We start from the raw sequence: 72,089 nt of genomic DNA, 5'->3' as shown, positions 1-72,089 counted from the left end.
CTGACAACAGGCTCCAGGGACTCCTGCTCAAAGCTTCTGTTTCTGAGAAAACAAAGCTTAACAGGGCTATAACAATATTTACACACATTACCAATACCATCATCTCAGTTCACTCAACAGCTCTTAAAAGGAGCTTAAGCTAAGCCTCCTTACCATGGGCAAGTCTCCGCCCTTCAGCTCAATTCACTCATAAAGACCAACAGACAAGGCTTCTGTCTGAGAAATCAACACAGACCAACAGACAGGGCTTCTGTCTGAGAGATTAGCACAGATCAACAGAGGGAGCACCTGACATCTCAAACATTCTTTCTGTTAGGCCTCCCCACAAGCAAGTTCCCCCAGGCAAATTCCTCCCTCTGCCCACTCATGCCAGTTTCTCTCCCTCAGTTCTGCCTCACTCTCCCTTCCCACTCTTTTCTCCATCGGGCAAACTCCTCCCACACTGGGCTTCACGTGACTCAGACTCCATGTGACCCAGGATGTACCACAGCTTTGAGCTGGGCCAGAGCTCAAAGCTTATTCCATTAACATTACATCCCATTAACATTCCATTAAGCACTTAATGTGTTACAGAAACTTAACTCCAAAAGACAAAAACAGCAAAAATCCCACTTTGCTTGCTGTTACAGTGAGCCATGTCCTGAGTTGAAATGTCAGAAATTGCTGGAGGAAGAGGGACATGTATCTCTTCACAATCTTCAACCTTCAACCAAGCTTCCCATTTGATGAATTTATTCCCAAGGAGTCTAGAAATATCCCTCAGCAGGTCATGTATTAGCAAAGCAATAATCACAATAGATGATAATTATGAATATGCCTATGTGGTTCTATATCACAAAATATAAGAGACTCTCCATATAGAAGGTAGAAGAAGTAAACCATTTATTCAGACACCAGAGAACCAGATCCAAAACCAATAAGCCCGATCCATCACAGCAGCAAAGAATTCAATACATAGTATCACAGTATCATCTCATAACCTTCCTGCCCCCTGCTGGGGCCTTGCCACCACACAATCACTTATAGCACAGCCACCCCCCTGCTCTCTCCCCCAGCTCTAATCTGCTCTCTCAGCATTTCCTGTGATGCACTTTCCTTTTCCTCTCAGCAAACTCCTCCTACCATATGTGACTTAGCTTTCTGTGATGTAGCAGGTCACACGGCTTATTAATAGGTGAGAAAGATCTCAAATCTACAATTGTCATACATTCAGCCCCAAGATCTTTCTTATCCATTATATAGATCAATGGGGCAATCAATAGGAGTTTGGGATAACTGGTGTCAACAGAATTTTACAACAATTATAGCATAACACAAAATAAACATATAAAACAATATCATTACGCCCCCCCTTTACCAACTGGGTCTCGAATCTTGGGGTACGGGGCAAAGGTCTCATCCTCCATAGCTTCTTCCTGCTGAATTGGATGTAGAGCTATCCCTGCCCCGAGATGGTAAAGAGTCCTATTCAAGAGATCAGTTCTTTAGCTTTAGTTCTGGCACCCAGAGCTTGGTCAATGCCAGGTCCAGAGGTGACACATCAGTCATGGACAGGTCCAGACATCAGAGGGTGATATCTGGCTTAAGCAATCAGGCATCTGCAGGTGGATGATACTAAGCCTGAAGGAAACAAACCTCACAAATTGAACAGACAAAAAGCCAAAAAGAAACAAGGAAACAATCATAACCTCATTCATGATAGAATACGTGAGTCAAGGATACAATTTGACAATCATTTTCTCCTGGATAAACAACAGTTATAGTATTATCTTTTCCACATGCTATAATTTCTGCAGCCTTTGGAACATCTTCTGGCTTCTGTTTTACCCATACTTTAGCCCCCAATTTTATTCTACCAGTAGAACCCTTCCATTCCTCTACTAGTTATTTTGGAAGGAGGATCAGTCTTCACAAGGGGTATGATTTCACAAGGCGTAATAATCATTTGAACTATTCTATCATTTTTACAAAACTGGGTTCTTCACCCAAATTCTGGAATGTCACAATAATTTCTCCTTGATAATCAGAATTTATTACTCCAGCCAACACATGTATTCCCTGAGCTGCTAATCCTGATTTAAGTAGTATCTGTCCAAAGTGATTCTTAGGGATTCTCATACATATCCCAGTAAAGATTTTTCTTACCCCTTTTCTATCCAACCAAAAGTCTTCTAAACAGTGTAAATCATAGCCTACTGAACCAGGTATTCCTGGATACAGTGGCAGGACATCTCTCACAGTCTAATATTCAATATTTGGGATCTTATGTGTTTGCCGTTTTCTAATTTGCAGATTTGGTTCATCATTCTGGCTAGAGGTGTTCTTCCTAATGGTCTATTATTCAAATTACATAAAGCAGTGAACAAATTATCCCTCCAATGTTGATACAAATTGTTAGAACTTAACTTTCTTAGCTGTTCTTTCAATAATCCATTCATTCTTTCTGTCAACCCAGATGCTTGTGGATAATATGGAATATGATATATCCACTCTGTATTGTTTAACACACAATATCTCAATTTCATTACCTTTGAAATGTGACCCATTGTCACTTTGAAGCTGCATTGGGGTTCCATGATACAGACTTACGATATCTAGAGTTTTACAGGTGTTCTTCTGAGTTGCATTCTTATAAGGACAAGCCACTAGTACACCTGAATAGGTGTCAACACAAGTACTTATAAATTTGCATCCTTTATCTTGGGGTAGTGGTCCAATATAATCTATCTGCCAAATCTGGGCTGGAACTTTTCCCCTTGTTATTTTTCCAGTCACTACCCAAAGAACAGTCTGTTTTTTTCCAATTGACATATATAACATTCCTCTGTTATTTGTTTTAACAATGAATGAGAGATACTATTACCTCAATCTTCTGCCCACCAGTGTGTGGCCCAGAACCCTAAATGGCCAGCCACTTGGTGGACCCGTCTTGCTATTACCAGATCATCAGTTGTCAGAGTAGGGAAAATATGTTCAGTAGCAATCTTTGCTAGTCAATCAGCATGTACATTGTACTTACATTCTGATGTGGTGAGGGCCGCGTGGGCCTCTAAATGAAAAAGTGACAAATTAGTAACCAAAGACATGTCCCACATATCTTCCCACAATTCTTTACCCCAAACTTGTTTACCATGAATTTCCCAATTTTGATTTTTCCACATGGGCATCCATGTAGCTAACCCATTAGCTACCACCCACGAATCAGTGAATATATGACACTATCCTCCTTATTCTGCTTTGATAATTTGATGTACTGCCATCAGTTCAGCATATTGACTACTTCCACCTATCCCAGTACTTTCCAAAGTTCACTTAGTGCATGGGTTATAGGCTACTGCTTTCCAGTGTCTTTTATAGCCCAAATATTTTGCTGCCCCATCAGTAAACCATACATGTTTTTTCTGTTCTTCAGTTAATCCATCATATCCATCATTCCATTTTACCAAGGATTGTACCAACTGTTGCTTTGGTTCAGGGGGTTTATCACTTCTCTCAATATCTATTCTTGCTATAGATTCTTGTAGAGCAGAAACTCTACTTTTGCTTGTTTTCAACCTATTTTGAATATACCATTTCCATTTAATTATGCTCACGTCTTATGCTTGTCCAATTCTGTGGGAAGCTGGGCTACTCATTACACAGGGATTCATAATTGGGATTCTAAGCCTTAATATTACTTTATGGCCTAGAGTCAGTTGTTCAGTCTCTACCAAAGCCCAATATGCAACTAACAACTGCTTTTCAAAAGGTGTCTATTGAACTCCAGATGAGGGAAGTTTCCTAGACCAAAATCCTAAGGGCTTTGTTGTTTTTGCTGTAGAATCCGGTTCACATAGTCATCTTGTACTGTCATTTGGAATTCCACTGGGCCACTTTGCATAGGCCATAAATCTAGACCCAATTGTACAACAGTCTTGGCTTCTTCAAAAGCTTTACTCTGCTCAAGTCCCTAATCAAATTCATACTTTTTCCTAGTAACTTTATATAAGGGTTTCAAAATCTGTCCAAGAAGGGCAGCTAGGTGGCGCAGTGAATAGAGCACCAGCCCTGGAGTCAGGAGAACCTGAGTTCAAATCTGACCTCAGACACTTGACCTACTTACTAGCTGTGTGACCTTGAGCAAGTCTTCTAACCCCAATTGCCCTGCCTTCCCTCCTCCAAAAAACAAAAACAAAAATAAAATCTGTCCAAGATGTGGAATGTGGTGCCTCCAATATCCAAATAGTCTATAAACTTTTGGGCCTCTTTCTTATTGGTGGGGACAGGAAAATCTTGCATCTTTTGTCGAGCTTGTGGCAGAATTTCTCACAGTCCTTTATTCCATTGTATCCTCAGAATTTTTACAGTTTGAGCTGGCCCTTGAATCTTTGCAGGGCTAATTTCTCATCCTTTGCTTTTCATATGCTCAACTGATAGTGTCAAATTCTTCTTCACTTCTTTTACATTTTCTCCCTGTATCATAATATCATCTATGTAGTGGGTAAGCTGTACGCCAGGTAACTTTAATTAATCCAGATGTTCAGTCATAATCCTATGACAAGTAATTGGGCTATGCAGATATCCTTGTGGCAATCGGGTAAAAGCATATTGTCGGCCCTGCCATGTGAAAGCAGACCGGTCCCATTGTTTGGAGTCTATTGGGACCATAAAGAAGGCATTGGCTAAATCAATAACTGTGAACCAAGTCACATCATATTTCTGGATCCTTTCTATTACAGTGACAGTATCTAGATTATCAGCATACAAGGGAGGAGTCAACCTTATTCAATTGTCTATAATCCACCGTCATTCTCCAAGTTCCATCTGACTTTCGTACTAGCCAGACAAGGTTATTCCATTTAGTGGTTGTAGGAACTAACGCTCCTGCTTCAACATATTCCTTTATGATACTGGCATTTTCACCTTGCCCACTTGGCATATGAAGTAATTACTTTCAAAGGTTCAGGTAAAATGATTAGATCCATTTTTATTTTTCCCACTAAAACTGTATTAATTCCTTTCTTCCTTACTGCAAATTGGTATCTTCCCTCAGGTAAATTCAGAGTCATATCTCTCAATATATCTATTCCAATGATGTATTCAGCAATGAGTACAATGACCACATGCTTTCTTAGGCAATTGTCCAGTTTTCATCTCATTTTGACTGTTGGCTGATATTTCAGCCCCTCCTAGTCCTGTGATGGTGGTAGGAATTCCATGCTTAAATTTATCAGGGTTTCTAGATATAAGGGAGGCCTCTGCCCCAGTGTTTATCAATGCCCTAGTTACAATATTTGATCCATTTTTCCAACATATAGTCAGATTAATATGGGGTCTGTAATCCCGTCTGTGTGTTTCATTAATCTGAGCTGGGGCTTGGCCTATTTCCTAGTCTCCCTGAAGGTGTGACTCATTTGGATACAAGGGTTCAAGGTCTGTAGGATTTGTAGGGGTAGTTCTTACTTCTCTATTCTGTCTGCTATTAAGCCCCTTATCTCAGTACATTTTGTAAAGCTCATTAGTTGGAAGGTATTCCAACTAATCTATTCTTTTAAAATCTACGCCTGCTTTCGATAGAGCGGTAAACAGTTACTATTCTGACTTTGCATTCACTGGTTATTCACTCTTCTCTCTCAAGGAAATTTATCTTTTCCCCAGTCTTCTAAGTCACTTAGCTGTGAAATCTTATCTAGTGCCTCCAAAAGAGGGTGCCCTACCTCCCCAGTTAGCAGAGTCAGAATTAGGTGTTTATAAACAGGAGGAGCTATCTTAACTATCAAATTTCTATGAGAAACTCCCAAGGGAATATCATAGTATGCATCTGCATTTCCCATCATAATAGCAGTCTTCATTACCTCTTCCTTTAACTTTCTTATACAGTTTCTAAGTGAATACCAGGGCCTATCTGCACTGGGCCACACAGAATCAGTGACATATATTTTCTGTTACATCGTTCTGCTGCTAAAGCTAACAGACTAATCATCTTGTTACCTCCCTGCAGATAATAATCCCTAAAAACTTGCTGTACAAAAGGATTCTGACTGATGGTTATGAATTTCATACAGTTCACACTATCCACAGATACTGCTGTGGCCTCTTCATTACTGATTCTCACAATCCAAGATATTAATGATTTTCCCATTCCATGGGTAAACCTACTCAAGATATCTGTGACTTCCTGCTGTGTAAAATCTTCCAAAGCCTTTCCGAACACTGTATTATTTTCTTGGGTTTCTTGCCTCCTTTGCTGTATGGTGTACACTTCTGTCTAAGGAGCCTGGTCTGATATTGTATAATTTTCTGGCTCAGGAGCATCATTGTCATTTCCTGCCTCAGCTCCTAATGGTGTATCATTCTTTGCTGACTCTCTTCCCTTGTCACCATGGCAACAAGACTAGCAGCTAGACTTCACCTGGGCTGAACTCAAATGCGCTTTTGACCTCCTTGGCCTCCTCTTTCTTCTAGCCAAATTAACAGCAAAGTCAGTCAATTCCTGAACAATAATCTGTTCTTCTGCCACCTTGCTATGGTATGGAAATATTCTCATTAGAGCTAGCTGTCTGAGTTCTCTCTCTTAACAATCTGTCCATTCTTTCATATACAATATGGTATGCTGTGAGTAAAATCCAGCCTCTTCTAGAGAGTTCTGTTGGCAATTCTCTCCCTGGCTTAACTTTAATTTCTTGCAAACATCTTTCCAAATCTCTAGGTTCTCCTCTCTGTAGCTTCTGTTCCCAGTTTTCACACAGCTGGATTCCAAGGGACCATTCCCTTGCTAGGGAGGAATAAGGTACCTCATCCCATCCTGGGATAACCATTTCTTCCTCTAAAGCTGTTCTACCTCCAAATAGAGATTTTACACCTTGTGATCCCATCCTCGTAGTCACCAAATGTATTAGCAAGGCATAATCACAATATAGATGATAATTATGAATATGCCTATGTGGTTCTATATCACAAAATATAAGAGACTCTCCATGTAGAAGGTAGAAGAAGTAAACCATTTATTCAGACACCAGAGAGCCAGATCCCAAAAGCAATAAGCCTCATCCATCACAGCAGCAAAGAATTCAATACACAATATCACAGCAGAGAACCACCCCATCCCATAACCTTTCTGCCCCCTGCTTGGGCCTTGCCACCAACAATCACTCACAGCACAACCACCACACAACTGCTCTCTCCCCCAGCTCTAACTGCTGTCTCTCAGCATTTCCTGTGATGCACTTTCCTTTTCCTCTCAGCAAGCTCCTCCTGCCATATGTGACTTAGGCTTCCTCTGATGTAAGGTCACATGGCCTATCAATGGCTGGGAAAGATTTGCAATTCTCAATTGTCATTACAGGCCACCAGACACTTTGTCTGGTCTTCCCTATAGTATAATCTTCCATCCAGACAGGAGAATGTTGTTGTCTCTTGCCTAGAGAGGAAAACAGAGAATGCTTGGGATAGGAAGGAACTGAAAGAGTCAATTCCTATTCATCATAGAAGTCTTTCTGCCATAAAGACTTATGACATTAACTGGGGATTATTACATTTCCAATGGCAATATCTTCCTCCAATGGTCTTGTTCTCATTTTCTTTGGGAAAGCAGGAAATTGGGATACATCTTCCATTTCTGATGTATTACTGATTAAGGAATCAATACAGGACTTGGGTCTTCCTGAATTAAGCTCTGAATTTATACTTATTTGCTGGCATGGTAGCTCTACAAGAGGATAATAAACAATTCCCCATTTTCTATGAATTGATTATGGCCACAAGAAACTAAAGAAAAAAGAGCCAAGAGGCTATGATGGTAATCTGTTTAGGTGATCTCATACTTAAATTGGTATCAAGTTAAATAGGCCTTGATGACCATATTTTTGAAGGTGATTATGAAGGCTTAAGGAATATTCAGGCTTCCCTCCCGCCACATCCCACACATCCCATTCTAGATTTCTCCGCATTTTTGCTATAGTATCTGGTGTTCATGGCCTGGATAAAGAACTATCACTTATACCTACCCTCTTATGTAAAACAAAAAAGGTTTCTTCCCATTTATGTAGGTTAAAATGCCTCATGTCCACAATTATTCCTTTGATGTCTAAACCTGATAGAGTCAAGAATTAAACTTAAGTCACAAACAAGCAGGACAGCTTTCCAACTAACATTAAATTTATTTGACTTTTTTTAAAGCAAGCTGTTTGTAACAGAGTTTTGAGATCTCATGTACAGTGTCTTTTCTTTTGTCTTAGCATACAGAAATGTTCATGTTAATTGGTGTTTGTCAAGCACAGTACAGACAGTTCTCCATTATGTAAAACTTCTTTTTTTTATTTAAATTTATTTTTAGTTTACCACACACGGTTCTACATAATTTTGAGTTCCAGATTTTCTCCTCTCCCTCACCCTCCCTCCCCAAGACGGCATGGAATCATATAACTACCATGTATAACTTCACGTTGAATTAATTTATACACTAGTCAAGTTGTGGAGAAGAATTATGACCAATGGAATGAATCATGAGAAAGAAGAGACAGAACCCCAAAAAAAAAACCCCAAAACAAAAACAAAAGAGAAGAAAAAAGGCGAGCATGTAGTGAGCCTCAATCTGTATTCAAACTTCACAGTTCTTTCTCTGGATGAAGATAGCATTCTCCATCGTGAGTCCCCTGGAGTTGTCCTTGCACCTTTCATTGCTGAGAAGAGCGAAGTATGTCAGGGTTGGTCCTCACGGAATATATATCTGTGGTTGTGTACAATGTTCTCCTGGCTCTGGCTCTGCTCCGCTCACTCAGCATTATGTTGTGTAGGTTTTTCCAGGTTGTTATGTAAAATTTCTAATGCATAATGGACAGGAAATATGATTGTCTCATTCCTCCATTGTTATTATGGTTGGTTACAGGTAATAAAATCCTGACCCCTCACTCCCGTATCATAAAGAGGGAATTAGCAAGTCTCTAACCCCATTTCTGATTTTATAAATAAGGTAGTTTGTCATAAGTTGGGCATATATTGCCAGTAAGAGTGATTTCAAAAAATATTTTATTCATATAGGGACCTAGGAAGTGTTGGAAAAGGGAAGTAAGCAAGAAGTTTCCCTGCCTTGCAACATTTTGTCAGCTTGAAGTACCCCAGGGACCCTTCTGTTACCCTCCACCATTATATTCCTATCACCATGGATTCTGTTTTGTAACACACAGTTCACAACACAAGACTGATTTACCATTACTTAGCTAACTAGTGCAACAGAAATACTAATTGGCCTTATACTTCTCAATGCTGGCAATCAAATACATGCAAATATTAATTTATGCTATATACCTAGACAATACAAACACTTATCCCACTAGGAAGTGTGAATATATACCCAAAATCAACTTCTCTGTCTTCTTTGAGTTAGTCTATTCCACAGGATTGGAGGAGGAGGAGGATAGAGGCCCTAAATACAGAATGAACCAATCAATAGCTGAGTTGACCCTTGCTTAGCCTTGATACACCAATGATCCTCTGCATCCTCTACGTTGGCTGTAGAGCCTGAAGAGCCCACTGCAGAGCTGACTAGAACTGGCTGAAACTAGTCTTGAAGTTTGTAGGCTTCCCCTCCCCAACTTAATATAAACAAGAACATCCTGATTCTGTATTCTAGTGGTTTCTAGAAGGGACTGCTCCTTCTTCTCCTTCTATACTTTCCAGTTTTGCTGAAACCCATAAATATCTCAGGCTTTGCTTGCAGAGTCAGGCTCCTTTGTACTCTTTATACAGGGGTCTTGGCATGCATGTTTTTATTTTCTCTTGTAATAAACTAAGTTGCTACTTGACCTGGTTATAGTCCTATTTGAACTTGTGAACTCCGGTCAACAGAACAAACCACTGATTTGATATTCTAGGGCTTTCCAATAAGCATGTCTTGTACTGCTACTCAATGGCAAGTCTCCCCTCTGCACAACCAGAGTTTGTGAGTCTTCCTCCAAGATGGTTACCTGGCAAGTTGGCTAATCTCCATCAATCAGTACTGGTCTCAAGGTAACACAGGACCACTTGAATCTTAAGTGCAAGGAACACGGGAGTCAGCTTAATTTGTTATCCAAGGTCGGGGCTAAATGCTAGTGTGTTTCTAGTAGGTTTTTTATAGTTGTACATTTCTATTCATTCTAGCCATGCCAAGTTTTCTGATTTATGGTGTTTTCAGTGGGACACTCTATCTTGGGTTGTGATTCCATGTAGGAGAGCACCCAATCCTCTACATAGTGTTGATGAGGTACTGAGGAAGTGGTGGTGCACACGCCCACCATGAATCCTTTTGGGGCTGTCAGTGGTTTTGATTATCCAGGTGGTTGCTGTGGGCATGAATTCTGCTGACTCATTCCAAGTTTGACCATTGGGGACATGTATTTTCATCAGACATCTCATGGGGTAGTACCTGAACAATTTGTGATACCCAATAGTGTTGGTCAGGAATGTCACAGAGTCCTCTGTGCTGTTGAACTGAGGTAGTCCATGGGCAATGACTGAAAGTTGACAGGTGTTTCTTCTTCACCTGTTTGCAAAGATTTAGTGAGGTTAGGTGTGTGGGAGTCAGCTGTGGTGATGAAATTGGTGAGTTGTAGCATGTCTAGCTAGCATTGTGTGAAGGTCTGTGGAGAGGTGGAGGCTTTGGCCATTACCATGTGGAGACTGCTCTGAGAGTGGTCTATGCTGAGACAGCCAGATAGGGCATAGTCAGGACATTGTTGTAGAGTAAGCTCAGCAAGTTTCAAGAGATTTCACCAGTTTGGGGTTTCACATACTCTGGTGTGGGGTGCTTGTGAAATTCTCTTAAGCACATGAAGGTGGGCAGGGTTGTGGGATAGTCTCCATGGAGACCTGGATGGTTCTCCACATTGCACCTGGATTGTAGTGTTGGACTAGCTAGTTAAGACAGGTTAGTTTAGATAGAATGGGCCCAATGGGTCTCACTGCATGTGTCCCCATGTTCCCAAGGTGAAATGACTAGAGGATATGAACACAGGTGTAAGGGCTATATAACCAGTGTTCCTAGAAAGATAGCACCTTCACTAGTAGCTTGGAGGCTGGTCCTATAGGTGTTGGTGGAGCTGGGGCCTGATTCTAGGTTCTAGCTAGTCCTTGGTCCATGTACTTGGGAGACTTCTGGAATAGTTGGGGCTTCCAGGTTTGCTGGGGGGGAGAGGGAGGAATCCTCCTGCAGAAACTATCCACTGGCTTTCCAGTCAGCCTCCAGCTGCTATAACACCTTATCTTCGGCTGCTTTGATAATGCCTGTGCCTCCTCCCCCAAAGATGCTAATGATCAGAGGATTACATTTAAGGAGCTTCCCCTTTCTACTGGGGGTACTCGTCATGTCACTGCATAAGGCATGGTGATGAAGATCTGACAGGTGGTCACAGGGGCGTGGCCTGAGTCAGGATATGCTATAACCCCAGGTCCCTCTCCAGCATGTGCTGAGAGTGAGAGGTTGTTGAAATGATGGCTGAGGGCTCTATAGAGCAGTCTAGTATAGAGGTTGCAAGGGCCTCTGAGGACAGAGTACAGTGTAGAGAATACCCTGTCTACATAGCCAGTGGTGTGGTGGGTTCATTACCATGAAATTGTTACCTCTTGGGTTGTGAGCTCGAGGGTGGTATAGGAAAGAAAGTCCTGGATTGCAAGTGGTGTGAATTGTGACATGCCCAGAGTTGTGAATCTACAAGTGCCCTGCACCACTGGTGGAGTCATTTCCATGGCACTCTCCATGGTGCTTGCTTCCACCTTTTTCAAGGTGGAATACATCCTTGAATTCCCTTCTGACATGGGCTTAGTGCCCCTGCTTGGAGCTGAGACTATCACCTTAGTGTTGTTGGGCAAAGGGCTTTCCTGACCTAGTGGTTCACTCACTCCCCACTGTGGTTTGGCAGTTGCATGAGAGGCAATCATGCCATCACTGCTCACAGTGGCCCTCATAGTCCCCACCTGTCAGTGTGGGAGCATGGTGGCCTGAGGTGGGTCTGGTCACTGGTACCGTAAGCGTTTCCCTTCCCTCTATGTTTACGGGATTCCATTGCATCATTACTCCCTTGTCTGCTAACCATGCTGCGTTACCCTCCTCCACCCCTTCCTTGGTCCCTAACCACTGCAGGGGGAGTGATAATAGGTTCTCCCTCTAGATGAGGGGTTGGAAGATCCCATTCCTCCATGGCCCTTCGTATGTGGCAGAAACATGACTGACCCGGATGCAGTCGGTTTGTGCATACTCCACAATGTCCTTCCAAAGTTTATCACCCCATGTTGATTGACCTTGGATCTGCCAATCGTCCTGGGCCCACTGAGCAGACCAGACTGCAAGGCCATTGGCAACTGCCGGGAGTAAGTATAGATCTGGAGGGAGCTTCTTTTGCTTCAGCAAATCTGTCATGGCTAGGTGAATGGCTGTCAGCTCTGTCCACTGGGCATAGCCAACACGTAAAGCATATTCTAAAGTCCCTGTTGTTTTTTTTAAGTTTTGTGGAATATACAAAAATTAGGAATGGAATTCTACACAGTGAAATCATTACTTTCTTTTTAAAAATAATTACAAAGGATGTCTGTGCTTAGATAGGAGTACTGAAGTTCCCAAATGCTTTAGAGAACACAATCTTGAGTTTAATGGAAAATAGATGAAGCTGAGGTATGATGGGCAATGGGGTGAAGGCTAGTGGATCTTGTGACTCCTCCCCATATTCTGTTTTGTGATGAGGTATGCCAAGTGGGCGTCCATACTAAGCTCAGCATTAATATAGGGGGGCCTCCAACAGGGGCACCACCAGATCTCCTAAGGAGGGATAAACTGGCCCCAGTCAAAAAAACAAAGCAGGTTTAAAGCTCCCAAGTAGATTAGTACTAGAGTCACCTGTGAGTAGCTCCTGCACTTTAGCTGGAGTAAGATAGAGGGGCCAAGTCTTTTAAAAGAAACAAAGAAATGAAAAGGGAAATGGATGCATCAGATAAACAACAATGCTAAACGTGTCTATAAATTCAAAATTAAATATAAAATACCACTTCTCTTTAAAAAAAGGCCACCAAGGAATCCCTGACTGATGAACTTCCAGACTAAAATGCTATTATGAAGCAGAAATCATCAAAACCATTTAGTACTAGTTTTAAAAATAGAAATGTAATCAGTGCAACAGGTAAAGGAAAATTAGAAATAATTGAACTCAGTAACTCAGGTTTTAATAACCCCCAAACAAAGTAACCTAAGAAAGAACTCTCTATTTGGATGTATGGATGGATGGATATGTAGAACATTAAATGTGTATTTTGTGTCAGGCACTGTAATAAGCACTCAGGATTTCAAATATAAGTAGGCAAGAGTGTTCCTACCATGAAGGAGGTTATAGTTCTAAAGTGGAATGTATCACAGAGGAACTGGAGGAACTGGGTAGGTTGGTTAGAGCAGCCAATGCAAGGATATGGTGAAGAGATAAAAGGAACTAGTCTGGGGGTCTGAACCCTAACAAGATAAGGCAAAATCTCAACCATCAAGACTGGGGATCCCAAGGTGTGATGAGAAGAAATGAGGGTAATGGCTAGAGAGGAGATAGTATAGTGAGAAGATGTCCAAGAAGTGTATTTTAAATTTTTTTTAAACTGAGAAATTAGGGGAAAAAATGCAGAAATTAATCTTGGATCAAACAGTTTATACAATTATACAATAAATTCAAAATGAATGTATGACATGGTTAAGGATCATATCATTTACAAAAATTAGAAAAGAAGCAGGTAGTGTATATGCGTGTACATATGTACATACAAATATGTATGTATGTATATATCTGTATGTGTATACACTTACCAGAGCTATGGGTAAGGGGCAAATCTTTTAACCAAATAAAAGATAGAGGAAATTACAAGAAGTAAAATGGATAATTTTGGTTAGGTGAAATCAAAAAGCTTTGCATAAATTATATTGGCACATATCAGATAATCAGGAAAGCAGTTGACTAGTAAACTCTTTTTAATCAAGCATCCTGGAGAGAGTTCGTCATCCAAGGCATACAGACAACTAACAGAAAAATATAAGACTGAAAGCTATTCTCCAAGAGATGTGATTAAAGGATATGAGCAAATAGTTCTTGAAAAAATTGTAAATGGCTAGCATACTACAAATCATTAAATAATCAGAAAACTACAAATCAGAACAAACTTCAACTTTCACCTCACACCTAGAAAATTGACAAAGATGACAAAAGATGGGAATAGTCAATGTTGGAGGAAAGTGAGAAGATGGGAACACTAGCTCATTGTTGATGGACCTGCAATATCAGTAAAATCATTTTGGAAAGCAAATTTGAATTGTTCAAATAAAGTGACTAAAGTGTCCAATACCTCAAATTTTTCACTCCCAGACCTACATCCTATAGCTATGTTTACACAAAAGAAAGATTCCACAGATACCTAAGAATTGGTAGAGCAACATGTGTGTGTGTGTGTGTGTGTGTGTGTGTGTGTGTTGGTAGCAAAGAAATGGAAACAAAGCCCAGAGATTGAGGAATAACTTCTGGTACGTGAATGTAGTGGAGTATTACTGTTCTGTAGCAAACAATAGACATGATAAATATAGAGAAGCATGCTTACATGAATGGTTAGAAAATGAAATACGCGGAAACAGCAAAACAATACCCAATTAGTATAACTGTGTAAATGGGAAAAGACAATAGCTACAAAGCAACCAGAATTGGATGTTCGTGACATTATAAAGGAACCAGAAGCCAGGTTTCAATGGGAGAAAAAGGGATCAAGAAAGAAGTGTGGGCTTTGCCCTTGTCAATATGTTGCAAGTAGAAGAGTGTTACCCAGAGGAGACTAGAAAGGAAAAAGATGACTGTGTCTATTTCTATTGTTGCCTTATCTGAGATCATAACTTCTACCTTTTTAAAAATGTCCCAAAATATAACAGTCTGCTGTAGTCCCTATTTTTAACTGTGTGAATCTTGTTTCAAGTATATTCCTCACTGACAACATATTGTTATGTTCTTCTTTCTAATTAATTCTCCTACCTTCCTCCTTTATTTATCCTATTCACTTTAATATATGATTATTAATTATATATTTTCCATTTAATGTCATCTTATACTTTTTTTCTGTCTTTTATTCCTGTTCTTTTTACAAGTACTGGATGGCGAAAGAGAAGGAAACTCTGATCAACAGCAGCAATTAATTAAACTAATATATCTTACTCATTTTGCCCCTCCTCTCAGACTCTGATTCTTAGACTTTCTCTCTTTCTAATTCACCATTTATGATTCACCCTCAGCCTGGGGATGCAACTCGGTACTTCCTCTTCACTCCCCTTCTCCTATCCCTACCTGTTTGAGCTTCGTGTATTTTTCATGTATTATCAGCCCTTCTTTGTCTATTTCATATGAGAATGAGGCTTATGGGACTCCTGGTTCCCTCAATCCTTTCTTTGTGTTTGTATGCTCTTCTTGCGTGCCCCAGTTAATGTGAAATATTAAGCTTTTTCCTCTTCTTCCTCATTTACATAGTATATTTCTCTCCCCATTCCTTTTTTCTCTCTTAAAATCAACCAAAACAGAGAAAGCCTCAGTTCTTAGGTTGGGATTTTATGCCGTTCCAAGGTCTGACACACCCAACATCTCTTGGATAGGGTTGGTTGGGTCCCCCTTTTCCCATATGCAGTCTAGATGTTAATTGCTGCCACAGTTCTGGCTAGTACTGAGTTCCATGTTACCCCTTTATTTTGCAGATGAAGCTGAGAGGTATGGACCTAGCAATGAGGCCGGCCTATAGATTGAACTCTCATTTCCCCTAACTCTTTCCTGGGGCCTCCTGCACATTTTTCTCAATCCTCAGCTGGCATCCTCCCTTCCTAATCTTTCGAAGCCGGTCCTTTCCTCTTTCCCCTTTCTCTATGCTCTTGTGTTATAGGCCAAGAAGCTCTCTTTGATTTGGCCATTTAGGCTTTTGAGACAGATATGTGTTCTAATATCCCATTGGAAGTGAGGTCTTCCAGATTTTGTGACAACTTTGATTCTCCATTCTACCAGGGAATATATTGTAGATTTTCCCAGACTTCTTCACAATGCTCATCAAAAGCTTCCTCTCCAAACTGAAGGAGTGAGAAGAGCCCAGACATTGAAATCCTGGGGTCCTATCCTATTTTGAGACCACTCTTCGCCTGGTCCAACCTCCTGGAGACACTTTTTCTCCCTTTTGGTTTCCCATTGGAGAAAGAAACAAGACCTAATGGGACAGAGATAAAGATAAAGATAAAGTCTGTTTTATTCAGTACCATTGTCTAGTCCAAACAGGGTTCCTTTTAACTCTGCAGATTTCAGCAATTTTAGACCCTCCCAAAACAAGATTTTTCATGGGGATGAGTTTTCTATTCTCATATACTACCCCAGCTTTGGGACTTCCTCCCTCTTTTTGTAACCTTCCCCTCCAATTCCCAGACTTTCTCCTTAAGCTCCATTTGACTAGCATGGTTGCACTATTTCAGCTGGGTTCCTCCTCCCCTTCAGGGACTGCAGTAATATCAGCCAGGTTGGGTGGAAGTAAGTCAAGTGTTCCTTCCCAATGCATTACTCCAAAGTCTCCCTCCCTCCCACTCTATCTGCCTCTCCCAGGAGTGGCTAAAAATCACAAATTGTTCATGGGATAGCGGTACAATGACCTGTATGAAGTCCCAGTCTGGGGAGTCCTTGGGCAGAGTACAGCAGTATGCCAAGGGGTCACAGGTCAATAGATTAATTGTGCAGGAAGGGACCTTAGACGCCATTGAATCCAGCCTTTTCATTTTACAAGTGAAGATACTGAAGCACTGGGGTTAAGTAATGGGTGCAGGGTCACACATCTAATAAGTATCTGAGGCAGGATTTGAACCCATGTGTTTATTACTACAAGTCCATCAATACACAGTGCTGGTTCATTCTGGTTCCTCTAGATGTTCCTGATGCTATCACAGCCCCAAGCAGCTGTACCTTTTAATTACTGATATGACCTCTTTCTCTGGTCAGAATTTTGTCTTGGCGATAGTTAATAGCCCCAGAAAAAAATGACCCACTTCCTCCCTTGTAGCAGAGCATCCATTAACATTACTCTGGGTTTAGTGCTTCAAAGAGTTCTCAGTCTAACTACCATCTAGACCACATCCCTCCTTCCTGTCCATAAGGATAACATGAAAGATTGCCCGATGTTTTGTGGAATTAGGTATACTATTTCTCTCACATTCCCCTGATTAATCAGTCTAATAACTCTAAACTAGAAAGCCCGTAGGCCATAATCACTTGCTCATTCCAACCATTGTCACCAATTGCCATGCTAGCAGGTTCAGATCTGTAATGAAGCTGATTGTAATTAATTATATAATTAAATGCATGTGACTTGCACGCACTTGGGTGTTTCTGAACATGAGACTCACTACTGATATCCCCACAGTTCTAATAAATCATCGTAAAACTTTGTGGAATACAAAGGATGAACATGGTTTGACCTAATACTAAAGGATACTCTGGCTTCGTTTTGTGAGATTTGAGTATATCTCTTTAACCTATGCAAATGAAAGGATTGACATGCCTTTTTTATTTAATTTTTATTGATAAATCTTGTTTTATAATTGAAAATCATAAACACATAACCAGACCCCAACCAAAGTATAAACTCCTGAAACTATTAAGTACAACAGCACAATGTTTATGACTGATCACCCTTGGAACCATAGACTTGTAATTTATCCTTTGTTGAAGGAAAGGAAAACTAGATTCTTTAACTTTGACTAGGTAGTAACAATGGTTAGTGTATTTAACCTAACTTTTGTTGCTGCTTGATGTGTTTTAAATGGCAGTTTCCCATTCCAACTTCAAGTAGGGCAGGGTTCCCACACAACACTTGGGTTCAATCTGCCTTCCAAGACAAGGATTTATGTAAGATGCAGAATTTGAAGCTGTACCACTAAATCAATGAGCATTATTAAGTGCCTCCTATGTACCAGTCACTGTGCTATGTGTTAGGGATACAAATGAAAAAAATAACACAGTCCCTGCCCTCAAGGAGCTTATATTGTATTGGAGAGAAACAGCATACACCAACCTAAGGTATCATTCTGAAGTCTGAGTATATGGCACACAGAGACTCTGAACAAATTAAATTATAATAATAAACCAAATAATTCCAGATGTTGGTTGTAGAGGACATTGGGGACAATTAACTTGGGATATTTCTACTGTGATGCCGCAAGTGGCTATGGCGTGGGAATGGCCAGAGATGGCCAAATGCCACAGAGAGTGAAAAGAAAAACACAATACACAGGCCAGGCAGAAGAGTAAAGAACAGCTCCGTCTATTTAACTGAGGGACAGGGCTTATATATCTTTTAGGCAAGCAGAATCAACAAATCCACGTGCGAGGCATTTGCATAATGCATGACTTCCTCCTGCTTTTGTTCCCCTTTTGCCATAAACACTATTGTGTTAATAGCCCACAGGTGGTATTTAGCATGTGTGCGCCATGGGGGTTTTGGAGCGTACACATGTGTATCGAGGAGGCTTGAAGAGCCTTCATGCTGAGCAGCACGTGTATGCTGAGGCAGGATGGAGAGCCCACATGCCGCGTTATCAGCCCAAGGGCAAGAACAGGCCTCTGGCCTGTATCTTATCCCAGAATGGACTTTCTCAGAGCTGGCCCTCTACATCTCCCCCCTATTAATTAAGATGGAGCTTTAGCTAATGATGAGTCAAATAATGACTTGTAGAAGATGGGGCCTTATGAGACACAATAGTGTTAGGAAGGCAAACAAGGGAAGAAAGTGGCAACAAACGTTGCTTAATGGGTTGACTTGTTTTAGGAGTTGCAGTAACTCATTAGTGATGCCTTCAGGATCAATTCCTGGGACTCTGCTGTGTTCAATTAGGTGGGTGATACATTCTAAGTCACATATATCTCATGTCACATTATGATTATGCCATAAATTTGTAGATACAAAGAAATAGGGACATAGGAGACACGCTTGTACATAGTAATCCCCTTTTAAGTAAACATGGGAAGGATTGATCGACACATTGACAAATCAAAGGGGGCAGTCCCCTTTATGAATATAGATACAGAAAGTCAAAAAGTAATTGTCTCTTTAAGATTCACTTATACAGCCATCTGGCAAGGAACATTGTCAATGAAATCCTCTGGTCCTTAGCATCTGCTCCAGCCATCTTCAGCACTGCATCCCAGTATCCTCTTCTTCTTCTCTTCCTGTAGGAACCAGCTTTCTGTCCATTCTCCTACAAGAGTGATCTTAGCACAATGCATAACATTCTCACATTGCTTAAGGAATATTTACAAAGTGAGCCCTAAGTGGCTCGCATGCACTTCTACCGTTGTTTATAAAGCTTTACTAAGTTGGTAATAACAAAGTTTCCTAGTCAAAAAGGTGTTGTAATAGAATCTCACATTGGTAACAGTAGGACATCTTAAGGTGAGTCTTAAGCAAGTTGTATAATTTTTTGCACATGTAAAAATATTATTAGATTGCCCAGTAGAATAACACAAAAGAGCTCATCAGACCTCCACCTGTTAACAGTACAGGATCACATTCCCTCTGAGTAGCTTATGGCATTTCTCTCAGATACTGATTTAATGCAGACACAAATTCAAACTCAAAGCAAAATTAGTTGTGGTCCCAAGTACCCTTTGCCCTAAACAGTAAGTTTCACCAATCACAGACTTTCAATAAGCAGTAAAGATTTGCCAGGACTCGCATACATATAAGGCATTTAATTAAACATCTTTCCTTCTCAAATTTAAACTTGTCCTGGTGATAAAGCCAATCAGAATCTTTTCTATCTATTGTACATAAACCTTCAATTTCTCAGCAAGCCGAGTTCATTGTTTAGAATTTAACAAGTTCTTTTCCCAGGCTGATGACCTTGCCCATGCAGATAGTTTCCAGGAGCCTTGGCAATTTGCAAAATAAGGAGAATTAACATGGACCCTAGGAAGAGGTTAATACTGGTGCCCCTCACCTGCTGCCCTCCATATAGGAGGACTGTTCTGAATGGTCAGAACCAACCTTCTTCTTACCCTTTTTTCCTGCCCGCCTCCACCTTTCTTTTGTTTTTCTAAGAGAATTTTAATGTCCTTGTTACATCTTTCTACAAGGGCCTGTAGCAAATTTTATTTGGGCAGTTTCAATATGTTGGATTACATAGCGTATTTGCTATCAGATATAATGTTAAGTGGCTCAAAAAAGTCCCTTAATACAGTAATTATTTGCTTTACATTTGGTGGGGAGAAATAGCATGCTTGGTGGTGCTGAGTTGCATCAATGAATACTGTCCTAGCATGGAATATAGGGTAAGACTTAAGAATTGTGGGAAATATCCACTGGTAAATCAATGGGACCTTGATGCATCATTAGAAAAACTTGCCAGTCAAGGTCATTAGCTAGTAGAAGTTCAACCTGTTCTTTAGCATATGGCTGATGAACAGCATGTGGTCTATTCCCTGTCATCAATGTGACTCTCTTCATGCTTTTCTGAAGAAGTTGAGCAACCATTTGTCATTTTGTTGGTGTAAAACCCCAAAAGGAATTTTTGGTGCAGGGAGGATAGTAACTTCTAGCAGGTGCTTGGGATCAATCCTATATGTCTGGCACTTTTGGAGAGACTCCTCAACTTTTGTCAGTTGCTATGAGGCTTGTGGGGTCAATTGTCAAGGAGAACTGGGGTGTGGATCTCCCCTTAAGATCTTGAATAGTTCTCCCAACCCTTGGGTGCTTATTTGTAGGTGAAGACAAACCCAATTAATATCCCCAAGCAGCTTTTGAAAATCATTGAGTATCTTAAGGTTTTGTCCACAAATGGAGATTTTTGTAGGTGTTACTGATACGGGACTCAGTGTCTGCCCTAAATATGATTTTGTCTGGGGCAATGACGAGTCCGTAATTTTTTAATTGTGCCTCAGTTTCCTGTAAAATGAGGCTCGAAATCTCTGCCTGTGGATATGAGCACAGTATGTCATCCATAACATGAATGAGATAAACTTTGGGATATTTCTCTCTTATAAGTTGTAAAGCTTGTGCAACATATTGACACATGGTGAGACTATTTTTCATCCCTTGTGGCAGGACTTTCCATTGGAATCTTTTGTGAGGTTCCTTGAGACTAACAGAAGGCAGGGAGAAATCTATAATCCATAAAGGCCAGTCCCTAGATATCAAGTTAGGTGTGGGGAGTCCTGGTTGAAGATTTCCCATAGTTTCCATTCTATCTCAAATCAGTAAGCAGTCTCCATTTTCCAGATTTCTTTCTTATAGCGAAAATAGGAGAATTCCGAGGATTGTTGGAGCTTTCAATGTGCCCCGCCTTTAACTGTTCATAAACGATATTGGTAAGGGCCTGTAGTCTTACTGATGTTAAAGGCCATTGTTTGACCCATACCCGAGGCTCATCCTTCCAGGTTATCTTAGGCATCCTATTCTTAGAATTTATGACAGTGGTTCTTCCTAAAAATTCAGGGCGGGGGGGGTGGTGAGATTGTATGATGACCTTCATATATCCCAAGAGGTTTCTCCCCCACAGATTTGTAGGTAGATGTGATAAAACATATGGTCTGAATTTTCCTCTCTATTTCTCTACCTCCCAGCTTAACCATCCTGCACTTTATTTTGGGGTGGTGACCGTCCCTGCTCCTTGCAGTGACATATCACTTGTTACTAGTGTCCAGGCTTTTGGCCAAAGTCAGTGCGCGATGATTAATTTGTCTGCTCCAGTATCTATCAATCTTTCAAATTCTATGCCTTCTATTTTTTTTTCAAAGTCAGTCTTTTTACTGTAATATCTAGTACCCAGAAAGCCTCTCTTCCTGTGCTTCTAAATCCTTGTGAGCCCTGAACCTTCTGAAAATAATTCCCTGTGGTTTCATATTTATCAAAATTAATTGTGCTATTCTCTCCCCCTTTCCTATATGGGATATGGCAAGGTTGTGTATAATAAAATTTTGATTTCTAACCATATGAGAGGGAACTAGAGAAAAGGTGGCCCCTATTGTTTGCCGGGACCAGGGCTGGCGCCAGGGGGTTTCCCAAATTCAAACGGCATTCTGATGCCAATGGGTTCCCCTTTCCGCTCCTAGGGCATGGTGTGGTTGGTCGGGAGGTGGAACTTTTCTGTATTCCTATACATGGTTCTCTACATTCCCTTTTCATGTGTCCAGGCATTCCACAGTTATAGCATTTTAAAGTGGTTTTTGGCTGCTGTTGATTGAAAGCAGCAGCCACTGTATGCCTCAGCGCTGTATGCCAGTGTGCCCACTTTTTGGCATCTTTGAGTTATCTCAGAGATAGTCATATGAGGTCCCCCCACCTAACAGGACTCTCTTACAATCTGCACTACAATTTTCGACTGCCAACTTTTGTAACAATGTATTGGCAGCTTCAGCGTCCCCTACACTCCTTTGGATGGCTTGTGTGAGTCTATTAAGAAAATCTGGAAATGTTTCTGTTGCCCCCTGTCTTTTGTTTTTCTAAAAGAATTTTAGTGATTCTAATTTTTACTCATGTAGATTTCACTTTTGTATTCACTCCTTAAACTTTTTGAGAGTGAGAACTTTGAATTTGCCAGTCAAGGTGAGTGGGACTCTGGAAAAGACTCGAAGTGACTCTTTTTGAGATCTATGCATTTTCCAAATTTGCTTTAGTGCCAAAGAGTATACCTAATTCTGACGTCATTTCACTTAGATTAGAAAGAGTATTTTTTCCAGGTACTTCCCCAAAGTTTCCAAACCTTATTTCTTTCTAATTTTGACCTGATATTTCTCCAACTTGCCTTTTCCATAACAAAAACTAAACAAGAAAACATTTTTCTGGACATTACAGGGTGTCAGACTCCACGCAGAAACACAAATACAGAGCACAGACACAGAAAACACAGAGAGGATTTTTAAATTCTTTACACAAATTGCTTGGCCCTCAGGAATGTAATGGAGGCCAGGTGCCATGCTTTATTGGGGTCTTGGAGACCCTGCTTTTTATACACAAATTGCTTGGCCCTCAGGAATGTAATGGAGGCCAGGTGCCATGCTTTATTGCGGTCTTGAAGACCCTGCTTTTTAAGATGACCTGGGGCAAATCCCTGACCTCAGGGGAAATGTGCCTGTCTCTGCTGTCTCTAAAAATTCTTGTAATTTGGGTAGTTGTTAAGAGACCTCTTTCCCTTACTAGCTTCTTTAAGGCTTTCATATAGTATTCTCAGTCTCTTTCTCCCTATTGTGTTTGCCCCATTTCTGCCCGGTGATTACCTTAGAATAGGAAAGTGAAAGTAAAGGAGAGGAAAGATTATCACCCTCCCATCTCCTTAATCCCTGTATAAGCCTGGTGAAAAAAATAGAAAGTGAAAGTTTTTAGTAGCCAAGAAAAGATTTATCGCCTTATACCTTAATCAACTGTGTGTGTCCACCGCATCTCTGCCTCGGAGGGCTACTTTTTTAGAGTCTCTGTCCTTCAGACCTCTCTGCTTCAGGTTCATCTCCTTTGAATCCGTGTTCACCTCGGGTCTCTCTGCTTTAGGTTAGTTTGCTCCGAGTGTCCGCCTCAGGTCCGTTTGCTTTGTATTCGTCTGCTTCGGGTGTCCTTGCCTCAGGTCCCTCGTTGGGGCACCAGTTGCCGCCAGGGGCTGTGGCGTGGAAATGGCCAGAGATGGCCAAATGCCACAGAGAGTGAAAAGAAAAACACAACACACAGGGCCAGGCAGAAGAGGAAAGAACAGCTCCGTCTATTTAACTGAGGGACAGGGCTTAAATACCTTTTAGGCAAGCAGAATCAACAAATCCACGTGCGAGGCATTTGCATAATGCATGACTTCCTCCTGCTTTTGTTCCCCTTTTGCCATAAACGCTATTGTGTTAATAGCCCACAGGTAGTATTTAGCATGTGTGTGCCATGGGGGTTTTGGAGAGTACACGTGTGTATCAAGGAAGCTTGAAGAGCCTTCATGCTGAGCAGCACGTGTATGCCAAGGTGGGATGGAGAGCCCATGTGCTGAGTTATCAGCCCAAGGGCAAGAACAGGCCTCTGGCCTGTATCTTATCCCAGAATGGACTTTCTCAGAGCTGGCCCTCTACACTGTGATTTCATAGGAAATACCTAGCAACCATTTATATTACAGAGCTTTCAGAGATACTTCTGAGTAACCAGCAATAGAGTGAAATTGTGTGTGTGCACATGTATGCACAACCTAAAGGAGAGAGCCTGATGAAGTGTTTAAAAAAAAAACCCAACGAACTAGCAGAAAGAGGAACAAACAAAATCCATGTTAAGTCCATAATTTTAATAAGGGCCATAGACTGTTTGCCTAAGTTTCCTCATTGGTAAAATGAGCTGGAAAAGGAAATGGCAAACCACTCCGGTATCTTTACCAAGAAAACTTCAAAGGAGGTCACAGAGAGTCAAACATGACTGAAGAGCAATAACAGCCACAAATAACGTCAGAAGAAGCTAGTCTGAGTCCAGATCCCTTTCTGCCGCCCTCCCTCTTAACAGTTCAATCATGTCCATGTTCCTGTGGAATCGTCTAAATAACTGCAGTTCCCCTTTATAAGGATTTTCAATCTATAAAGTTCGATGTCTCTGTATGTTGTTGGTGGAGGAGATGTTTTCTCCTTGCCCCCAGAGGATTCAGGACAAACAAATTTGAACTATCTCAAAGGAGTGGGGGAGAGAGGGTTGGAAGAGGGGTGGAGGTGCAAAGGAATCTCATTTGATCCTCATGACAAGCCTGGGAGATAGGTTATTATCCCCATTTTACAGCTGAGGAAACTGAGCCAGAGTTAAGTGACTTGCCCAGGGTCACACAGGTAGTTAAGAGTCTGAGGCTGGATTTGAACTCAGGAAAATGAATCTTCCTGAGTTCTGGCCCGGTGCTCTATCCACTGCCTAGTAAATGTTTGACAATAGGCTCCCACTCTCCCCTCTCCTGCCCTAAAATGTACCCATGACATACTTTTAAATTTATTTGTATTGTTAACATTTTCTTCATCACTCCTCAAGTCTGGACATTCAACAAAATAATAAATCAAACCCTGATTTGTAGAGTTTTCCTATTTCTGAAGTGTAAATGCTTCCTGTGAAAATTTAGCACTCTACTCCTCACCTTGCTGGTACAAGCAGGCTCCAGCATACCCTTGTTTGTTTCTCTTTTAGAAGATGGACATGTGTATTTGCTTCTATAACCTCATTTTGCAAGGTTCCCACTACCCCACCCCACTCCCCCATCTACCTGCCTGTTGAAGGAATTTAGCAAGAGATGGGAAGCCTTGAGCGTGGTGTTTCCAAGGGCTCCCTGAGGGAGAAGTAGAGAAAGAAGCGTGTTGGACTTTTGACAATATTTAACTAGGAGGAAAGAGTTGTGGAGTTCAGGTTGGGGAATAGAGGTAGATAGAGGAAGTGTCTGTGATATAGATGAAGGAAGCTGATGGCCAGTCATCTACTGTGGTTCAAAGGCTGGGCCTTAAGACAGATGAAATTCTGGTCACAAATTTGGAAAAGAAACATATTTGTGACTTCATTGCCCAGATGTAGACTATGCACTTTCTACCCTTGAATCCCACGAGGTCTTGGAGAGATAAGATTTTTAAAACTGCATTATTCTCCAGGGGGCAAGATTGTTTGGGGACAATCTCCACCTTAGCCTGGCAATTTCTGTCCTGTTTTATGTGTATTTTCAGTAAATGCTTTTTCAACATTAACCAAAATTTCTAATAAAAATTTCAACAAAGGGGCAGCTAAGTGGCGCAGTGAGTAGAGCACCAGCCCTGGAATCAGGAGGACCTGAGTTAAAATCCAGCCTCAGACACTTGACACGCGTACTAGCTGTGTAACTTTGGGCAAGTCACTTAACCCCAATTGACCTGCCTTCCCCCCTCCAAAAAAAAGAACCCCCCAAAATTTCAACAAAACTTGTTACAATTTGGAGCTCATTAGCTATTTAGGAGTGGCTCCCCAAAGGCAAACACTTGGTCCAGAAAATTAAGGATACAAAGTAAGCGGGGAGGTGGGAGGTAAGAATTAGGATCAGGAATCAGAGATTCTTTGGGCAGATGAAAAAATTATATCTCCCAAGTCTACGAGATTTTGTTGTTGTTGTTGGTTAGTCTTATCTGACTCTTTGTGACCTCATTTGGGGTTTTCTTGGCAAAGATACTAGAGTAGTTTTGCCATTTGCTTCTCCAGCTCATTTTACAGTTGAGGACACTGAGGTAAACAGGGTTTAAGTAACTTTCCCAGGGTTACACCACTAGTGAGTGTCTGAGGCCACATTTGAACTCAGGGAGATGAGTCTTCCTGACTCCAGGTGCAGCACTCTATCTGTGCCACCTAGCTACCCAGGAGGCTATTTTTCCCTAAATCTAGTTATTATATGTTGTGAGGTAAAATTAGGAAATTGGGCAAATCCTTTGGAAACCTGATTGATTGGGAGTTGAGGGGGCAGCAGGGTGGTGAGGGTTTGCTGTTGCCAATGTTTGATTTTAATCTGGGGCTATGGAATCATTCAGTGTCACTGATGAGGTCACAACATTCTGAAGGGTCCCTGGTGATCATTTGGATCATAACAGCCCCACAGGGGAGTGGAGTAAGCTCTGAGGAAGCTGCCTATATCTATCCTTTTGGCTTTGTCTCTTAGGTATTTTGATATTTTGAGTGACTACAGTTGGGAATAGGACCAATCCCTCTACCAAATTTCTTAAAGAACTAAGACTCTACACCACTGAGATCTGTGGGATTTTAGGGGCCTTCTCCTTCTCAGCATCTGAAACTATGAAGCGTAGATATGAAGAGGGGTCGTCAAGTGTCAAGAATACTGAGCAAGGAACCCAGGAGGCAGAAGGTAAGATGGAAAGGCTGGGAACAGAGAGGTGAACTCAGTTAATTCATTTCCTAGAAAGCTGAATCTGGAAAATATGGTGGGAGTGGAAGGAGGGAATTCACAGTGTGAGATAAGAAAGATGCAGGAGATGAGGTAAAAATTCAGAGCTACATTATGAGTATAGCTATTATGGGCACTTTATGGGGATGTCTACCAGATGGATAGAAATTTAATTTTAAGCTGAAACAGAGCCAGAAATGCATGTATTTGGTTTCTTTTCCACTCCCTTGTCTGTTTCCTCATTTGAGGCACTGACAGACTAACAGAGATATATTGAGTGGAATTATGGAAGGGCAAGAGACACACTGAAACTCTTTGGGCGCAGGGTGGTGAGTACTGAAAGGTAGGGGTCCTTGCTGGCAGCAAGGAGGGCTAAGAATGGTTTGCCCAGGGCCCATAGTTCAGGAATAACTGTTTGAATTGAAAGTTAAAAAGTGGTTCATAAGGCTGGGAATGAGGTTGTTGGGGGTTGGAAAGAGATAGAATGGTGGAGAGCCCAGAACTCCAGAGAAAATCTCTAACCCCAGGGACAAAAGAAAACACAGCTAAAGGTAGCTACATCTGGGGAAGTTTTCAGTGGGAGAAGCAGGGCAGCAGGTTGAGTGACCTAGTTAGATAGATAGCCTTCTTATGGACAAACTTCAGAGTGGGTAACTGAGGCAAGAGTGGAAAATGAGATAAATGCCCCTCCCCCCAACAATTGTTCCTAACCTCCAGGCAAGAACTGGTTCAGAAAAGCAAAGGTGAAAGCTTGTTCATTTAATCCCCCAGGGCATGTGAAAGAAGAATCTCCAGTAAGGCCTGGGCCCAGTATGGCGATCAAGGCTGAGGACCAGCAAGAAAATGAGAGTTCTTCTATCTGCTATGCATTTGCGTCTTCTTTCTGTTGTTCTGCCTCACCACCCAAAACTGATAATAAAGGGTCCCTCTACTACATCCAGGTGAAAACCATAAAAGGAGTGGCTGTTGCATGGGAGACTGAGACTGGAATGGAGCCAATCCAGAGGGCACCTCGAATTTATGAGTTGAACCCTTCTGAAGAGGGCATACTAGAGTCTCCTGATGTGGAGAAAAGTGTGGATGAGATGAATGAAGAATATAAAGAAGCAGAATTACCAGGACCTTCAAGACATATTGATGAAAGAAGACGGAGAAAGATCCCTGATTGGATGGTTACAACAGACAATGGCTATCGTTGTGTGGCCTGCTGCCGGGTATTCCTCACCCTGGAGGCCCTCAGGAAACATGCTAAATCTGGGCCCAAGGAGGGATTTAGCTGCCATGTTTTTAATAGAAAAGTCCATGAAAGTCGAAGAACCCAGAAAAGTTTGCTCCTAGGCAAAGATGAACATTTAACCCAAAGCCCCAAAGAACAAAGTAAGCCACATGAAGGCCAGGGTAAAGGAAAAGGCCGACATGGGCGCACCTCCCATGGTACTCAGAGCATGGATTTACATCATGACAAGGATGCAGAATGAGCTGGGGGTGACTTAGTTATGGGGATTCTGGTTCTTCTGTCAAAACATCCCTACTCCAGTCACCCCGTTTTAATTCCCAAGCCAACAACTCTTTGAAACCCCCACTGGTCCAAGAGACCATCAGCTCTAGCATCTCCAGCTCTCATTGGAAGGAGGTCAAAAATCATGGGGAACAAGAAAGAAAACAACAAATCCAGGAGCAGGACCAGTAAGAATGAACTCTACAACCATCAAGCCTCTTTAAGGACAGGATTGTCTCATTTTCGTATTGATTGATCTCCATGTTAGAATGGAAAACAGAAGAAAGTTCATAGTCTTTATCATGAGGGAATGGTGAGTGTACCCATTTGGTCCAGACTTGTGATTTCATGCTATAGGGAGTTTCAGGTGAGAAAATTTCCTCTATTAACGCAGATAGTGACTGTGCTCTGGTCCCTGGTGTCTAAAATTTTTTCCTGGAGTGCTAAGAGGCTTGGATCATACAGATAGTATGTGTCATGGGATTGGATGTGGACCTAGGTCATCCCAACCCCTAGGCTGGTCCTCCATCCACTTGCCACAGTGCTTTTGAGGACCAGAGTAGTACACCAGAGTTCTCCATATCCACACACTTGTTTCTGTTCTCTACATAACAGATGCTGAGCAATATTCACGCCCCCCCCCTGAAAGGAATACCGAATTCTGCATCCCACAGAAAGTCAGTAGAATGTTGCTGTTGGTCTCAGGATCTAGCTATATACTTGTGTTTTGAGTTCTTGAGGCTCTGAGGATTCAACCATGAGAGGGACAGGGTGGCACCATAGAGAAGGAGCTGACCTTAGAATCAAAAGCTTTGTGTTCAAATCCTGATTCTAGCTGTGTCACCCTAGGTGAGTGACTTAATCCATCCTTAGTTTTCTCATTTGCAAAGTGGGGCTAATGATAATAGCTTATTAGTACCTTAAGGTTAGTAAAATACTGTAAAATATTAGTATATAATTTCATTGAGCTGATAATACAATTGTTTTTTTAAGTGTTGAGTTAGTGAAAGGCCCCCAGGACTTTGGGTAGAGCTCCTGAGGCAGGGGTGGAGATGAGGAGAGAAGGGAGGATTCACTGGAGGAAATGGACCGGAGCTATGCAGGAAGAGAAGAGTTATGACATGGGTTATGACATGTGCTGTTGGAGGGCACACCCACACTGATGAGATCACAGAGCCATCAAAACATTCTATCATCTTTGTGCAACCCACCTTGCAGACTTGTGAGAAAAGTGCTGGGGAAAGTGTCATTGTTCTGACATTCAGGTTCAACTCAGGCAGAGTTTCTTAACCTTTATATGTCATTGACTCTTTTGGCAGTCTGGTAAAGCCTATGGACCCCTTCTTAGAATATTTCTAAATGTATAAATAAAATACAAATCAATGCTCCTTGAAAGGTTGTGTCAGTCAGTCCCCATTTATAGTGTCTCCATTCATGAGTATATTTCTAGGTCATTTCCCTAACCAGAACACTCCTCCCTACCCCCAACACTTCTCTATGTGTTTTCTACTCTGTTTGGAGGCAAGCTGCCTAAGGACAGAGACTGCCTCCCTTTTATAATTATATCATGCCCAGGACTTTGTACAGTACCTATCACATGGTAAGCACTTAATAGAAGATATTTTTATCTATTCAATGATTTCATGCATTTATTCATGGATAATGGCATTTTCATTGCTTCTTTAGATCAGTGGAAGCTCTCACCATTTGGGGACAAAAATGAGACACCATGGCCAAGAGCAGAAGAGCAGATTGCAGCAGGAGAAAACATCCTCCTTAAGGTTGGAACTGTGTGATCACAGGGAATTATAACCTAACTCGGTTCATCCATTCACTGAATAGAGAGTTATTAGGATTAGAGAGTAGTTGTTGTTCTGTCATTTCAGTCGTGTCTGACTTTTCATGACCCCATTTAGGGGTTTCTTATCAGAGATACCGGAGTGGTTTGCCATTTCTTTTCTCCAGCTCATTTTACAGATGAGGAAACCGGAGTTAAGTGACTTGCCCAGCAGCATACAGCTAGTAAATGTCTGGGGCCAGGTTTGAGCTGAGGAAGATGAGCCTTCCTGACTCCAGGTCTGACGTTCTATATGCTGTGCCACCTGGCTGTGCCTAGAAGGCTTATACCACTTTGCAGCCCTCACCTGGCCTTTTCTCAATCCTATTCAAGTCTCTCCTTTTTTCTGAAGATTTTCTTGATCTTTCCAGTCCCCTGTGAAGCCTGCACTGACACTGTGTTCTCAAGCAATAATGAATCTGGCCATGTAGGACTGACTGTTGATGCATGGACAGTCCTATTCTGGCAAGAAACTAGAGATAACATGTTCATTTCAGCGCTTACCTGTGTCTCAGGTGATGTGAGGAATACACTTGAGTCAGTCCTACAACAGCGAGGTCATTCACGGAAATGGAAGAAGCCAGAAAAACTGGGTCCTAGTCCTAACTGACACTTAGCCCTTTATTTCCCTGAGCTTCAGTTTTCTCTTTTATTAAATAGTAATTATTATAATAACAGTATACTGCCTTTTCCACAACATTGTTGTAAGGAAAGTATTCTGTAAGCCTTAAAGAGCTGTGTAAATGTGAGTTGTTTTTATGAAAGTATGTTCTGATGCATCTCAGAAATTTAGAGTATCCCAAATAACAATTCCTATTTCTGGATTTACATCAACAGGTAAACGAAATGAAGACTTTATACAGATGAAACAGAACAAAAAAGAAAAGAGTTGGCAGGAGAGAAAAACCTATAATTCTTAAAGAAAATGTGAGGCTGATACTCCCCTGCTCAAAAACCTGGCCCCACTGCCAACAGGGTAAAGCTCCTTAAGCCCTCCCTCTATTCTATGTCCTCACCCTGTCTTTCTTGTCATGTCGTCCTACTCCTCTCCATAAGCCTTCCTTTCCAGAAAAAATGTTCTTTTGGCTATTCTGCAAACTATCCAGGAACTTTCTCACGTCCCTGGTATCCATGCCATTCTTCCCACTTGTCCAGCTCCCAGTCTCCTATACACTGATCGAAAATACTGCCTACCCTTAGAGAAACAGAATGGTGCAGTGAGGAGATCTTGAATTAAAATTCTGAGTTTTCCGCTTAGTCCCTATGTGACCTTGGGCAAGCCACTTAAAACCTGCCTCAGTTTCCTCATCTATAAAATGAGGAAGTCAAACTAGATGGCCTCTAAGGCCCTCTGAGCTTGAAATCTTTGAGCCCATAAAAGGTCCTACTTCAATATCAACTTTTCTGTGAAAATTTTCCTGACACATTCTCTCCTTCCCTTAGCCCCCTCAACCCATTCCAAAACCAAGACTAAAGGACCTTAGGAAAGACTTGGGTTCAAGTTCCAGCACTGTCATTTTCTGGGACCCTGACCCAAGTCAGGTTCTCCATCTGAGCTTCAGTTTCATCATCTATAAAAGAGGAATAATAATACAAAAACCACCAAACTTAGAGAAATTTAAATTGTTTGGCAAAAAATAAAAATAGAGAGATCTATTTGCATGAATTACTAAGAGTGAATTAGTGGACACTGAGATTTGCATGTAGGTGAAACCTAAGAAATGAAGGGAGAAAAGACATACTGCACAGAGAGAGAGATTGGCTTCCTGAGTTTCAGGGCTGAAATCTACCATCAGGGTCCAGTGGAAGGAGCCCTGGCTCCGCAGTCACAGGACTGGGGTTTACATTGTGCCTCTGATGCTGACTTCCACACTGCAACTTTGCCCAATATATCGCAAGTCGGCCTAAAAAATTAAATGGAAATTTGGGGGAAGTTTTGCAAAAGCCATAGATGACACATGAAAGCCAGCAGACAACACAGAAAAAAATTAGAAACTCAGAAATGTATGAAATATATGTGTAGCAATGTAGGATATCAACACATTTTATCTTTTAATACTATAATAATTCTTCTCTGGCATGAAGGGCCAAAAAGTTTTACACAGACTTTCCAGCTCGTGGGGTCACTGTACCCCTCACCCCTGCAATGTGGAAGGGATAACTGTAGTAAGTTGGGAAGTCACCTAGCCTCCTTAAGACTCAGGCTCTTCATCTGTAAAATGACCTGCTTCCTTCTCATAGGACCAGACTAAATTATTCCTCATATTGCCTGAATTGAGACAGCCCGGAGGTTCCTTCCAGCTCCATTGATCCTCAGATATTGTGGTCAATATGATGATACATTTGGGAGCCATGAAAGATGCAGCAGCTCTGCTTTGGGTAGCTTAGGCCCTTGGCATCCCCAAGGTAAGGCTGCTGAGCAGAAGGGCAGGACACAGCCAAAAAGAAAGACAGACACACCTTAGAAGATGAACCCATAGATGATACAGTTAGAGAGAGAGAAGTTGATTTCTTATCAAAGAGGAGGAGAGTGGAAGACATAAGAAGAAAATGTTAAATAAAGCTAAAAGTTATGTAATCCAAACTTTCCATCATGGGTACAAGGGAGGCACCTGAGAGGCTGTTTGTGTAAGGTCTCATATCAAGTTAGTGAGAAAGTCAGGACAAAAACCTTCATCTCCTGGACCTCTAGGCCTTCCTGTGGGTTATGGAAAGCCAGGGAGAGAATTACTATAGAGAGCATCCAGCAGGGGTGAAGACTGTTTTAGAAATGTAGTTTGAGGGGCAGCTAGGTGGTGCAGTGAGTAGAGCACTGGCCCTGGAGTCGGGAGGACCTAAGTTCAAATCCGGCCTCAGACATTTGACACAATAGCTGTGCGACCTTGAGCAAGTCACTTAACCCCAATTGCTCTGCCTTCCCTCCTCCAAAAAAAGGAAAAAGACATATAAGAAAGAGGAGTGTCTTCTGGGTCCTCTTTAGTAGGTCTGAGGGGAAAAAAAGACCTGGGAGGCTGGCTGTGGCTTATGATGCCTGAGGCGTCCCTTTATTGTAGAGTACAGTACCCAACTATTCCCCATTTTTATGGCTAATCAGCAGGGAATCTATGTAGGGGGCCAAACCAGAGAACTTGGAATCACTGTGGAGGATGGAAAAGAAGTCTCTCTTCCTCTCATTCCCTATTGACCTGGCATTAAGTTCAATTTAAGAACTAGGAAATGATGTAATTACCTGAGGAATGACAACACCAGGGATGTTGTAATGAAATTATCTGTTAGGCAGCAAGATGATTAAAAGTACCAACACTGAAATCCAATATTTGCTCACATATTAAACTTCTCTAACATCAGTACTTTTTTTACATGGCGATTTTGGGAATGTTTTGCTTCAATATGCACATTTTTCATAAATCAAGTCAACAGGCATTTACTAAACTCTTACTAAATGCCATCCACTGTACTAAAGGCTGGGAATACAAAGAAAGGCAAATAGGATCCCTAGCTCTAAGGAGCTAGACATGGAAACAACTACATACAAAGAAGATATATACAGGATAACTTGGAAGGAAGTCCCTAGCATTAAGGGAGACTAGGAAAAGCTTCTTGCAGAAGGTAGGATTTTGGCTCAAATCTGAAGAGAGCCAGGAATGCTCAGAGAGAGAGAGGTGAGGAGAGAGAGCATTCCAGGCATGTGGTACAACCAATGAAAATGCATGAGTCATTTTTAAAAAATTTTTTTCCAGTGGGGCTGGAGAGGGGAAAGAGGAGTGATAGAAAATAGATTTTTAATTTAAAAAATAAAAATTTAAATGCCCTTAAGGTATATTTCTCTGAGGGGTATATGGCAAAGACAAAATCAAAGGATTATAGAGTGTTAGAGTTGGAAGGTGCCTTTGAGATCACCTAATCCAACCCTCTCATTTTACAAAGTGAAACAACTTGATCACACAGCTTATCAGTAGCAAAGTCTTTAAAAATATAGAGCCCTGTACTGAGAGGCAGGTAGCTCTGGAAACAATAGATGCCTGACATTTACTAGTTCCATTATCACCTCTTGGAGTCTATGTTGTCACTTGTAGACTGTCCTCCTTCCAGGCAGGGCCTATGTCTCACTTGAGTATTTGTGACCCCAATGCCCACAGGCCAGTACTTGACACCTAGTAGATGCCTAATAAATGAAGATGTGTTAATTGATGAAATGCGAATAACAATAATACCTGTTAATACATGCCACAGAATTATCCGGAGGATCCTCTGAGATCACATGGGGAGACTTCTTTGCAAGCCTTAAAGTATTAAGTAGGCATCCATTATTACTATTGGAAGATTTAGAAAGGTAAGCCCTAATGAATTCAATCGATGATTTATTTTCTGCAACCCTCCATAGATGGAAGAGTTACAAGATAAGCTCACAAAGTGAAGAAAGAAGAGAAGCTGGAGCAGTCAGGCCAGAGGGACATCCTGTACAAGTTGCTTTTGGGCCAGGTTAGAGGCATCATATATGAAGGAAAGTCCTGCTGCTGGCATTGGGAAGGAGGTTTATGATATGCTCAGCTGATAAATTTGGCAATGGAAAGAATGGAGACCATCTGTTTCTGTTCATGTCATTCCCAAGAAGGAAAAAGTGAAATCTGGGCAATTCTATAGCAACTTTAGAATGTCTCAGAGTTGGAACGGTCCTCAGAGATCACTTAGCCTAATTTATTTTGAAAAGAAATCAATTATCAAAGGGAAAGTGATTGATATTTCCTAGTCTTTCCAGCTAGCTGCTAGAGCCTTCCCTTCTGAGATTTTCTCCCACTCTAATGGGGGAGACTATATGCAAACGACTACAAGATGATAGACAAATAAGACATACACAGGATAACATGGAAAGAATCTCAGAGAGAAGGTGGTAGAGTTAAGGGAGACTGGGAAAGGCTTATTTCTAAAATAACATAGTTATTTATATATTGTATCTCTCATTAGAATGTGAACTCCTTAAGGATCTGGAATACGTTTTTGCCTTATTCATATCCCCAATGCTTAACATAATAACTGGCACATAGTAAGAACTTAGTAAATGCTTGTTCACTGACTAGCCCAGGTTTCCCTAAATCCCAGCCCAATGTTCTTATTACAACCATACATGGCCCCACTGATTTCTAAATCCATAAGGGACAAAATAACTTTGCTCTAAATGTCCTAATCTAGCATAATTTATTCATAGGAAACTAAATGTTAGTGGACGAAGGAATTAAACTTGCTTTTCAATACAGAAGCCTTGAACTGCCTAGACAAGGAGAATAGTGGAAAAACATAGAGGATGAAATGGGGATGAGTATGGGAAGGGGCAGCTAGGTGGCACAGCGGATAGAGCACTGGGCTTGGAATCAGGAAGGTTCGTCTTCTTGAGTACAAATCTAGCCTCAGACACTAATTAGCCATGTGACCCTTGGCAAGACACTTAACCCTGTTTGCCTCAGTTTCCTCATCTGTAAAATGAGGTAGAGAAGGAAATGGCAAATCACTCCAGTGTCTTTGCCAAGAAAACTCCAAAATGGAATCATGATGAGTCAGACATGACTGAAAGTGAGGAAGGGGCCTCCCCACTCCTGATGTAGTCTGAAAAAAATTTCCAACAAAAATATTTCCAGGCCTGTCAGGTAGGTTTATGTCCACTCTAGACTAGCAAATATTTTGTTTCTGGATCGTTTGCTAGTATAGACAATCAGGGGTGCATTCCCTGATGGGATTTCCATGACCAATGAAGAACACCCTGAATATGTGGTTATCAGAGGCCTCAGGAAATTCACATATTAAGTAAAGGCTACTATTTCTGTGGGCAATTGGCCAGAAGAGATGGAGAACCAATAGTGCAGGCATAGTGCCTGGAAAAAGTGGAATGTTGTAATGGGTAGATATTACAGAAAGATTTTGGTTCAATTTAATGAAAAAAAAATGTCCTAACCTTTAAGAACTGTCCAAAAGAAGAATGGGCAGCCTAGGCAGGAACCCTCCTTCATAGGAGGTCTTCAAGCAAAGCTTAGGTGACCACTTGTAGTGGGGATTCCTTTTCAGGTATGGAATGAAAAGGCATTTATCGAGTTCTTACTATATACTCCTTTGCCAAGTGCTGGGGATAGAGATAGGGAAGCAAGTTACTATCTCTCCTTTCAAAAAGCTCACATTCTAATTATAGAAGATAGGAAGATTTACCTATAAGGAAGATTAATACAATTAATTAATACAATAAGAAGTCTTTAGGGGAAAGCAACAGGGCAGATGATAAAGCCCAGAACTCCTTGGGGATACAAGAGCAAGTCAGATGGCAGTGCCCAAGGATCTCAGGGGAGTTGGGCAAGTCAGATGGCAGTGCCTGGCAGTCTACCATCTTACTAGAAGAATTACAGTTGGCAGATAACTTATGTTCATCCAAGTAATATGAGCAGCCAACAAGTGTACCTGTTGGAAGTAGAGAAGGGCTATGGGATACCTCTGCCTGGGCTTAGGATGGAGGGAAGGGCAGTCAACATCCACCTGGGATGGGGCATCTAGTTCCTGGTGGGAGCCAGGCAATGGAGGCTAGAACCTTCTACCTCTTTCTGCTGGGCTCTAAGGAGCCTACCTGGATCCAAGGACGCAGCAGCTTGTGGGCAAGCTGGGGTGGGGAGGGTAAAGTTCCCAACAGATGCCACTCAGTACTTGGCCCAGATGAATTAGAGTAGATGGTATAGTGGAGAGAGCACTGGATGCATGAGTGTACCGAGTTTGAATCCCCTCCCTGACCTTAACTGTGCAACCATGGGCAAGTCATTTAATGTCTCTGTGAGCCTCATCTGTCAAATGGGGATAACGCTGGCACTGACATCACAGAATGGTTGTGAGAATGGAATAAGATAGTGTCTATGATGTACATGGCAGCCTTTTAAAGCATTACGTAAATGCTAGCTCTTAGAGTGACTTCGAAGTTTAACTCTGATATTCTGTGATTTAGTGATTTAATAGCCATATTGGGAGCTTGTGAAGGTGAGGGGTTGGCCTGCTGAAAAGAGCCCCTTGTCAGTAAATCTGTACTGGCCATGGAAACATTTTGCTGTTTAAAAGTTTTACTCTTTCGTTGTTGCCTGGCATTGTGAATTTCAGCTGTGTTCCCAATGACCCTTGGATATTAAGAGGTACCCTGAAATACAGAAAGGAAGATGAGGCTGCCCGCTTAAATCAAAGTCAAGGTGGACCCAAGTTCAGAGGATGTGGCAGAGAAGGGTCAAGGAATGACCTTCCCTTTGCACAGATCTGAAATGGGCCTTGGCTTTCCTTATGGGGACTCCAAGAGGAAACCCTTTAGAAGCTCCTAACTTAGAACTTGTATTGAATTTAAATTGAAATGTAATTTTTTTTAAAAGGATGAGCTATCTGTGGGACTTGCTTGGAAAACTGTTTCTCTGTCCTTATGAATTCATCTCTTCATGAATCCCTAACAGTAACCGAAGCTAAGAAATGAGCTACAGCCAGAAGAAAGGTTGCCTGCCACCTCCAGAAAGGTGAGCACAGGATGCCCTGCTGGGGGCCTGCCCAGTGGACTGCTCTAGTCAGGTCAATAAGCATTGCTAACGTTTCTTGTGTGTCAAATACTGTGCTAAGCACAGCACTGAGGATACAAAGAAAGATGAAAAGATGCCCTCGAGGAGCTCACATCCTAATGAGGGAGACAACATACAAATAGCTATGTATGAGCGGGATAGATATGGGATAAAATGAGAAGGCACCAGCATTAAAGGGAACCAGAAAAGGATTCTCGCAGAAGGTGGAATTTTAGCTGAGACTTGAAGGAAGCCAAGGAAGCCAGGAGGGGGAGATGAAGAGGAAGGGAATTCCAGGCATGGGGGTAGCCAGGGAAAGGCTGTGATGTGAGGACATGGAGTGTCCCATGAGAGTAAAAAGTGAAGAGGTCAGCCAGCATTACCCAATTACAGAGTGTGTGCAGGGAAAAGTGTTAAGAAGAGTGGAAAAGGAGGGAAGAGACCAGGTTATGAAGGCCAAACCGGATTTCAGATTTGATCCTGGAGGCAATAAGAGGTCAATGCAGTTTATTAAACATGGGAGTAACGTAGTCAGATTGTCACTTTAAGAAGGTCACTTTGATAGCTGAGGGGAAGAAGGATTGGGATGGACAGAGACAAGGCAGGAAGGTCAACCAGAAGGCTATTGCAGTAGTCTGGGAGTACAGAAATCTCTATCCAGGCTGCAGCATGGCAGGACAGGGCAGGAATGTAGAGGATGGCCTGATCCCTAGGCCTCTATCCTCAATAATAAACAATGAGGGGACCCATGGCCTCCAGAGGGAACTGAGATGTTTGTGATTTTCTCTAACTTTCTATTGAATTTTCTCCAACTTTCAGTCCTCAAGAGGAAAAGAATCCAGCAACATGAAGATGAGAGAACTAGAGATCTAAGGAGGAGAAAACCTTCCAGGAATGGCCTAGGTGAGGACTGGCAAGTTTAGCGTTCTTCAGTGTTGGGATTGATGGGGGCCCAAAAGGACCACCGAGTTAGGCTGGGAGCTTGTAGAAGCCTACAGAGAGAATACAAGGATGTTCAGATGAGGCGGCAAGAATGCTGAGCCCCAGGCACCCTGGAAGTGATGGCCTTTGACTGCTGAGTTTGTTCTGAAAATAAATTCCATGTCATATCACTACATTCCTGTGCTCCGTGGGACAATGTGAAGCAGAACCATCTTACAGCAGAATAAAATCCTTAGACAACCTCCTGGCGTGGTCTGGTAGGTAATGTGATGGACTTAACATCAAGAAGAGCTCATGAATCACACCTCAGGCACCATTTTTAACCCTAGGCAAGATGCTTAACCTCCCAGTGTCTCGGTTTCCTCATCTGCAAAATAAGGGAGCTGGACCTCTTGAGGTCCCTTCTAACTCTAAATCTATGAGTTATAATATTAAGAGAATTAATGAAAAAAAGTGAGAAGACAAGGAGCATAATAAGGCCAGCTGTCAAACTATACTACAAAGTGGTAATCATCAAAACATTCCAGTGCCAGTTATGACGTAGAGAGTTTGAGCAGTGTAGCAGATTAGGTATACGGGAGATGAAAGCAATAAGAGCAAAGGAGGCTCATGTGTGATAAACCCAAAGATCCAAACTATTCAACAAAAACTTTTCTGAAAACTGGGAAGCAATCTGGTGGAAACTGAATATAGACCAATATCCCACCACATACCAAGATGAGCTCCAAGTGGGTACATGACTTGGGTATGAAAGGTAGCATCATAAACCAGTTAGAGGAGCAAGAAAGAAATTTAAGAGCTTTTGCTCAAAAAAAATATTGCAGTTACAATTAGAAGCAGGTAAATGGGGAAAATATTTGCAGCAAATTTCTCTGATAAAGGTCTCATTTCTAAGATTTATAGGAGACTGATTCAAATTTATAAGATTAGGAACTTTTTCCCAGTTGATAAATGCTCAAAAGATATGAATAGGCAGTTTTCAGAGAAGGAAATCTATCAAGAGCCCTATGGGGGGAAAAAAACAGTCTAATTCACTAATAACTAAAGAAATGCAAATTAAAACAATTCTGAGATTCTACTTCAAATCCATCAGACTGGCCAAGTTGGAAAAAACAGAAAAGGACAAATGCTAGGGGCACTGTGGGAAAATAGGTATACTAATGTAGTTTTGGTGGAGCTATGAACTAATCCAGCCATTCTGAAAAGTAATTTGGAACTCTCTCCAAAAAGCTGTTGTTTTTTTAAATACCCTTTAACCTAGGTCTGTACTCTAAAGAGATCAGAGAAATGGAAATGAATCCATATGTACAAAAATATTTATAGCAGCTCTTTTGTGGTCACAAAAAAATTCAAAAGTTAAGGGTGCCCATTACCTGAGAAATGGGTGAACAAGTTATGGTATATGAATTTGGTGGAATACTATTGTTCTATGAGAAATGAAGAAGGGGATGGTTTCAGGAGAAACCTGGGAAGACTTGTATTAACTGGTGCAGAGAGAAGTGAGCAGAACCAGGAGAACAATTTATACAGTAATGACAGTATTATAAAAGCACACCAAAAAAAAAAAACCCTTTTAAAGACTTGAGAACTCTGATCAACACAATAACTAGCCACTATTCCAAAGGATTCATGGTGAAACATGATGCCTACCTCCTGATAAGGAAACGATGGACTCAGTGCACATTGAGGCATGTTTTTTGGACGTGGTCAGTACAAGGATTTGTTGTGCTTGACTGCACATATTTGTAACAGGATTTTTTTTCTTGCTTTCCCAATGGGGTGGGTGGGTAGAGCAATAGGAAGAAGATGTGAAAGTGACAGAAAGTGGCTCTCTGTTTGAAAATAAATTGAAATGTATTTTTTTAAAAAGGATGAGCCATCTATAGTCATTTGACAAAATGCTCTAAATCAACTATTGATTAGAGAAGTGCAAATCAAAACGACTCTGAGGTTCCACATCATACCTATCTGATTAGCTAACATGACAAAACAGGAAAAATATAAATGTTGAAGAAGATGTGGGAAAATCGGAATACTAATGCATTGTTGATGGAGTTGTAAACTGATCCAACCATTCTGGAGAGCAATTTGGAACTATGCCCAAAGGGCTATAAAAATGTACATACCTTTTGACCCAACAATACCAGTTTTAGGTCTGTATCCCAAAGAGATCACAAAAATGGGGAAAGGACACATAAAAAAAATATTTATCACAGTTCTTTTAGTGGTGGCCAAGAATTGGAAATTGAGGGGATGTCCATCAATTAGGGAATGGCTGAACAAGTTGCGACATATGAATGTAATAGAATATTATTGTGCTATAAGAAATGATGAGCAGGCAGACTTCAGAAAAACCTGGAAAGACTTTTGCATGAACTGATACTGAGTGAAATGAGCAGAACCAAGAGAACATTGTACACAGTAACAGCCACATTGTGTGATGACTGATTTTGATAGACTTAGTTCTTCTCAGTAATGCAAGGATCTAAGACAACTCCAGAAGGCTCACAATGGAAAATGCTATCCACATCCAAAGAAAGAACTTTGGAGTCTGAATGCAGATGGAAGCATCCTATTTGCTCTCCTTTTCCTCTGTTGTTTTGTTTCTTCTTTCTTGAGGTTCCTCCCATTGGTTCTAATTCTTCTTTATAATATGACTGGTGTGAAAATATGTTCCATATGAATGTCTAAGTAGAGCCTATATAGGATTGCATAATGTCTTGGGGAGGAGGGAGGAGAGGGAAGAGGAGAAAACTTAAAACTCAAAATCTTAATGGAAGCGAATGTTGAAAACTAAAAAGCTAAAATTTTGATTTTTCATCAGAACAATGATTTGTCTTCATTCTCAGCAGCAGGAAAGCAGAGAGGAGCGGTCAGAAGAAACGAGAGCTCATCAGAGAGAAAAGAAAGTGTCTGTGTCACTCACAGTGAAGAGACAACTAAATATTGGCTTTGATGGGGAAACTGGCCACAATGGAGCTTTTGAAAAAAAAATGTTCCTCACTGGTGGACAAGAAAGATCTCAGTGATGAAGAGAATGTCTCCCCAATGAGATTGAAGGTCCCCTGAGGGCAGAAGCAGTGTCCTGCACCCATTTGTGTACTGCCTCATTCACCCTCACCTCGATAAAACAGGCCCTTCTCAACATACTTACTGTGATTGGATTTGATTTGGGGGAAATAAAAATTAAATATTATGTGTGTTGGCGGGTGATAAAAACAGTTCAGCACTATTCACTGAGATTTGTTCTTTGCTTTCTAACAGTAAAGACCTCCACATAAGATGATAGAACCTGAGAGGATATGTAGGCCAGCTCTCCCTCCCAATTCCTGAGGCCTCTTGGCAACATCCTGGCAGATGAGGCCTGGGCTTCCCAGTGAAAAGAAACTGACTTCTGTGAGGTCACCTGATCCCACATTGGACATCTCAGCAATAGAATGAACTCCAACAAAGAGAATGTCTTTGCAAGTGTTTATCTGCTTTAACAGTGGGACCCTTCCTCAGAACCTTCCTGATTCATTCTTTCTCTCTCAGTTCATCTTTATTTTCTGGGGGACTCTGACCCTTTTGAAGGAGGAAGAAGCTAAGTATTTAGTTGGTCTTTTTCTTGCCTCGAGGTTTTAAATCTCTTAGCCAATGATGTAAGTGGGTCTTAACCTCATGCTATTATCAGTCACTCTTGCAGTCAGATAGCCTGAACATTATTAGCCAGCTTTCGTCAATGTGGCTCAGTGGGAAATACAATAAAAGTCTTAATACTACTTTTCCCTGATAAAAGGTATTGGTGAATCTACTTATTTCAAGCCTCAAAAAATCATGAATTGATCATTGGACAAACCCCCTTTACAGATAAGGAAACTATAATCCAGAGAGGGGAAAGCCATAATAGTTTCAGAGTTTTGAAGCAAGTAGATGGTAAATTCCTTGAGTACAGGCCCTGGATCTCTTATCTCTTATTTTTATGGTGTCTTATCTAGTTGTTTCAGTCAAGTCCAATTCTTTGTGATCTTATTTGGGGTTTTCTTGGCAAAGATACCGGAGTGGTTTGCCATTTCCTTCTCCAGCTTGGTTTACAGATGAAGAACTGAGGCAAACAGGGTTAAGTGACTTGCCCAGAATCACGAAACCAGTAAGTGTCTGAGGCCAGATTTGAATTCATGAAAATGGATCTTCCTGATTCCAAGCCCAGTGCTCTATTCACATAAGTAGCAGCCATCTTGGTTGGTCTCTTCTGAATGCTCTCCATCTTATCAATGTCCTTCCTAAAACTTACTCAGAGCTAAAAAATATAATCTGGATGTGATCTGAGCAAGGCAGAGGATAGGATTAGTTTCTCCATAATCGTGGAGATAATGCAGCCTAATGTTACATTTGTGTTTTTAGGTACCGTATTACATTGTGGACATATATCAAGTTTGCAATCCACTAAAACACTCTGATCTTTCTCAAAGTGCTATCTAGCCATGCCTTTTCCTATTGTACTTGTGAAATTGATTTTTTCAAACCTAAGGGTAAGGCTTTACATTTGTTCCTATAGAATTCCATCTTATTAGCAACAGCCTAGAATTCTGCCCTATCAAGTTTTATTTATTTTTTTACATTCTGATTCAGGCATCTACTGTTATCACTCTTCATGATCTGCAGATTTGATAAATTTGCTACTCTATGCCAATGTCCAAGTCATTGATAAAAATATTAGTGTTGGAGACCTCTTTCCAAGTTGACATTGAACTACTTTTTGAATCTAGTCATTCAGCCAGTTCTGTATTCATCTGCTTATATTATTTAACCTATCCTCTCCATCTTGTCCATAGAAATTATGTGAGATTTTATTAAATACTTGGCTAAAATCTAGGTATGCTATCTACAAAATTCCCTTGAACGATAGCCTAAATTATAATAAAGGCTGTGTAAGTAGAAAGAAGTGGCTTAAAGTAATTTGTAGTGATAGGATCAATACACTTGATCTGATTGGATATAGGGACTGAGAGAGAGGGAATCTTCAAGGATGACTCTAGTCTGTGCTCATCTCCGTTGGGCAAAGGGATTTCCTAATCCCCATCCCAAATCACAAGTCTAGTTACTATCACTATGTTACATTTTAGATATTACATTTAATATTATGTGAATGTGGGTGAAAAAAAGGATGGTGGTCATATCAGCAGAAGTAGGGGAAGTTTTGAGGAAGGTTGAGTTTGGGGAGAAAAGTAATGATTAAGGGTACCTGAGGGTTTGAACCCAAGCCCACCAACTGCAGATGCAGAACCCACACCACTACCCCACGATGCCTCCTGTCTGAGAGACACGGAGTACAGCAGCAATGGCCCAGGAGGGCAATGACCCCTGGCTTAGTGGCCTAATAGAAGTCTCTGCAATTGTGGCAATAAACTAAGAGATGGCAAAGACCATGAATATTTCCAAGTTCTTATACACAGTAAATGTCCCATTTGTTTGAAGGTGTTTAACATGGTGTGTGTGTGTGCGTGTGTGCGCACGCGCACGCGCGCATGTTCTGGTTTTTGGCCTTTTGGGGTGAGGGACAGTAGAATCAGGACCTGTGATTTCATCAGTTAGGGGAGGAGGGAGTTCTAGAACCACCTATATTAGATAATTAGCTGGGAATTCAAAGCCGGTGTCAGAGGCAAGATTTGAATGCAAGTCTTGACTGCAAGGCTATCATTCCATCTACTTTTGCCACCCATCTTGCCCCTCCCTGAGGTGTGTTAGAAATGATCCAAGTAGCTAATGTTATTTTAGTGTCCAAAGAAGGATAAAAGACACAAAATAGAACAGGTACTTTTACTAAGGCTTCACAAAAGAAACAACACTTTTTAAAGAAAGAGGACAATCTAAAGATTATTTTGAATTCAGCATTATTACCCTGAGTAATAAAATTAGTGGTGAGAAATCAGACATCAGGTCACACGTTTTTCCCCTCACAGAGACATCAGGAAGCTGTCAACTCTTGGGCTTTCAGGGTAGTGCAGGGTGGAGCAAAGAACACTTAGCCTGGAGAAGGTCATACCATATGAAAATGAGCATATGCCTTTGATTGCTTCCAGGATTTGTGATGATGCTGGAAGTGTGGGTGTTTCCTCCACCCCAGGGGGTCATAGCCCTTTTTTGACTTGGCAAATGTTTTTTGAGAGTTATTGCAGATGGAAAATTCATGACACACCTACAGGTAACTTGGTGAACCACGTGGATGACAGACATACAATCAGAATGGCATGCTCAGATCTTTCCAACTTGTTAGAAAAATATCTTTAATATGTACTATGTAGACATAGTAGGGGCAGCTAGGTGGCACAGTGGATAGAGCTCTGGGCTTGGAGTCAGGAAGACTTGAGTTCAAATCCTGCCTCAGACCCTAGTAAGTACTAGGCACTACTAAGTACTACTTAAGTACCAATTACTAGTAGTACTAGGTACTACATGACCCTGGGCAAGTCATTTAACTGTTTGCCTCAGTTTCCTCATCTGTAAAATAAGCTGGAGAAGGAAATGGCAAACCACTCCAGTATTTTTGCCAATAAAACCTTAAAAGGGAAAGGCATAGCGGCAGACAGTAGTTCATCTGAAGATAGTCTAGCAGTTAAATGGAGTCATGAAGAGTCATTGACAACCAATCAACAAAACAACCACAATATAGGGATGGTAACTAACCCTGCAATTTAATTGGGAGAGGAAACTCCATTAAGTAATGGGGGTAAGCATCTCCTCTGAAATTCAGAGTTTTAGAGAATTGCTTAGAGCCCTAAGGGGTTAATTCAGTTCAACAAATGCTCAATAAGCACATACCATGTGCCAGGCACTGTGTTAATTGCTGGATGTTGATACTGGGACTGTAGATTGGTATAAACTTTATGCAAAGCGGTATAACAATATACAATGTCACAAAACCCATCAGAGTCTTTGAGCTAACAGTTCCATTGCTAGGATTTTATAGTACAAGTGTCACAAAAAAGGAAAAATTAAACTATAAACATATTCATAACTAGTTTATTTTTTACACCAAGAATTACAGAATCTTTAAATTGTGGCATATTAATTTAATGAGAGTAGTCAAGGGAGTCCTCTGGATTTGTTAGATTAGGACCCTTGGGGGCTCTCACATGAAGCATACATCAAGACAGTCCTATGCCTTGGCCCCTTGTTCAAATTCATGTAAAAACAGAGGCTCCCAATTGGTCCACATGGTCCCTGTCATTGTGCTGTTTCAAAGATAATTGTCTGATCCATGAAAACTCTGAAGGATTCATGATGAAAAATGCTATCCACCTTCAAAGAGAGAACTGATGAATTCTGAATGTGAATCAGAAGGATATTTTCTTTCACTTTATTTTTCTTCTTTTTTTTTCTTTCACAACATGACCAATATGGAAATATGTTTTGCATGATTTCATATGTATAGTGTATATTATATTTCTTGTCTTTTCAGAGGGTAGGGAAAAGGTGGGAGGGAGCACAAGAATCTGAAACTGAAAATAGAAACAAAAGAAAGGTATTTGTCAACTGAGAGGCAGAACTGACCTTTTTGTAGGTTTAAAAGGAGAATCAACTTCTGTTCTCAGTCTTGCTGACTTTTTTTTAAACATGTGGCTTGGGGAAATCAATAGCTCTCCCTTGGACTTTTAATAAAGTGGGAAAGGATTTCCCTTCTGCTCCCCAATAGCAGTTACAATCACTATAAATGCTTGCCTAAGACAGGATCATAAATCACAAACTGCTTCTTCTGTTTTGTATTTCTTTACCTGAACACAGGTGATCAAACAGTGATTCTGAGATGGATGTTTCCAGCCTTACTGGTCAACTCATGAGCCTAGAATTTAGTCTGGAGTCATTGACAAGTCTAGGTACTGGCATCTGACTTCTGCCTCTGGCCGCATTCTTAGAAGAGAAGATGGCCACGACAAAAAAGATTAGTAATGCACACCTGGCTGGCCAGAAGGGACGGACTCACATCACAGATCTGAGGTGAAAATGAAATGTCCAAAAGAATTGGAAATTGAGGGGATGCCCATCAATTGGGGAATGGCTGAAAAAGCTGTGGTATGCGAATGCAATGGAATATTATTGTGTTCTAAGAAATGATGAACAGACTGACTTCAGAAAAACCTGGAAAGACTTACATGAACTGATGCTGAGTGAAGTGAACAGAACCAGGAGATCATTGTACACAGTAACAGCAACATGGTTCGATGACCAACTGTAAATGACTTAGCACTTCTCAGCAATACAATGACCCAAGACAATTCCAAAAGATTCATGACGGAAAATGCTATCTACTTCCAGAGAAAGAACTATGCAGTCTGAATGCAGATTGAAGCATACTATTTTTACTTTTTTTTATTTTGGGTTTTTTTTCTTTCTCATGGTTTTTCCCTTTTGTTCTGATTCTTCTTTCACAACATGACTAATGTGGAAATATGTTTAATATTATTGTATATGTATATCCTATGTCAGATTGCTTGCTGTCTTAGGGAGGAGAATGGAGAGGGAAGGAGGGAGAAAAATTTGGAACTTAAAATCTTATAAAAAATGAATATTCAAAACTATCTTTACACATAACTGGAAAAAATAAAATACTATTTACAAAAAAAAAAAGAAAAGGAAGAAAATGAAATACGTATCCAACTGATCCACCAGTCTCCTCAAAGTCTTCCTCTAAATAGAGTATGATAGGAGTGGTGGATTACTGCTTTATCTTTTAGGTATTTGTTAGTGCATTTTTATGAGTTTTTGTGTGTGTGCGTGTGTGTGTGTTTTAAGCATTTATTTTGTGGAAGAAGAAAAAATACCTAACATCTTCCACTATGTACATTGGGTAACTTTTCTAGAAGCTTCCCTACTAATAATCCCTTTAAAAGGAGACCCCAGACTAAAGTCAACCCTAAGCTTTGTTTACCAAGGTTTTCCTACAATAATTCCTGTTGGGGAACTACTCCATTCAAGTTACTATAATGTAAGATTTTACATCAGCGCATCAAGGACCTATGACCATTACAGATTTATAACTTACAGACTTAGGAGGTTAAATAAGTTTAAGTGACTTGCCTATGGTCACTCAGCTAATAAATGCCAGAGACAAGACCTGAACCCAGATCTTCAAATCCAACACAATACCCACAAAGTCAAAGTACCTCTTAATGGATCATTACAGTACCACACACACAAAAAGAGAAACACAAAGAAACATGGAAAGGTCTTTTATAAAGGAATTCAAAGTAAGATTGGCAGAGTCAGAGTAGTTAATATACTGACTACACATATATGCAACACAGACTACTTATGTGTATGTTGTATATGTGTGTGCATATGTGTGTGCACATACATACATGTACACATGTATGTATATGTGCGTATAAACACATGGCAGCTAGGTGGTGCAGTAGATAGAGTGCTGGGCCTGAAGTCTGGAAGAATTATCTTCCTGAGTTATGACTTCAGACACTTTTAGTTGTGTGACCCTGGGCAAGTCATTTAACTCTGTTTGCCTCAGTTTCCTCATCTATAAAATGAACTGGAGAAGGAAATGGCAAACCACTCTAGTATCTCTGCCAAGAAAACTCCAAATGGGGTCATAAAGAGTTGAACATAATTGAAACAATTGAACAAAATACATATATACAACACATCTATAGAATACATGTATATGTACATATATACATATATACACACACATATATATAGCTGGTTATGTTTAAATGTGTGTATATGTGTCTGTATAATTTGTGTATACATACATTTGTGTACACAACCTTAATAACAATAATAGCAATGAAAGCAAGAATAAAATAAACATACAAAATATAGAATACAATTTTATATAAAGTCCTTGGCATTTAACAAAATTAATAGACAATAAACAAGCACATTTTTTCAGTATTCATTGCTCCTCCCCTCTTTGCCTCACCCAGGTACCATTCACTGATTCTTTTTTATAATAGATTTTAATTGATTTTTTTCATTTTCTTACATTACTAGGTTTTCTCCCAGGTCCCCTCCCCATGACCCCTCTCATATACCTACATTTTTTAGGGTCTTCAGGATAAATAAATAGTGTACATTGTTAAAGGCTTTTTCTGCATCTATTGAGAATCATGTGGTTTTGGAGTTTTTGTTTTTAATATGATTAACTATGTCAGTTGTTTTCTTAACATTGAATCATCCTTGCATTCTTGGTATAGGTCTAACTTGGTCATAGTGAAGGATTTCTTGGATAAATTGCTGTAGTTCAGCAGCATTTTATTTGAAATGTGTGAATCAATATTCATTAGAGATATTAGTTTTTAGTTCTTTATTTGTTTCATCCTTCCCTGGTTTAGGTGTTAGAATGATATTTCTCCCACAGAAGGAGTCTATTAGAGTGCTTTCTTTCTCAGTTTTTAAGAATGATTTGTGTTAGCACCAGCCCTGGAGTCAGGAGGACCTGAGTTCAAATCCAGCCTCAGACACTTGACACACTTACTAGCTGTGTGACCTTGGGCAAGTCACTTAACCCCAAATGCCCTGCCTTCCCCCCTCCAAAAAAAAAGAATAATTTGTGTTATATTGAAACTGTTCTTTATTGTTTTTAAATTTTTTAATTTAATTTGCTGTCTTATTAGTCAGATTGACTAAAGATTTATCAGTTTTGTTGGTGTTTTCAAAGAACCAGCTTTTAGTTCAAGTTAGAGTTGTCCAAAACCAAAAGAAGACCATTAAAGTCTTCTGTTATTATTATGTTATTGTCTGTGTCTTCTTGTAATTCAGTTAGCTTATGAATTTAGATAGTCTGTTGAAGCAAAAAAGTTTAATATCAATATTGGTTTGTTGTATATGGTTCTTTTCATCCTACTGTAGTTAATTTGTTTGTCTTTTTGTGTAACAAATGTTTGTTTTTGCTTTGTCTGATAGCACGATTGCAACTCTTGCTTTTTTAAAAAATTCACTTAATGTGTAGCAAATTTTGTTCCAGTCCCTCATTTTTATTCTGTGTATGCCTTTTTTTAGCTGTGTTTCTTGTAAGCAACAGATTGTGGGGTTTGTTTTCTTATCCAATCTGTCACTTTTGCAGATTTTAGCTTTAAGTAGAAAGGAAAACTTCCCAACTACTAATTGCTGTTCAGTGGTGGAAAGAATTGCCCCATGAAGTCACAAGCTATTCCAGTGTAGACTTGCTAGATGACCTTTTGTTGAAGATATTGCAGAGGGGATTTCTGTTCTGGGACAGGTAAAACTAGAAGCCTTATGAGCTCCCTTGCAACATAGATTCTGCAGTAGGAAATTTGAGTAGCTAGATAGCACAGTGGATAGAGCACTGGCCTTGGAATCAGGAAAAGTCATCTTCCTGAGTTCAAATCCAGCTTCAGATACTTCCTAGCTGTGTGACCCTGGACAAGTCACTTAATCCTGTTTGCTTCAGTTTCCTCTTCTGCAAAATGATCCGGAGAAGGCAAACCACTCCAGTATCTCTGCCAAGAAAACCCCAAATGAGATCACAAAGTGTAGGACAGGAACTGTATGGATAGGAATAGATTGAGAGCAGAGTTCAAAAGCCAGCATAAAAGGATTATTAATAAATGACGAAAGGGAAACAAACAGATCAGGTGCTGGGCCTACAGGCGATAACTGATATAATCATATATTAGTTACAAAGAACATAATTCTTGTGCTATGCTTGTGCTACATTTTCAATTTTCCTTACAATTTCTACTTGTTCAAAATATGATTCCTTCTGAGGCCATGAGCCATAGAATGCTCTAATTGGAAAGTCTTGGGGTTTTTTTTTTCAAAGTGTAATAGAAAGACTGACTCTGCTAAATAGATGTGGGACCTTGGGCAAGTCACCTAAACCAATTCTATAAAAATCATCCATTAAGCACCTACTAGATTCAAGGCATTGTTTTAGGCAGTGGTTAGATGTTTAAACTTTGGGGTCCTCAGTTTCCTCACCTGTAAAATAATAGGATAGAATTAAGTGATCTCCATGGTCCCTTCCAGCTCTAGGGGGAAAAAATGTTATAAAAATGGACTTCATACTTTGCCAGCTGCTCCCAGGCAACAGCAACATCCAGTTTCAAGTGTTACATAAATAAATGCCATCTGAACCCTTCTGATTAGTTACTATCTGGAGTTTATCTCGAGCTTTGTTTGCCATCTTATCTTGTTTGAAACCTAGCAGAATGCTTCAAGTCAACATGGGAATATTTTCCACTCGAGTGAAACGGTACACCACTGGTGCATTGGGTGAGAGAGCTGGCTAGGCTTCGGGCATCCTTGCTCCTGCCAAGATGCAGCAGGAAGACATCCTGGCACTTCGGACATGGCATTTCTCTAATTGTGCTCTGTGCCAGCGCAGTTCCAACAGTATCCATGGCTGGCCCAATTCTGTTTGCCAAGATAACTCCTTGACTAGTAGGGAAAAGAGATAAACGTGAGGTCCGTGACAGTGACTCTGATGTTGATTCCCCTTCTCTTCACTTCCCCCAGCACAAAACCAGAGGCAGGGGACATGATGACTGAGAACATCCTTTAACGGATGCCTGCTTCCTTCTTAATGTATCACTATTTCTACATTTATTCCCGAAGAGCTTTCTCTCCTATTTAAAACTAACCGCCTTCATCTTTCCTCTACACCCACCCCTCCCTACCTCCTCTTATACCATAGATCCCAAATATTCTCTCCCTCTCTAAGTTTTAATTTCTTCATTACACACTAGCTGTTTGACCCAGAGCAAATCACTTAACCCGCCTACAGTAGCACCCACCTCCCAGGGCCAGGGCCGTTGTGAGGACCAAATGGGATGATACTTGTTAAACACTTAGCACAGTGCCTGGCACGTAGTAGGTACTTAGTAAATGCTTGTCTTCTCCTTTCCTCTTTGCCTTAAAATCTCAGTTTTTCTTCATTTTAAAGAAGTCCTTCAATTCACTATGCCCACCTTTTCACCATCATTCTCTTTCTTTTTTTTTCTTCCTCCCACTGACAAATGTCTTAGGCATTTAATCAGTTATCTCCCATCTCTCCTCACTTACCATTCTTCTCAACACTCCATAATCTGACTTCCTTTTCTTTTTCTGGACTGAAATCTCTCTCTCAGAGGTCTTCAGTGACCTTCTAGTTGCCAAATTCCGCGGCCTTTTCTCATTCTCACCTTCACAGTGAAGATTCCATTCGTGTCTGGGTCCCTTCTGTTAGAAACATACTCACATTGTCCGGGAATAAGCAAGACTTGTTGGGAAGTCAGGAACGTTTTAGTTATAATTTACATTTATTCCCCCCCCAAAAAAATGGGTACCTCCCCTGAACAGAGTACAGGAGAAAGTACAAAGGACTCAGATGGACGCCAGTCCTTTAATAGACCCTCACCTCAAATCTCCCACCAGGCTCTTCATTGGCCAGATACAGCTCCCTAACTGTGTACGTCATGCCCTCCTCAAATGACTCCTTTAAGCATGCGTACAAGCCTCGACCTTTCACCTGACGGACCTGAGGCCTGGTTTCTGCTAAAGCTGGGGTGAGAGAGGGGGAAAGTTACACCTTCAATTCTGTGGAAACAAAACTCCTCCCATTTCTTACACTTCTGACTCCAATATCTTGAGATTCCTCTTACTCTATGAGTTGTTGAAGATCGTTAGCTGTATCATCTTCCCTGGAATTTGGTGACACCGCCTGTTTTGGTTCCTTCTGTTCTCTGGTCTTTTAGCCTTTCTCTCTTTTATCCTTCTCTTCTTCTTTCTGTACTATAAATGAGGCTATTTACTCTTTTTTCTTTATACTGGTTCTCCCCATTCCATACACTTTTACACTGGGACATAGTTAGCTAAGTTTCTGGACCCCCTCGCCCATCCATTCTTAGGCAATTCAGAGAACGCCCTCATTTCAGCAGTTCAGATGACGCCCCTAATAATGGGCAGGTCACACTGTGAGAGCTGCACTAGCTCTATCTAAAAATTCTCCATAAGTTTAAGCCCCGAGTGGCTTTGGGGCCTTTGATGGGAGCACACCTCCTGCCTTTATGTCCATGGGTGATGAGGGCTGCACATTTATGCTGTGCTCATTGGCATCTGTTCTCCCATAAGGGCCATCTCTGGAAATCAGTGTGATTCTTTGGAAACAACTCCCACCCCTTTTGCTCTAAAAATAAATCATAAAAGCATTATAAAAATACAAGTTATAGTTATTAGATCTTTTTTGTTCTGGCTTCTTACCTTCCATGAGGAAAGGAAACCGAGTCTCTGAAAGGTTGAGCAATTTACCCGTAGTCACAGAGCTGGTGGCAAAACTAATGACAGAACCTGGACCAGGACCCCAGGACTAGCACAGAACCAAGCTGCTAGATCGCGAGATAGTTAACAGTGCTGGACCTGGAAGCAGAAAGACTTGAATTCAAACCAATGACTTTGGGCAAATCCCTCCACGTCTCTCAGTCTCACTTTCTTCATCTGTAAAACGGGGATTATAATATTACCTACCTCACAGGGCTGTCGTGAGGATGAAATGACAAAGCATGTATACAAATGCTTGGGGAACCTTGAAATGCAATGTAAATGCTAGCTATTATTATTAATTATAGGACCCAGGTCTCCCAACTTCAAATCTATTGATTTTTTTTTCACTATAGCCCACTGGCCCTCAATAAACATAGTAAAACAGAGCCCACACCTTCCCAATGCTACACAGGGGGATTGCTCAGGTAAGTAGAAGCAAATGAGGCCTAGTATGCCATTTGCCAAGAGAAGGGGAAAGGTGAGAGGGCTTCCTCAGGAGCCCAATAATTAGAGAGCTCAATAATTAATAGAGCCCAATTGTCATACATAGTAGGGGCTTAATAAATACCCCTGATAGGGGCAGCTAGGTGGTGCAGTAAACAGCACCGGCCCTGAATTCAAATCCAGCCTCAGACACTTGATACTTACTAGCTTTGTGACATGACCCAGCTAAACAAACAACCAAACAAATGAATGAATGCCCCTGGCCTTTTGGGTGCACTCTCCTCCCTGGGTCATTGTGACATTGCTCTCTCCTGGTGTTTCCCTTCTTACCTGTTTGAACAATCCTTCTCAGTCTCTGCAGCACCCCCATTTATGTCAGAACCCCTAGGGGTGGGTGTACCCCATTGTTCTGTCCTGGGTTTTTTCTTTCTCCACTCTCTCTCTTGATCTCAACAGCTTCCATGAATGTAAGTATCAGCATGATGTAGATAACTCTTAAATCTACATATACAGCCCAGTCTTCTGAATTACAGTCCCTGCCCTCAAGAAGTTCACAATGAAATGAAGGAGCTAAATACAGGCTGCATAATTAACAAAGAAACCATTAGAAATGAGAGGGGTTGGGAAAGGTTTTTTTTTTTTTTTTGTAGAAGATGGGATTTTAGTTGGGACTTGAAGGAAGTCAGGGAAGCCAGGAGGCAGAGATTACAGGTATGGATGACATGTCCCCCAAACATGGGAGACTGAGTTGGTTTGCCATTTCCTTCTCCAGCTCATTTTGCAGAAGAGGAAACTGAGGCAAACAGGGTTAAGTGACTTGCCCAGGGTCACGCAGCTTGTAAGTGTCTGAGGCTGGATTTGGACTCGGGACAGGCCCAGCACTCTGTCCATTGCATCACCTAGCTGCTTCACCTAGATTTTCCAGAGGCATCTCAAATTCATCACGTCTTAAACAGAATTCATTTTATCTCACCCTAAGTCCGCTGCTCCTAACTTCCTTGTTTCTGTCAAGGGCACCACCATTCTTCCCATCACTTAGGTTCACAAACAAGGAGAAGTTATCTTTGAATTTTCATACCCACTCACTCCCACCCCATCTAATCAGTTGTCATACATCATCCTTTATATCCGTCTAATTCCATTCACTCACCAGGCCTCTGGAGTGGAGGGATAGGGTCCTGCTTGGACTCCCTTCTCCTCTCTCCAATCTGTCCTCCACAGAGGTATAAAGCTGCTGTCACTAAAGCATAGACCTGACCAAATCATCCAGAAATCAAGAAGGTTCATTGGCTTCATATGGCCTCCAGGATAAACTACAAACAGATATATATGTAAGTATACACATACACACACATATATATACATACACACATATACACATATGCACACACACACACACACGCACACCTGCACACATACATATATATAACACTGCTTTTGTGGTGGTAAAGAACCAAAGGAGGCCCATCAGTTGGGGAATGGCTGAATGAATTATGATATATGAATGTAAATGGATGGTTTCAGAGAAACCTAGGAAGACTTGTATGAACTGATGGAGAGTGAAGTAAACAGAGCAGAACCAAGAGAACAATTTATACAACAACAACAACATTGTAAAGACACACAATTTGAAAGACTTAAGAACTCTGATCAGTTCAATGACCACCCAACTTGCTCTGGGTCCTTGTCGCCCCATTGATCTGGCCCTTTGTCCTGATAATGTCTCCTTGACAAGTATAAACTTGCCTTGTTCTGTGACCCAACTGCCTCATTGACACCACATTGATGATCAAGTGCATGGTTAGTTCACATACCTCAGCTACAACCTTGGGTTTGGGCTTGGAAAAATGACTTGGGGAGAAGGCTACGCACAAATAGGGACAAGGCTTGAGCCAGAGTGACCCCAGGGATAGAAGCAAATTAAGGCAACTAAGACGCTGCAGCGTTCCTGGGCCAAGCTGGGGGATTCAGAAGTACCCACCAGCAACAATATCACAGTACTAAGAGAGTTCCAGAAACAGGTCAAGGACCCTTGGAATAGTGGGAGCTAGCATGGGTCTTTCACCTGACTTGCTGCTGAAACCTATAGCTGTTGTCTCCCCCATTCGGATGTAGGGTCCTCGAGAGCATGGACTATCTGACATTTCTCTCTGAATTTCCAGTGCTTTGTATGCAGTATGCATTTAATAAATGATTTTTTACTCATTCATTCAGTAAGGCCCAGAGCCACAAGCATATATGGAGCACATCTGGATGTTGCCCTTCACCAGGGCCTTTAAGTGTTGTGGACTCTGCATCGAAGCAGGGAAGGTAGATGGTGGGTGGTTACCAAAGGCCGAGGGTTGGCAAGGTGTGAGCAACAACAGGACAAGGTAGAAAGAGATTCCAGAGTGGAGCATCGTAAATAAATAGCAAGAGTCAATATTAAGCATATATTATCACACTTGATCCTCATGACAATCCGAGGAGATAGGGGCTATTATATTCTTATTTTACAGGTGAGGAAACTGAGGCTGCCTTGGAAGGAGGGGAGGTTGTGATCAAAGCAGGGAACTTCAGAGTTAAGGACCAAGGCGGCTCAGTTATTAGCCATGGGAAGATCTAAGGTATGACCGTCTCTAGAGTGGTGAAAGTGGAGATCCTGGCTGGGGGAGCAACAGAACGTGCCCATCTCCGGGCTGTGTGATGAGCTTCACCTTCTGTTGGAGTTTCTTGTAGCTCTCTGCAGTGTTATCCCATGGGAATCTACTGAACAGCTATTCTCCATGTCTGTCAGGGAAGGAGGGATAATTTGGGAGCGTCTTCACTTTTTTCTGTATGTCTAGGGTGTTTACAATTTGATGGATTGTTAGTCGAAGAAGATATCTAAGAGCAGGCCCATTTGATTTCAACCCCTTTGTCCCACAGATGAGAAGGCTGTTGGGAAAATGATGTTGAAAAGGTCCCATAGCTATTGGGCAGCACAGCCTGTACTAAAACCCGGGTCTTCTGATGTCAAATGGAAATGTCCTTTCCCCTTGCTGGAGAGAGCTTTGAAACCATGATGGGTCAAAAATCTCTTTGGGAAATTATCTCTGAGCATTTGTTTAGTCATTTCAGTTGTATATGACTCTTGGTGACCCCATCTGGGGTTTTCTTTGCAGAAATAATGGAATGGTTTGCCGTTTCCTTGTGCATCTCATTTTACAGATGAGGAAACTGAGGCAAAGAGGGTAAAGTGACTTGCCCAGGGTCACACAGCTAGTAAGCATCTGAGGCTGGATTTGAACTCAGGAAGAAGAGTCTGGCACTCTATCTGCTGCACCACCCTGCTGTGCCTCTCTGAGCATACTCATGCTTTAGAAGAATTTGATTCCCCTCAGCAAACATATTGCAGAAAGAAAGAGCTGGGTAGCTGAAGTTTACTGCCATCTGGAGACGTTTATCCTTTTCCCACTGGAGAGAATGTTATGAACACGTTTCAGCTTTAATCAGTCCCTGCCCTGGGGTTTGCCTGATCTCTGTCTCTGGGTGCAGTGCCAGGTGTTTTGTGTATGCTATGGAACAGAGTGACCTAGATTGTGGCTCCCTTTGACTTAAATAAATAAGTAAACAAATCTGCCAGCCCACTAAATTCTATCAACCTCCCTTCCACCCAGAAACATCACATCATGGGATTTAGAGCCTGTCAGGGGATGTCAGAAATCAAATCCAGCCCCTAATCTATAGCAAAGGAAACTGAGGCTCACAGAGATTAAGTAATTTGCCTTGGATTACCCAGCTATTGTGCAAGCTCTGTGCCTCTAACCAGGCCCCCTCATTCCAATCCATGGCTGTTTCTGCTATTCCTCATTGACGTAGACCAGGGCTGTCCAACCTTAGGTTTTTATTGAAACCGTAGACAATATATTTTGATTTGGCATTTTAGTGAGAGCTTCCTTTACTAAAGCATTTGTGTAAATTTCTATGTTTGTGGGTGGGCCACATGCAGCCTGTGGGCTGCATTTTAGATAGCCCTGATGTAGGCAATGGCTAATGTGGAAATATGTTTTGCATGACTTCATATATTTAATCAATATACTGCTTGCCTTCTCAAAGAGTGGAGGAGGGGGCATGAGGGAGGGAGAGAATTTTCCACTCAAAGATTTTTTTAAAATGAATGTTACATTATTTTTGTATGTAATTGGGAACTATTTGATGAAATATATATTCCAAAAAATTAATGCAAGCCCCATTCTTTCCTCCTTATCTGACTTCAATTGTTATATACCCTCTAAGTCAGGATGAAAGCATTGCAGGCAATGTTGTTGCTATTCAGTCGGTTCAGTCATGTTGGACCCTCTGTGACCCCATTGGGGTTTTCTTGGCAAAGATACTGGAGTGATTTGCCATTTCCTTCTGCAGCCCATTCTCCAGATGAGGAAACTGAGGCAAGCAGGGTTAAGTGACTTGCCCAGGGTCACACAGCAAGTAAGTGTCTGAGGCTGGATTTGAACCCACAAAGATGACTCTTTCACTGAGCCACCAAAGGGTGCTGGCTTTGGAGTCAGAGACTCCAAGTTCAAGATCTCCCTGCTCCTCCTCATCTGTTTGACCCTCAGCATTCCATTTAACTTTTCTGGGTCTCAATTTCCTAACCTAAGAAAATAAGGGGGTTGGAGAAGATAATGTGTAAGGTCCCTTACAACAAATGTCATGAACAAATTCTGGACAAGGAACCAGAAGAGCTGGTTTCTGGCCCCGGTGGTGACATTCTGTAGATAAGCAGCCTTATGCAACAGTTCAGCCTCTAGGCCTCTGTTTCATCAATTAATAAAGGAGCTGACAGAATTAGACATGCTCAAGGTCACACAGGTAGGAAGTCCTGAAGCTGGGATTCAAACACTCTCCTCCGACTCCAAATCCCAACTCCTTTTCCAATGTACAATGTGATGCAATAATGATTTACTGAGGACCTACAATGTGCCAGGCACTGAACCAAGAGCTGGGGATACTAATGAGAAAAACAATCCCTGCCTTCAAGGAGCTTACTGTCTAATGAGGGAGGACAACATACAAATAGAAACCAGAAAAGGGTCAGGGAGGAGGAGGAGGAGGAGGATGAAGAGATGGTGGAGCTGAAACTGAACCACACTGCCTGTTGCCTTCACATCTGTTTCTCATCTTCAGGTAGGTGCGTCTGGATTCAACCCTTGAAGTCTTGCCAAGACTCCAAAGAGAGAAACATTCAAAGGTTTAAGAAGTCTTGCAGAGAGCCTCTCACTTTGGTCTCCCACAGCCTGGAAACACTTAGAGCTTAGTATATCTAGTAGGAGTTACCCAAGATCACTGCGAGGTGAATGAAATCCTTAGAGTCATAAGCATTTTGTATGTGCATTTGTTGTGGTCTCATGGAACCTTCAAATTAAAATGGAAGGGACCTCAGTTTTGTTTTTTGTTTTTTTCTTTTTCTCTGTTCACTTGCTCCAAACCACTCTGAGATCCAGGCAGAAGTGAACTGTAAGGCAGAGATCAGGGTGATAACATGGAGCTCTGAAAATTATGGGAAGAGAGAGCCAGGGGCCCTTTGAAATTTTCACTGGGTCACAATCTGGAGAACTTTGAATGTGGATGTGTCCTAGAAAATAACACTAGGCAACAAGGAGGCAAGAGATTCTGTGTTTTCTTCAAAGGTATGTACAACTCACGCCCACACTTATCCAATGCCCACTGCTGGACCCCTTGGTCCACTAAGAACCAAAGGATAGCCCTTTGACCAGATGGAAAATGGATGTAAGGGAAGTGATACGTCAGAGGGAGGAGGTAACATGCTGACAGGCTGAGAGGCTCCAGTGACTTGCTCACCCGGCCCCTAAAGACAACAAGGCATAAACTCTCCCTAGGGCTGGGAAATCTACAGCCAGCTTCGCACAAACTTCACATGTTAACTTTGGCAAGAGAATCAATATTTTGCTAACATTCAAGATCTAAGTCAAGCCCTTAGGGCAAGGACAGAGCAAACAAAGAGATAACTGTTCACAGTCCTGTGTCACCAGTTTATTTCTGCTACTGTAAAAAAAACCCATCATCCTCTCTGGCCCTGTACCATTTAGGTACTGTGATGAACTGCACCCTGCCTGAGGAGGAGCTGTCCTGCAATATTGGGTACCATTTACTGGGGAGTGTGTCTATGCTGATATTCTCTCCAGTGAGTGGAATGTAATCTCTCCTCACTTCCATAAATTCCATAGCTTCCTTCAGAGCATAGCCCCAGTGCCACTTCCAGACCTTTCCTGATCCCCGCCCCCGAGTCATTGGCACCACTTCCCTCACAAAACATGAATATATCCTTACCTGTATATATGTTGTATTCCTCACCACCCCCACCCCCAGAAGAATGCAAGGCAATTAGAATGTCTTAGCAATTAGACCTAATCAAAAGTGTAATGGGCTACTTTAGTAGCAATGAATAATAATAATAACATTTATATTACCATATTATATATAATAATAACATTTATGTCAGGAACTGTGCTAAGCTCTTTACAAATATCTCTTTGATCCTCACAGCAACCCTTCGAGGTAGACGCTATTATGATCCCCATTTTATATTTGAATTGTTAAATAAAGTAAATCTGCCTGACCTATGGCAACTTCTGAATGGGATCATCAAGAAATACAGATATTTCAACATTCCGTGATCCTTTATAAAAACATGCTGGGGCACAAAGGAAGCATAAGTAAATGTTAAAAGGCAGGTATAATTAACACATCTTTTATTTATAGACCATAAGGAATAAAAATGGTAACAATGCTGGTTCAGTTAAAAGATCTTTCCTTTTTATTTTATGAATGCAAGTTTTCAGAAATATATTATCATAGAAGCAATAAGTAATTATTTTAATGATAATAATGAAACAACATACCAAGACTTACGGGACATAGTTAAAATAGTCTTCACAGAAAATGTATATCTTTGAAAGATTGCATTACTAAAATAATTAAGAGAGGTTCATTTAACTGAGCAAGCAATTAAGAATAGACAATAAACAAATCAATAACCTTAAAATAATTATAAAATAAAAATCTTGAAAATTAGAGAAAGAAAAAAGCTTGAAAAGAAAAAGAGTATAGAACTGATAAACAAAAATGAGTTGTTATTGAAAGTTGGAAAAACTGAATTGAAAAAACAATTAACTAACCTGATTTTTTTAAAAGAGAAAACTATATTTATTTCTTATAAAAGCATTTTGATCTCCAATTTTAATTGAGGTTACAATTTGTGGAGAAGAGAATAGGTTAGCAATAGAACTAACAAAAAAAATGGTCATTAACTCACCTTTTTTTAGATCCACAGAAGAAAAAAGAAGGAAATTCACATGAAGACATAGACAAACAAGACAGTTTTGAAAGTCACATGTGGAATATGTTATATACATTTTTTAAAAAGCAAGTGCTATGAAATAGAGAGTTTCACATACAGACCTCTCTTTGTGTACTGATATAGCTATAGAAATCCTCTCTTTTTTTTGTTTTTTAAGTTCAGATTTTTTTTTTTTAGGTTTAAAAGGAAGTCAAACTCAAAGGTAAAAAAACAATGAAGGTCCCCTCAGAAAAGATAATGAAAAATACCTCCTCTTTCAAAGCAGAGGAGTGGAGGATTACTGGAACAACATATTCTATTTATTGTCAGACGGATTCACTCTTTAAGTTGTTTCTGTTCAATTGCTTTTCCTTAACACAAAGAAGGGTCTGAGGTTGAGGGCAGGGGTTGACATGACTGTGATATAAAGACAAACAGCATCAGTAAAACATATTTAACCCAGAGATCCCAACATGAGACATGTTCCCCAAGGAAGTAATTGATAAAAAGAAAAACTCCATGCACACCAAAATATTTCAAGCAGCACTTTTTTCAATAGCAAAGAACTAGCAACACAATAGATGTCCATCAATTGGGAAATAGCTAAACAAATTGTGGTATGTGAATATAAGACTATTACAAATATAAAGAACGCAGAGAAGATGCCCTGCCAAGTATAACAGAAAGCAGATTCATTCAATAAATTTATTCAATTAATTCAATAAACATTTATTAAGCACATATTTTGTGCCAGGAGCCAAATTTGCTAGGGATACAAAATGAGACCAAAAAAAACCAAAACAACAAAAAACCAGTCCCTGCCCTGAAGAAGCTTACAATTGAATGGATGAGTGAAACCTCACAAACAACAGCCCATCTATACCCAGCCATACTTGTTCTCTGGTAACATGTGATCTCTACATAAATGCCCCTCTATACATGTTCTTTTGCTGTCTGTTGTCCCTACAGGTGTCTCCTACCCACCCCCAGCCAACCCCAGATTGAAAACTACTGGGAGAGCTTGCCCCTATCTGTATGGAGGCTCTCTTCACCTATTTATTTTTGTATCATATTAAATGCCTTTTGCTTTGAACTAATGTGTTTTCTGGTTGGCCTAGTAAAAGAAAACATGGGTACAGGGTCCTTAGCTATGGTTTTGAGGGCCTGCTAACCCATAAACGGCCTGAAAACTGGAATGGCTTTCTGGTAGCCCATAAGTGAGAGAAGTCCCTTATGTCTGCATGAGAGAAAAGCAGGAAGCAAGAGGGGCTGCTACATCACCTTAACATAGGGTAAATCCTAAAACCTTCTGCCATATAGAGAGCTTCACCACAATCTCAGCTTTGCTTCTCAGTTGAGGTTGGTTTGACCTATGCTAAATGGAGAACATCCCTGCCAATCCACCCCCACCAACCATTCACCACCTCCAGACCTAATCTGATCCAACACCCCAGGCCTCTGGTCCAACCAACCACTTGTTTGCCTGCTGACTGCAATTCCAAATAGTTCTCTGGCTTATCTGAAGAAGATAAAATCATGCTTCAGAAGTGGGGCTCCCTCTGAATTCCCATGAGCTATAAAAAAAATAATAATAAAATAGTTCCCCTCCCAGCAGCTGACAAACAGGTGGTAGGAGGCTGGATTTAGGAGGGAAGTCATTTGGCCTAGAATTTCTTATCTTGTCTGTTAATTCTCATTATTTAGATGGAGCTGTGATCTTATCAGTGATCTTATCAGGGAGGCTCTCCAAAGGCATAGCTCACAACCCCTTCATATCATATTTTCTATGACTCTTTTTTTCCTCTTCTTTTTATTTTTGTTTACCAAGTATCACTATTTTCCAGTACCTTTAATCTTTTCTCTTTTACTAATCTGTCCCTCCCCAACACTCCTCAATTGAACAAAGTTTTAAAAAGAAAAAGAAAGCCCTCGTTACAAATATGCCTAGTCAAACAAAACAAATTCTCACATTGGACACCTCCCCAAAAAATGTAACTCTCTTTCTTAATCTTAAATTCATCAACTCTCAATCCAAAATGAGTGGTGTGTTTCATCACCATTCTTTGGGACTTGTGGTTTATAATTGTGTTGATCGTAGTTCTACAATCTTTCAAAATTGATTTCCTCTATGTTTCTATTATTGTCTAGATTGTTCTAGTTCTGCTCACTTTCCTGCATCAATTCATAAAGATCTTCCCAGTTTCTTCTGAAACTGTCCATTTTTGTCATTCTTTATAGCACAATAATATTCCATTATCTTCATATGCCACAGTTTATTTAGCCACTCCTTCATTTTTGGTCATCACAAAAAGAGCCACAAATATTTTTACATATTTAAGTTCTTTTCCTCTTTATTTGATCTTTTTGGGGTATAAGCCTAGTAGTGGTAAAGCTGGGTCAAAAGGTATGCATGGTATAATAACTTTTTGAGCATTATTCAAATTGCTTTCCAGTGTGGCTGGACCAATTCACCACTCCATGTGTATTAGTGTATTCCTGAAGTCCCTTCAACATTTATCATACTCTTTTTTGTCTTCTTTGCCAATTTGATAGGTATAAGGAAGAACCCCCAAATTGCTTTAATTTGCCTTTCTCTAAGTGATTTAGAGCATTTTTTCATATGGCTATAGATAGTTTGGTTTTCTTCCTCTGAAAACTGTTCATATTCTTTCACTACTTATCAATTAGAGAATGGGTCTTATTCCTATAAATCTGAATTAATATCTTGGAAATAAGACCTGTGTCTGCCATTTGCTACAAAGATGTTTTTTATAGGTAATTGTTTCCCTTCTAATTTTAGTTGTATTGGATTTGTTCATGCAAACACTTTTAAATTTTATGTAATCAAAATTGTCTATTTTATCTTGTGGGATTCTTTCTATTGATTATTTAATCTTTAACTTTTCCCCTATCCATAGGGTAAGCTAATTTCTTTCTTCTTCCTCTAATTTGTCTATGATGTGGCTTCTAATATCTAGGTCATGTAGCCATTTGGAGCTTATCTTGGTATGTGGTATGAGGAGTTATTCTAAACCTAATTTCTGCCACACTGCTATCCAATTTTCCCTGTAATTTTTGTTACATAGTAAGCCCTCTCTCCAGCACCTGAGGTATTTTGGGTTTGTTCAAGATTGTGCTACTGTACCTAATCTCATAGTCAGGAGTGAGTTTATCCAGTCCAACCTGTACCACAACCTTCTCTTCTTTTACCTGTTGCATAATGTCCCTTCCTCTCTTTTATCTCTCCCACTGAAGGCCAAAAAGAGTCCAGTCTGCAAGAAAAACTGCTGAGGCAGAACTCTGAGCCAATAACCATTTATTGAAGGGACCTGGCCCCCTTTAATGAATAGGACCTCAGACCTTCCTTGTGATCTGAGATGACTCCTTCCGGGGCCTCACTTTTATAGTGCTTGCTACCAGACGATACAGGTAAACAGGCCAAAAACACAGAATCTGACTGGTGGATAAACTTTGCTCTAGACCCTCCAGGCTTTTTCCTTGTTGTTGTTGTTTGTCCTTCATTCTCAATGAGGACCATGACATCAGGAAGAGGATGCCATGACTTGTGAGTCAATTGGATTTAAGCGAGAGAGGGCTGTGCAAGGTCACCAACCTCACTCTCTGCTCCAGACACATCTGGGTCCAGTGGCCAGATATGGATCAGAACAACTGGAGATGGGCCAGCATACAAAATACAGAATCCATTGGTTGACAGATAGACTTGCGAACGAACTTTAATAGACCTATCTTGACCTTCCAGGAGGTCCTACCAAAATTGAGGAGCAGGTTCATGGGGTTGGGCTGATGAGCGAAAGCCAAAATAACTACATGAGTTGATGGGCTGGTAGAAAGGTAGGCCACAGCCCAGCAACCAGCATCACTCATTGGCTGGATGCTTATAGCCATCTCCTCATATTGGGCAATGAGGAGATGATGAAGGGTGGAGGGGCAATGGAATGGCTGGGGGACTTTTTATGTGATTGAGTCACATCTGTCACACTGGGGTTGGTCCCCTGATCAGCAGGAAGAAAGGGTGGAGGTCCTCTAGCTAATGTCCTATGATTAGGCAAGCAAACTTCTTAGTAAGAGACCTTCTGATTATGAAATATATAGTTTGGGGCTTTTCATAAAAGGTTTGAGGCTTTGTATAAGAGAGAATCTATCCTATTTGATTCTTACTGATGAGCTGATTATATATTGATAAGTATGTTAATTGATTAACTACATGCATATTTAAAACAGGTATAATATATTGATTAAGACTAAACGTATATTGATAGGTTGGCTAATTTGATTGACTAAATGTATATTGATTGTAGACGTAACATATTGACGTATTGATAATTACTACCAATCACCACCCCTATAAAACCACTAACTGATTAATACTGTCAAGGGTCCAATCATTTATTTCACCACACACAGGCAGGATAATATAATCAAACATTCCTTATCCAAGTACCACAAACAAAATCTTTGAACTTGATTTCTTTATACTCCCCTACTCCCAATGTACTGACCTCTACATGCAAATGGACTTTGAAATAATGTTGATCAAGAGACTTCCCTCCAAATAATTATTTTATTTTTCTTTAGTCCTTAATTCAGGAGAACTAGAGGATGATCGACCAAAGTAGGGTGCTTCTTTTACACAAAAGTAGAAAATTAAGAAGCTATTGCTGGCTAGTACCATCTACCCATGTGGCCAAACAGAGGCCCTCTCTTTAATGCCACTAGTGGGGTTTGTTGTTACTATGTTTCTTCTGCTGGATCAATGGATAGAGAAAAAGATATGTCATCTGTGATTGAGAGTTTTCATGTAAAAATTTACTTCTGTTGCGAATAAAATCCTGAAAGACAGGGTTTCCAGGTAATTAATAATCAATCTATTAATTGGACTAGCTAATAACCAATAAATTAATGGTCAATGGGTTCTTTCGGTAACCAAAGACACCAAGGGAGACTCTGAAATGTCTTAAATCAGATGTATACCTTCTGACAAGGAATTCCCCTGACAAGTGAAATTCAACCCTCATTGGTGAGCATTTCACGAGGGGGTGGGTTCTAAAAGTCTTCAGCTCCTACTGCTGAGAAAGTGACTTGATCGTGAGGTTCAGCAGACTTAAGGCATCTGGGCAGGGGAAGCCACTTCCATCCAGACTCTTCTGCCTAGCCTAGTTTTCTCTTTCATGAGCTGGGTTGCCCTAAACTCTAACAGAGGGCACCCAGGACTAGGAGACATGGCCTGGGGACAAGACGGAGCTGAGGCTGGCTTTTGTTTACAGAACTGGCAAAAAGTAAGGGTCCTTGCCCAGGTAGATAGATGCGTTGGGGCTGGGGAAAGATTACCTTACTGCCTGACCTGTTTAAGAGTTGTGGATTCTGTGAGGACTAACCTTGATAGACTTTGCTCTTCTCAGCAACACTAGGTTCAAAGACAACTCCAAAGGACTCATGATGGAGAGAGCTATCTACATCCAGAGAAAGAACTGTGGAGTCTGAATGCAGATTGAGGCACACTTTATGCTCGCCTTTTTTTTTCTTTTTTCTCTTTTGTTTTTGTTTTTTTGGTTTTGTTTGTTCTTTCTCATGATTCATTCCATTGGTCATAATTCTTCATTACAACTTGACTATTGCGTAAATGAGTTTAATACGAAGTTACATGTAGAAGATATATCAGATTCCATGCCATCTTGGGGTGGCGGGCGGGGATGGGAGGGGAGAAAATCTGGAACTCAAAATCATGTGGAACTGAGTGTTGTAAACTAAAAATTAAAAAATCTTAATTTAAAAAAAGTTGGGTCTTAACCAAAATAGGAGGAAAAGGATAGATCACAAATTAATAATTGGTCATTAATATAATCATATGATATTAATTTCTTTCACTTCTAGTATACTTTTTTCCCCCAACTCACCTCAGAATGTAGCTGAATCCATTGTGCAACTTTGGAGCCTAAATTTTATGTCAGAGAAGGGACTGAATCTTGCCTGTTTCTAGGGTGGAGAAACTTCCAAGAGGGATAGAGATTTAGAATAGAAGGAGGCAGGACAGAACAGGACAGGTTGTACAGCTCTTTCTGCTTTTGTTATCTTGGGTCCCATCCTTCAGAAATACAAAACTCCATGATTTCAAATGCCTAATAAATAATGGATTTCTGTTGCTTGTTAATGACAGTCTTTGGTGTGGGGTGTATATGTATGTGTGAGTGTGCAGGTATGCGCGTTCGGGGGGCCCACCAATATAATACTTACGTCCCATTTAACATCCCTGGTTTGAGACACATTATGGATATGGGTTAGCATCCATTTAAAACCATAGTTCATAAGTCCTCACTAATCTGTTTCTTTTACTGCACCAGTAAGAAAGGACTTGTTTATTCAAAGTAAAATATATTTAATTAAATAGTACAGCTAGCTAAGTGACACAAAAGACTTCCCCTATACATGTCTCCTACCAGTTATCATACTAGCACTAGAGAAACTGAAATGTTTTTGTACAAAAAAAGCCAATGCAACAAAAATTAGGAGGGAAGCAGAAAATTGGGAGAAAATCTTTGCAACTAGTATCTCTGATAAAGGCCTCATATCTAAAATATACAGGGAACTGAGCCAAATATATAGGAATACAAGCCATTCCCCAAATGAGAAATGGTCAAAGGATATGAACAGGCAGTTTTCAGAGGAAGAAATTAAAGCTATCTATAGGCATATGAAAAAATGCTCTAAATCACTACTGATTAGAGAAATGCAAATCAAAACAACTCTTAGATACCACATCTCTCCTGTTAGATTGGCTAAAATAACAAAACAGGAAAATGATAAATGCTGGAGAGGATGTGGGAAAATTGGAACATTGTTACATTGCTGGTGGAGTTGTGAGATGATCCAGCCATTTTGGAGAGTAATTTGGAACTACGCCCAAAGGGCCATAAAAATGTTCATACCCTTTGACCCAGCAATACCACTTCTAGGGTTGTATCCCAAAGAAATCACACAAGCGGGAAAAGGACCCACATGTACAAAAATATTTATAGCGGCTCTTTTTGTGGTAGCCAAGAACTGGAAATCAAAGGGATGCCCATCAATTGGGGAATGGCTGAACAAGCTGTGGCATATGAAGGTAATGGAATACTATTGTGCCATAAGAAATGGGGATGATACGGACTTCATAACAACCTGGAAAAACCTACATGACATAATGCTGAGTGAGTGGAGCAGAGCCAGGAGAACATTATACACAACCACAGATACATGATTCCGTGAGGACCAACCCTGACAGACTTCCCTCTTCTCAGCAACACAAGGTACAAAGACAACTCCAAAGGACTCACGATGGAGAATGCTATCTACATCCAGAGAAAGAACTATGAAGTTTGAATGCAGATGGAGGCTCGCCTTTTTTTCTTCTCTTTTTGTTTTTGGGGTTTTTTTTTTGTTCTGTTTCTTCTTTCTCATGATTTATTCCATTGGTCATAATTCTTCTCCACAATTTGACTAGTGTATAAATTAATTCAATGTGAAGTTATACTTGGTAGTTATATGTCATTTACTTCTAAATTACCCCCAGCCTTGGGCAATCTAATCCCCACCCAAATTTATCCCCACCCAAACCTAAGTAGAACACAATGAGCAGAAATTTGCATTAGATTAGACTCTTAGTAAGGTTGGGTGGGGTCTGACCACCCTGAGGAGAAAGTCAGTTCAACCTTCAGTGACTGAGCTTTTAAAATAAGGGCTTTAGAAAAAGGGGGAACTCTGGATCTCCCCAAATCGTTGGTTATTAATAATCATTTCTCTCATATCTATAAGTGTTCAATTATGCAATGGACTGTATAAAAATTGTCAGTCACATAGGGAAGAAGATCAGGGTTTCGTTCCCTTTATCAACCAGTCCTGAGGTAGAGGTAGATAGATGAGTTGAGCTTCAATTCTTTGAAAGAATTTTCATTTTATTCCATTAACTTAGTAAATGAGAATCATTCTAAAATGATATCTGCTTCTCAAGATGGCACAGTTAGAGATAGGAGGTGGCCAGGATCATGGTAGGGAAAAGTAGGAATTGAGGCTCTCAGAGCAAGTAGAAAGAGGAACGCTAATGCTTTTTTTATGTATATATATATATCAAATATTGCTAGTGTTAAACCTGAAAGTTTGGTTGAAGGAAACAGAGATAGGTGATAGAAAAATCCATGTTGTTTATTATTTTCCCTTAAAGCATAGCTAAGCTAGCTTACTTGTATGTACAAGGAGTCAGAGCATAAGCTCTGGCTGCCTGAACAAAGAAATGAGAAAACTTATATACGTTATTTTAGCAGACCCAGCAAGCCTGGGTTACCTCATTTTTATGACCCCCATGTATGTTTAACGATGATACAAGAAGAGGATTTTCCTTAATGGAATAGGGTTGCAAAGAATGTTGACAAAGGTCAGTTAATATTCTCTCTTGGGGTTAGGGTCTTATCCTTTAATGGCTAACAGGGGTAAGAATGTCCTTAGGTCAGTCTAATCTGGCCTTGTTGACAGAGGTAAGGGTATTTCCTGAGCAACTTTTAGAGAACAAAGAAGCCCAGGTCTTGGATCTTCTTCCAGTTACTCATTAATTCAGGCTCTGGGTCTGGTTGAAATTAAAATGATATAAAATAGTATAATATTTTTCACACTAGTTAGTTGAAAATATTCTTTGGGTCAATGTTCCAAGTGTTTGAGGGGATATGGACCTGGGCACATAATAAGTTGTGTTCTATGATTCCATGTAGGGGTAAAGATGAGATGAATGAGAGAAAAGGAACTAAAAGAAAGGAAGATGTTATTATTAAAAACTAACATCTGTGAACTTAATAATTATTCAAATTATGTACAAGTAGATAATGTGGAATGGGGAGTAAAAGGATGGTAAATACAGAGTGAAGCTAAGTCAAAACTTAATCAGTTAAAAAAAACTTTTAGAGGTATTAACCGGATCTCAGTATCTATAAGACATTTTGTAAAGATTCTCCTTCGGTATTATATGTACATGAAAGTAAACATGTGAACAAATTCTTCATTAAGTAGTATGAAGACTATCTGAACTAAAATCACAGGTGAGCTGGCAGCTGGGGGGAAGGGAGCTATGAATGCAGAAGGAACTGCATAACAATAAAACCAACTTTTGAGGAAAACTAGGGATAGATCATGGCAGATCACGGGGACATTTCATAAATAATCAAAATGAGGGTGGAGGCTCTCACTTAAAATTACACAAACAATGAATTGGAGCACCAGCCCCAAACCAGGTGTTTCAATTCCAATCACAGTTTTTGAGCAATAATAGTTCAATTTTTAGTATATTCATCACTCAAATCTCTTAAAGGTGATCTTCCTGTATTTGGAAATCCTAGCACTGATGGTATTAATCTGAAATGCCAAAGACTATTTAACATAGCTATAGGAATTAAAATCTTATGGTTTCCAATATATGTAAAACTCTTTGCAAAACTTAAGGCACTATACATTAGATGCGCGCATACACACACACACACACACACACACACACACACACAATACTTTTTAAGAATATCACTTACAGTTATTAACTGTTAGTACTCAAATATGAGATCATCATCTAATGACCAATAAACCAACATACTCTTGGACAAAAGGAACATCATACATACTGATATTCTTGATAAAAATGAAACCAGAAGACAAAGAAGGGCCAGCTAAAAGGAAGGATAGTTAATAAGTAATCCTCCAAGGAAAAGATAAAGGAGATGCCAGAGATGCTTTTATTGTACGCTCTAGGACAATAAACATTTCATTAGATACCTCTATAAGACACTATAATTATCTTGCAAAAGTTAATTACCACCATGAAGATAATTGTAGTTTGTGTGTCATCTGATGCAGATGAACACACAGAAAAATTCTCTGCAGAACTCCAACATGAGGCTGACCTGAGTTTAGATACCACCAGTGATATGATTATGAGCATGTCATTTGACTTGGCTTCAGTTTCCTCAATTGTAACACGATATTAGTTCTTGTAGAGCTTGCTTATCCATGGTATCATGTTTGTATAGCACTTTGTAAACTTCAAAGTTCTACGTAAATATTAGTCATTATATTTTTGACTCTTGGTGACTTCAACATGAAAGTGCAAATAAGGAGGAATGGCTCCTCCCAAATATGTTGGAAAATATGGCATGGGATGGAAGAAATTAAAAGCCAGGGTCTTGTAGACTACTTAGAAGTTTTGTGTCTTTGAATCGTATCATGAACATTTTATTCAACAAGTCAGAAGACATTGAATGTGATGAGTGCCAAACAATATCACACGCACAAAAATATAAGCTTAGCCAGCTTACTGATTAGGGTAAAGGTCAAAAAAAAAATCAATACCAAACTAAAAGAAAGAAATCTGTGATAGTTTGAAATAGCTGACAACGGCACATCTTAGGAAAAAGACAAGGTACTGTGTGCAAATAAGTAAGTATCAAGTTCACCTCTTTTCCCCAAAAAATACCCCAAAATGGAAATGGACAAAAAGACACTAATTGCCATCATTTCTTTAAAACTTCTAACTAAAGTTTAACTGTGATAAAGAGGTAGAAAGGTCCCCAAAATTGCAGCAACAATTAAAAAATCAATCTCCTTGCCAGAGACAAAGGTGTTGAAAAATTATATATCATCGTCATTATTAATATTCTAAATTCAAGCACTGATATGCTTGAGAAATGTTCAAACTGATAATGTCCTTTTATGTCCCTGGATGTTGATGAGGTTTAGACTGTGGGAACCCCCTTGAACCTCATCCTGAATCTTCCCACTAGATCTGGCTGTTCATGCACAAATAGCCTAGCCTAGCCATCCACAGTCTGGTTAACTCCACATTGCCTCCTGGCTGTTTCCCACCCTTGATCCCTATCAAAATATTTATACTCAAGTCTGTTACCCTAGCCCTCCATCAGTCATCTTCAGGTAGCCTTCAGTTCCCAGTCCACCCTAAACCCTCCTTTCATCACCCCAGACTCCACAGTCTTTCTGTATATAAGTTCCATCTTGCCTCCATGAAGGCACTCAGATTCAATCTAGCTCAGCTCAGAATAATCTTCCCCGCTGGCATTAGCATCACAAATGCTCAGGCTCCCGAAGAGTGTACTCAATATGGCAAATCTTTAATAAACTTTTATTTTTCTTTGGCTGAGAAGACTTGAGTCGAATTCATTTGGCAGGACTCAGTGCATCGGTATTTTGGGGTCTCAAGCACTCCTAAAAACCTGTGGTTCCCAAAATCTCAACATTTTGGTTAACCCCATCAGATAGAACATCAGAAATTTTGAAGTAACATTTGTAGGAATCTTGAACAAAGAAAATTTCACAGT

At 40.6% G+C, this 72,089-nt stretch overlaps 1 protein-coding gene across 1 annotated transcript; it reads left to right on the top strand.

Annotated features, from left to right (window-relative positions):
* The first annotated feature begins 26,761 nt into the window (after window positions 1-26,761).
* LOC118841508 (protein FAM170A-like) lies at window positions 26,762-28,350 on the top strand. Its single transcript, XM_036748984.1, has 2 exons — window positions 26,762-26,833; window positions 27,644-28,350. The coding sequence occupies exons 1-2, from the start codon at window positions 26,764-26,766 to the stop codon at window positions 28,348-28,350; spliced, it is 777 nt and encodes a 258-aa protein (XP_036604879.1). The 5' UTR covers window positions 26,762-26,763.
* Window positions 28,351-72,089: the final 43,739 nt, after the last annotated feature.

This window comes from Trichosurus vulpecula, chromosome 3 (assembly GCF_011100635.1).
Source record: "Trichosurus vulpecula isolate mTriVul1 chromosome 3, mTriVul1.pri, whole genome shotgun sequence".
Classification (NCBI taxonomy): domain Eukaryota; kingdom Metazoa; phylum Chordata; class Mammalia; order Diprotodontia; family Phalangeridae; genus Trichosurus; species Trichosurus vulpecula.
Note: the sequence above shows the minus strand (reverse complement) of the source record. Positions and strands in the feature narration are given on the sequence as shown.

Bases quoted from the DNA above. Each gene is read 5' to 3' on its own strand.
- LOC118841508 (XM_036748984.1), top strand. From the start codon at position 26,764: ATGAAGCGTAGATATGAAGAGGGGTCGTCAAGTGTCAAGAATACTGAG. The intron at 26,834-27,643 runs GTAAGATGGAAA...TTAATCCCCCAG, and splicing joins AGGAACCCAGGAGGCAGAAG to GGCATGTGAAAGAAGAATCT.